At 33.9% G+C, this 72,089-nt stretch overlaps 2 protein-coding genes and 2 long non-coding RNA genes across 4 annotated transcripts; 1 reads left to right on the top strand and 3 right to left on the bottom strand.

Annotated features, from left to right (window-relative positions):
• Positions 1 to 8,315: 8,315 nt before the first annotated feature.
• On the bottom strand, positions 8,316 to 12,138 carry LOC128235124 (uncharacterized). Its single transcript, XM_052949869.1, has 3 exons — positions 11,288 to 12,138; positions 10,549 to 10,623; positions 8,316 to 10,399 (listed from the first exon to the last, which is right to left on the bottom strand). The coding sequence occupies exons 1-3, from the start codon at positions 11,347 to 11,349 to the stop codon at positions 10,198 to 10,200; spliced, it is 339 nt and encodes a 112-aa protein (XP_052805829.1). The 5' UTR covers positions 11,350 to 12,138; the 3' UTR covers positions 8,316 to 10,197.
• Positions 12,139 to 55,136: 42,998 nt separating this feature from the next.
• On the top strand, positions 55,137 to 57,062 carry LOC128235125 (uncharacterized). Its single transcript, XR_008261131.1, has 3 exons — positions 55,137 to 55,585; positions 55,832 to 55,935; positions 56,984 to 57,062. It is a non-coding gene; the product is annotated as an uncharacterized LOC128235125 (long non-coding RNA).
• Positions 57,049 to 58,606, bottom strand: LOC128235132 (uncharacterized). Its single transcript, XR_008261138.1, has 3 exons — positions 58,267 to 58,606; positions 58,007 to 58,088; positions 57,049 to 57,776 (listed from the first exon to the last, which is right to left on the bottom strand). It is a non-coding gene; the product is annotated as an uncharacterized LOC128235132 (long non-coding RNA).
• Positions 58,607 to 58,841: 235 nt separating this feature from the next.
• LOC128235802 (uncharacterized) lies at positions 58,842 to 59,813 on the bottom strand. Its single transcript, XM_052950597.1, has one exon. It carries the CDS (start codon positions 59,811 to 59,813, stop codon positions 58,842 to 58,844), a length of 972 nt encoding a protein of 323 aa, XP_052806557.1.
• Positions 59,814 to 72,089: the final 12,276 nt, after the last annotated feature.

Raw genomic sequence — 72,089 nt, 5'->3', positions numbered from 1 at the left:
GTGATTGTTTTTCGGTTCTGTGTCATTGGTGTTGACCCTGTGCCATTTAACGGGGTTCGTTTTTCAGCTATCGCCTACTGGATTGTTTCTGTAGTTTTTCATATAAATACTGACCCTGTATATCACATTTTAAATAATTTTGATTCAACTATTGTATTGCCATGGTTGTCAGTACAATAAGAAGATACATTGCAGTTACTTAATGGTATTGGAAAGTAACATGTTACTTTAAATAGTACAAAACTAAAGATAAAGAAAACTTTTATTCAAGAATCATTCATAACAATAACACAGAATACAAAAGCATTTAATGCACATACAAACAATGTAATGTTTATAGGAATGATTTTAAAAAGGCTAACTGCACTGCAAATATTCAAACCAATTACTCAAATACATACAAGTAATAGCCAACACCTTGATATTTAGATACTTATGCAATGTGCACACTTTAAAGTGCAAAAATGTAAACCTCTGAGTTAAAATTTAACAATTGGTTGAACAGAAGACCAGACAATTAGATCATAAGGTAATAAATCAGATAATTAATCAATCAACTAGATAATAAATGCATACACACATGTGCATGTTATGATTTTATATTAAAGCATGTTGATTCTGATCTTTAAATCAAATTAAACCCTATTCAAGATGTCTTCATGTTTCTATGTCTCTGAGCACGTACTCTCTCAAGGCAATAAACAAATACATTAAGCAATGACACAGATTCATGTAACTATGGCACAGTGAAAACAATCATAGTAGCACTCAACACAACCCTTGATTCATACCAAAAAAGGCTATTTTGATTAATAAAACATTTCAGATCAGGAACTATACACTTCAAGTGAAAGGCTCTAATTACAGCACAACATGAATCATACATTTGATAGATTGGAGACAGTAAAGAAATAACCTACAAACATAAGTACATATTTGGTATTAGGGTCAGAATGAATAGCTATATAGAAACTTGCTTCATCATGTCTTCTGTTATAGAGCTTATTACTTGCTGAACAAGTACCGAAACGATCACCTCTATAACTCAATGATAAGGTATTCAAACATTGAACATTAATATAATACTTTAAAGATGCATTAAACCTGCTGAATATAAACCTGGCAAAGCATGGGGTATAAATTATTCACACAGAATAAGCTTTTCTTATTGGCTCTTTTTATCAAGGGGAAATCCCCATAACATTCCTACAACTATTGAATTTCAATAGTTCACAATGACTGTGATATTTACTACAAATTGTTAGCATATCATATTACTTCCTGAATGAAATAAATCGGGCAACTTCACCAAGTATACGGATATCTCGTTCTTTCTCTTTCGCTTACAATTTACAAAACAATAGGGCATTCTGTTTAACCCATGCACAACTTCACAAATATATTTTGTTACTTATAAAACATGCATGTTTATACCAGATATGACAGCATTATAAAAATAGGACATTGTCCTTTTGTCAAGTACAAATTGTACGCTTATTATCAAGTTAAACACTTAAATTGTGACTTAATGTTGGATAAAACTTCCGAATCATATGATCATTGGTTACCATAATTATATCATTTGAAGGTCTTACAAACATTATAATCAATGTTTATTACACTGCAATTGGTTTCAATTGTTACCTTAAAAGTGTAATTCATTATATGGCCACTCTTAACATACTTTCTATTTAAAAGGGTTAACATTGCTTTATCCATATCGTCAAGACACTGGGTAAATATTTATGGCTCTTAGATACATAAGGTTTCGACAAGCTGATAATATATCAATTGCCGTCAAGTGCCATTCAATAATTAAGGTAAACATTATTAAGTGGCATATCGTATGACATATCATATAGGTAAGTCTGATAAAGAGCACAGATATTTTCTTCCCCAATTCAACCTTATTTATACTTCCTAAATGATATCTAGGACGCTTTTTGAATACCGTAAATACCTTTTAAGAAAACAATAGTTCAATGGTAAGCAATTTATAAGGCATATATTTACATGCTATTCTTGGTTTCCTACAACAATATTGAAATAGCAAACATATTCACATAGACAATTTGTTTGACTATATATGGTCATATATTTTACCACTTATTGATGAAACAAAATTATGATGGGTATAAAAAGGGTTACTACAAAGCTTTTATTGCATTTGAAGATTATCATTTTTGCTCACCACACCTGTTTACAAAATATTCAACTTTATAAGTGATATAGGATATACTTAACATGTTGTAAAACATTTTTAAATGAAGTGCAGTGGTTAGTGGCAAAATTATTACAGCTTTCTTAAAGTGTGTTTTGGTTCCCTTCAAAGAGCTATAAACCAACATTAAGGCCTTTAAAACATTCAAAACATATATAGCGAATAATAAACTTTAACACCAATAACAAACTTAAACTGTCAACTGTCAACTTATATACACACATGATATTATATTACACAATTTGTTATACATAACTATGGCACTCAATAAGCACATGTTTTCTGGACATAAACAACACATTCATAAATTGAAAAACACTCTAACCAGTGTTGTACAATGTAAAAAGATACTCTAGTATATATATATATATATATATATATATATATATATATATATATACATATATATATATATATATATATATATATATATATATATATATATATATATATACTTTTTTATTTATACTACTTTATTTTTATCTGGGATTATTTTCCTCAATTTTCTTGGTTATAGGAATCCGTATCTATACAAATGTTTTTGTATAATTTTAACATTTTAACAAAACAGCAACATTTAGCAACACAATCATAGATCTGTAGATACATCTGTGAATTAACAAAGTGTTTATGAATACATGTTTGCTGGAATTTTTGGATAGATGCAAGTAAAACATTAGATCATCATCATAAATCACAACGAGTCTAAATAGTCACATAAGTAAAGTGCACATAATGTGATTTCAAAATAATTTGAAATATGAAACATGACTTATACATAACTTGAGGACTTAAGCATACGTATGGCACAAAACATCAAAATATGTACATGATTGTATCATTCATAAATAAAATGTTAGCATATAAAATCTAAAAAAACTAAAACTTAGTAATACTTAAAGCACAGCAAGAAATGCGCATACATGACTCTTAGATCATGTGGACTGATACAGGAACATTTCAGACTAATCAATGTTTAACAACCGCTCCGCAGAGCGACCGCAAACACTTGTATATTGTTTTTTTCAATCAAAAAGGGGCATAGCTCAACAATTACTAAAACCAGAGTTCTGAGCCTTGCTGCATACTGTCTCAGGGTGACATGTGTACCAAGTTTCATTTGAATATCTTGAACATTTTGCAGAACAACAGACTATGCTTCCACCGACAACAACCCCAAGGCTAGACAATAACTAGCTAAAAATATAGATAGATCTGAATGACAAATAACATTACATGTACATACAAAAGAAATGACATGAGGCACTATCATACTAAAGGATGATTATTATGCTCTTGATATACATCAACATCATATCAAATACACTGATGTCTGTATAGGAAATAAATACTTGATGATATATTATACACTTGGATACCAAACTCACAACCAGATGACAACAAAAGTAATATTCACAATGATTTTTCCAATAATCCCTTCCTTCAGTCAATAGCAAACTTATCAGACATTCTGTAGGGGAATATTGCAGGTTTTACATCAGTAGCTTAGAATCAATAACCGGCTGTTATGGAACAAATCGAGGAATTCCACACAATCACGCCACCAGACATAAGCATTCTACATAATGACTTAATAGTTCATGTTTTGTACTAATGATGTAGGTAGGAGAGGTTTTATATGTATGAATAAATAAACTGCCAGTTTTATATGGTCCATGAAGAAGTGACATAATAGCTTTTGTTCAAGTATTGATTGTCATAAATATCACATTATATGTAGTCCTCTGTATGGCACTTAAATTGTGAAGCATAAACACAAAACTAGCCTTTACTTGACCTTGTTTTTTCTACAATTGCGGTTAAGTAACTATATTTAGATTATCATTCAATTCACAAAATGCTCCCTCAATGAAATCTATAGTAGTATCTTTGGTAGTAACTTAAACATAATTTAAATTGCAGTTATAGCTGTGCCAAAGAGACATATCAATTAAAAATCCTCATTATGCTTTTATCTCAGATTACAACAAAAAATTCATTAAGTATAATATTAAATGGCAATTCATATTTTGCCCAGTTGAAAACCATTAAAAGAATGTACCTTAAATGAGCAAAATGTAGATCAACAGGCATGTTTATCATAATTGCAAATGGCAAATAATTCGCCTACTAAGACTATGTATAAAGTAATATTACAGTAATGATGTATTTTTCTCAATAAGCGAATCATGAGTCTTGCTGTATTCTTTTGTCAATTGTTAAATGGCATGAAACAATGACATTTTCAATTTTAATAAGACATTGTTTCCTTTTCTTAGTCAAAACAGTTACAATTGATATGGAATAATATCACAGAATGCAGACTTAGATAAAAAAAAAAACAATCCCAAACTAACTGTTCTAGTCTTTCTAGGAAGACATTAACATATATGGCCTACATTTAATGTCGGGTGATGTTTCAGGTATAAGACCGGCAAACTTCTCAGGTTACAAACCACCAAAGCTAGACCTGTGCGTTTTGACACCGCTTGAGAATACTGTAACTTAGATATTTATTCCATATAGATCTACGCCATTTCGTTTAATTAAGATGAACCTAACGGATGGATAACATTGACCAGTATCACTTTGAAAGAGTCCAATATAATAGTACTGACTAAGGTCACAAATCCGAACACTTTTTGAGGTTTTTCACAATTATCTTGGAGAGTTTTTGTTGTAGCAAGTTAAAATTGCGTATGAAACATCTTTGGTTAATGTGACAAAATCTGTCAAAGTACAGATTCAAGATCTCATCAATTTTATGTCGAAAATAGTTCATTTTGTAGACAGTAAATCACCTTTATAAATTTATGCTATGGAGGGCACAAATACCGAACACTTGAAAAGCGAAATACATGGTCATGCAATTATAATTAATAAGTATGCTATATCAAATAAACATTTAGCTGCAAAGTTATTTATTGTTTCCGATGTTTTTCAAAACATGAAATTCAAATGTAAAGCGTGATTTCTATTTTATAAATGTAGGTCAACAAGCTTAGCCAAATCTAACCTTCAGGACAAGAGCGGCCCAGAAGCATAAACCCAGACGTGACAGGTTGCTTAGCCAAATGTGGCTATCACAAACATAATTCAAGCAGGCACACTCTCACTCTTTAACACAACAATAAATGTAATCATTTAAGTACTTGAGGTTTACTTTTTGTTTTATTATTCCTTGTTTTATTCTCAAGTTTCCTCAAGTTCATACATACTTTGATAAGAGTTACCATAAATTTACATTTTTACTTTATTCAGGAATGTTGGGATAAGAGTGAGATTGTGAACACAAATTAGTTTAAAACCCTAGTAAATTTATGTTCAACAGAGTTACAGACCCTTCGAAGGTGGTACCTAACAATCCTTGCTAATCACCTGAAGTTTTATGCGTGTAGTGTGTTGATTTTAAGAGTTTTTTGTTGTTCTAAATTTCTGGTTTGTGATTGTTTTTCGGTTCTGTGTCATTGGTGTTGACCCTGTGCCATTTAACGGGGTTCGTTTTTCAGCTATCGCCTACTGGATTGTTTCTGTAGTTTTTCATATAAATACTGACCCTGTATATCACATTTTAAATAATTTTGATTCAACTATTGTATTGCCATGGTTGTCAGTACAATAAGAAGATACATTGCAGTTACTTAATGGTATTGGAAAGTAACATGTTACTTTAAATAGTACAAAACTAAAGATAAAGAAAACTTTTATTCAAGAATCATTCATAACAATAACACAGAATACAAAAGCATTTAATGCACATACAAACAATGTAATGTTTATAGGAATGATTTTAAAAAGGCTAACTGCACTGCAAATATTCAAACCAATTACTCAAATACATACAAGTAATAGCCAACACCTTGATATTTAGATACTTATGCAATGTGCACACTTTAAAGTGCAAAAATGTAAACCTCTGGGTTAAAATTTAACAATTGGTTGAAAAGAAGACCAGACAATTAGATCATAAGGTAATAACTCAGATAATTAATCAATCAACTAGATACTAAATGCATACACACATGTGCATGTTATGATTTTATATTAAAGCATGTTGATTCTGATCTTTAAATCAAATTAAACCCTATTCAAGATGTCTTCATGTTTCTATGTCTCTGAGCACGTACTCTCTCAAGGCAATAAACAAATACATTAAGCAATGACACAGATTCATGTAACTATGGCACAGTGAAAACAATCATAGTAGCACTCAACACAACCCTTGATTCTTTTCAAAAAAGGCTATTTTGATTAATAAAACATTTCAGATCAGGAACTATACACTTCAAGTGAAAGGCTCTAATTACAGCACAACATGAATCATACATTTGATAGATTGGAGACAGTAAAGAAATAACCTACAAACATAAGTACATATTTGGTATTAGGGTCAGAATGAATAGCTATATAGAAACTTGCTTCATCATGTCTTCTGTTATAGAGCTTATTACTTGCTGAACAAGTACCGAAACGATCACCTCTATAACTCAATGATAAGGTATTCAAACATTGAACATTAATATAATACTTTAAAGATGCATTAAACCTGCTGAATATAAACCTGGCAAAGCATGGGGTATAAATTATTCACACAGAATAAGCTTTTCTTATTGGCTCTTTTTATCAAGGGGAAATCCCCATAACATTCCTACAACTATTGAATTTCAATAGTTCACAATGACTGTGATATTTACTACAAATTGTTAGCATATCATATTACTTCCTGAATGAAATAAATCGGGCAACTTCACCAAGTATACGGATATCTCGTTCTTTCTCTTTCGCTTACAATTTACAAAACAATAGGGCATTCTGTTTAACCCATGCACAACTTCACAAATATATTTTGTTACTTATAAAACATGCATGTTTATACCAGATATGACAGCATTATAAAAATAGGACATTGTCCTTTTGTCAAGTACAAATTGTACGCTTATTATCAAGTTAAACACTTAAATTGTGACTTAATGTTGGATAAAACTTCCGAATCATATGATCATTGGTTACCATAATTATATCATTTGAAGGTCTTACAAACATTATAATCAATGTTTATTACACTGCAATTGGTTTCAATTGTTACCTTAAAAGTGTAATTCATTATATGGCCACTCTTAACATACTTTCTATTTAAAAGGGTTAACATTGCTTTATCCATATCGTCAAGACACTGGGTAAATATTTATGGCTCTTAGATACATAAGGTTTCGACAAGCTGATAATATATCAATTGCCGTCAAGTGCCATTCAATAATTAAGGTAAACATTATTAAGTGGCATATCGTATGACATATCATATAGGTAAGTCTGATAAAGAGCACAGATATTTTCTTCCCCAATTCAACCTTATTTATACTTCCTAAATGATATCTAGGACGCTTTTTGAATACCGTAAATACCTTTTAAGAAAACAATAGTTCAATGGTAAGCAATTTATAAGGCATATATTTACATGCTATTCTTGGTTTCCTACAACAATATTGAAATAGCAAACATATTCACATAGACAATTTGTTTGACTATATATGGTCATATATTTTACCACTTATTGATGAAACAAAATTATGATGGGTATAAAAAGGGTTACTACAATGCTTTTATTGCATTTGAAGATTATTATTTTTGCTCACCACACCTGTTTACAAAATATTCAACTTTATAAGTGATATAGGATATACTTAACATGTTGTAAAACATTTTTAAATGAAGTGCAGTGGTTAGTGGCAAAATTATTACAGCTTTCTTAAAGTGTGTTTTGGTTCCCTTCAAAGAGCTATAAACCAACATTAAGGCCTTTAAAACATTCAAAACATATATAGCGAATAATAAACTTTAACACCAATAACAAACTTAAACTGTCAACTGTCAACATATATACACACATGATATTATATTACACAATTTGTTATACATAACTAAGCCACTCAATAAGCACATGTTTTCTGGACATAAACAACACATTCATAAATTGAAAAACACTCTAACCAGTGTTGTACAATGTAAAAAGATACTCTAGTATATATATATATATATATATATATATATATATATATATATACTTTTTTATTTATACTACTATATTTTTATCTGGGATTATTTTCCTCAATTTTCTTGGTTATAGGAATCCGTATCTATACAAATGTTTTTGTATAATATTAACATTTTAACAAAACAGCAACATTTAGCAACACAATCATAGATCTGTAGATACATCTGTGAATTAACAAAGTGTTTATGAATACATGTTTGCTGGAATTTTTGGATAGATGCAAGTAAAGCATTAGATCATCATCATAAATCACAACGAGTCTAAATAGTCACATAAGTAAAGTGCACATAATGTGATTTCAAAATAATTTGAAATATGAAACATGACTTATACATAACTTGAGGACTTAAGCATACATATGGCACAAAACATCAAAATATGTACATGATTGTATCATTCATAAATAAAATGTTAGCATATAAAATCTAAAAAAACTAAAACTTAGTAATACTTAAAGCACAGCAAGAAATGCGCATACATGACTCTTAGATCATGTGGACTGATACAGGAACATTTCAGACTAATCAATGTTTAACAACCGCTCCGCAGAGCGACCGCAAACACTTGTATATTGTTTTTTTCAATCAAAAAGGGGCATAGCTCAACAATTACTAAAACCAGAGTTCTGAGCCTTGCTGCATACTGTCTCAGGGTGACATGTGTACCAAGTTTCATTTGAATATCTTGAACACTTTGCAGAACAACAGACTATGCTTCCACCGACAACAACCCCAAGGCTAGACAATAACTAGCTAAAAATATAGATAGATCTGAATGACAAATAACATTACATGTACATACAAAAGAAATGACATGAGGCACTATCATACTAAAGGATGATTATTATGCTCTTGATATACATCAACATCATATCAAATACACTGATGTCTGTATAGGAAATAAATACTTGATGATATATTATACACTTGGATACCAAACTCACAACCAGATGACAACAAAAGTAATATTCACAATGATTTTTCCAATAATCCCTTCCTTCAGTCAATAGCAAACTTATCAGACATTCTGTAGGGGAATATTGCAGGTATTACATCAGTAGCTTAGAATCAATAACCGGCTGTTATGGAACAAATCGAGGAATTCCACACAATCACGCCACCAGACATAAGCATTCTACATAATGACTTAATAGTTCATGTTTTGTACTAATGATGTAGGTAGGAGAGGTTTTATATGTATGAATAAATAAACTGCCAGTTTTATATGGTCCATGAAGAAGTGACATAATAGCTTTTGTTCAAGTATTGATTGTCATAAATATCACATTATATGTAGTCCTCTGTATGGCACTTAAATTGTGAAGCATAAACACATAACTAGCCTTTACTTGACCTTGTTTTTTCTACAATTGCGGTTAAGTAACTATATTTAGATTATCATTCAATTCACAAAATGCTCCCTCAATGAAATCTATAGTAGTATCTTTGGTAGTAACTTAAACATAATTTAAATTGCAGTTATAGCTGTGCCAAAGAGACATATCAATTAAAAATCCTCATTATGCTTTTATCTCAGATTACAACAAAAAATTCATTAAGTATAATATTAAATGGCAATTCATATTTTGCCCAGTTGAAAACCATTAAAAGAATGTACCTTAAATGAGCAAAATGTAGATCAACAGGCATGTTTATCATAATTGCAAATGGCAAATAATTCGCCTACTAAGACTATGTATAAAGTAATATTACAGTAATTATGTATTTTTCTCAATAAGCGAATCATGAGTCTTGCTGTATTCTTTTGTCAATTGTTAAATGGCATGAAACAATGACATTTTCAATTTTAATAAGACATTGTTTCCTTTTCTTAGTCAAAACAGTTACAATTGATATGGAATAATATCACAGAATGCAGACTTAGATAAAAAAACAACAATCCCAAACTAACTGTTCTAGTCTTTCTAAACAATATCGTCCTCTTCAGGATTCTTCTTACTTTTCTTCTTCTTACTTTTCTTCACCTCTCCATCTTCACCAACAGTTCCTAGAGGTGGGAGAACATTCTTCTGACTAACCAGAGGCATGTTATCATATTGATCACCTAAATTAGCTGACAGGCCTCTTCCATGTCCTTGCTGTCCAACTGGGGGCAAAGGCTGTGGCCTGAAATATCATAAAACGTATAGGTCCATTATAATTATGTTTAATTGACTTATAAATTTGGTTGGCATACATATTACATATATTACCCACAGGTGGTCATTTTTATACAAATTAACCAAGTATACGTATACATAAAGAACTTGAATTACCTAAGTGTCACTTCAGCAGTGGCGTCTTTATCTACAGTAGGATTAATTGCACTCTTGGAAACTGCTGACCCAGTACTACAAAACAAAACACCATTCACACCACATCAACACACCAATGCTTATATTAAAGGGGCTAGACACCAGATGGTCCAACAATCTTCAAATACAGTATTTTCTCAAATACCCAGAAAGCCTCCATTTGTCAATGCGAGCTAGTAGGAGGCCAATAATAATAGTACATATTACTTTAAATGGTTAAAATAGTAAACACAAAAACCATGTTGCTGTCTTGACATCTGTGTTTCCCTGTTTAAAGTAGCACATAATTGTTTCCCAGTTTAATCAAACCTGTTTATGAGTACAGATAAATGTACCAATTACTGGGATTTATGTGGTACACATAAACCATAGTAAATTTCGAATTGGAAAAATGTGCAAAAACTGCAAATGATGTGTGTTGTAAGCGATTTGATACATCAGTACGGTAAGTAACATTTCAAAGTGTTGTACACAATGATGTCAATTTTATGCAAGTTTTTGACAACTTTCTAATTTTTTTAATGCATAAATTGTATCATCACATTTGTGTCTAGTCCCTTTAAGGTCACTATATGTTTCTTTGTTTGTTTCATGCTTTTTTTATAACACCACACAATTGATACTTAGAAAGTCCAAAGAAGCAATAACAAAGAAAATAGATTAAAAAGAAACTATTCTGAAGAATTAACAGTCCTTTTACCCCTTATGGCATGCCATGTGGAATTCTCTGTAAAACAGACAAAGAAGGCTATAAAAACACATACTATCACATTCTCAAAGGGACTCATGACTTCAGGAAGGGCACTTAATATTAACTTGTGGGGTTCCTTCAGGATCCTTAGAAAATAAAGGTAGTGTCAACGCCTGCAGCAGTCCCCTACTGATTTTAATGCCATTTGAAAATGATTCGAATGTCATGAAAAATAATCTTAATGCAAGCTTGAATTAATCAGTAACTAGTCTACAATTCATTTTCACAGGAGACATAGTAAGTTCTGAAGTATAATAATGAAGTGTTTGGTATATTTTGCTTATTTTCATAACCATTGCAACCACATTTATACAATGAAAAGAACATCAAATAAGCTCCCTATACTCTCTCTTCGCATACTTAAGTTCCATAAACGAATACTCTTTTACTAAGTGAGGTATTTTCATGATATTGGTTGCCATAGATTTTCATATTTTATAAGTGTAATCTTGTCACAAACTTTTGTTGCCATAATGCAACCACAATTTTTGGCCAGCAAAAAAAGGCTTCAAGCCAAGTTGTGTGAAATATCACACTAAATACAAAGTTTCACAATTTTAACTTGCATGTTTCCAGGATCCAGCATTTTACGGTAGGGATGACAAAACAGACGTTGTTTGTTGCCATATGACTTTTTTTCATTCTTTTTGAAACAACAAGCATATTTTTACTATGTTATAATGTATTATTACTATCAAAGTGCAGTCAGTGCAAAGACTTTCAACACAGCGAAAGAAAGATTTGTGCAAGACAACACCACATTTAGCACATTATATACATATTAGTTTTTTCATATGGTATCAAACTTTTTTTATCTTTGGCTATCCATTGCTTCCTTAGCTTTTGCATCTTTGTGTTGGTTTGAGACAGGGGGTTCTGATCTGCGCGTTATGTGACTTGCCGGATCATTCCTGACCTTTGACTTGTTGTTCCTTCATTCTGGAGGATTCCTTCCAGCATCCCCTTCATCAACACGTAGTCATTCAAAATTCAGTATAAACAAAGCTACCTATTAAAAAAAAAATAAACAATAGGGAAATATTTGACTATCACTGTACAAGTCAGAGAGTGTGAGTTATCCGGGCCTGTTAGCTCAGCTGGTATAGCATCTCTCTTGCAAGCAGGGTGCCCCAGGTTGACCGCGTACTTTTCTGTGCCTGTGACATTTAGTGCCCAATGGGCAGCCTTGGCTGGAACGCAGTGTAAATGAGTGAGACTGAGAATTGTGGAGAGGCCCATTGTGGTTATATATAACCATCTAGCAGTGGTCAAAATTCGCACAAGCCCACAAGCCCTGCACTGGGCTTGCTCGAATTATGGGTTGTATACAGCAGGGCTTGTTCAAAAATGTAATGCCAAGCAGTAGTATATGAGTTCAGGCTTGTTCATCTAAAAGGTTAATTTCGATGGCTGATCTTGTTTGGGAATTTGGGGGTAAATTTCAGCTCAGAGGTTGAAAATCACAATACAGACTGCTATGGGTCAGAGATGATGTTTTTTCGGGGGGCTCACTCAGTTGTTAGAGCTTCTGGGTTGCAAGCAATGAGCCCAAGGTTCGATATGAGGACTTGCTGCATACTTTTCTGTACGTGACGCATTATTAAACTCATCAATATTTATCAGACTAGGTTGTTAAAATAATTTCAGAAACTCTGACTAAAGTTAACAGTTAATGTAACAACCTTCTTACATTTTGGTTTTTAGCACCTTGCTTAGTAATCAAACTAATGAAAACATGCTTAGAAATGAAAATATGTAATACTCACAATTATTTCTTGCCCTTCCAAAGTTCTATGTTAGTAATTACATATACATCTGCAGTAAACCTTGAGGAAGATGGTGCAACTATCCAGTAGTTGTAGAAATACTTTGTCATCATGCCACTTGTTTACAACTATCATGATCATGGTGTCTAACACAAGGTATAATTAGCAAGTGTTTAATATCAATAGATCTTGTATCTAAATAAAAAACAAAATATAAAACAAAACAGCACGTGTCTGTACAATTGAATGATAAAGACAATACTAATCTAGATCAAAATTATGTGACTACAAAGTCTTGTAATTACTGTTAAAGATTTTTACACTAAGGTGGCTTAGAAATCCTCAGTGTTGTTGGCAGATCATCAGCTTCTTGAATTTTAATTAAAGAAACAAAAAACAATTTAAATTTCTTATGCTCAATGACAGGCCAGGGGTAGTAGGTCAATGCCAAACATTGTTGAGACAAAGATATTTCAGAAACCAGCAATACAACAAAGTCATATTTTTTAAAACAATTTACTTCCAGGTTTACAAGAAAGGACAAAGATGATGCCATTAAGTTTCATACATAGTACAGAAAAAAAGCTAAAATACATGCAGTACATGTACATTGTGTAATTATTCTAAACAATTTATATCAGTAATCCTCAGCTTAATATTCCTAACATAACTACAGTCAGCCCAGAATAATGCTTTAATTTATTTCAAGTTTACTTGATATAGCTCATCATAGAATAGTACCACATAATCAAAGAAGTGGTATTTGTGTAAGTCATCTTTTTTCTAATACAATTTGATCATAGTCATATATTGTAAAACAATGTAATTTCTCTTTCCTGGGCAGACTTGAGTCTTTCAAAATATTGTAAATTATATAATGTTGAATACATACACGAAAATGGCACCATATTTAGGAACAAAGACTTTCAAAGCACAAATAAAATATCTTTTTTCAAGCTAATCACCAATAGTTAATTTCAAACAACAATCTTAATTTATAGTTGTATACAATACATGAACCATTTTGTAAAATTGATAAAAAAAATGTTTGCCAAAAACAATTAAGAAACCAATTAATAATAGTAGAAAATTTCATTAAGATCATTTAAGGATTTTTTTTTCATTTTCTTTCAAATTTATTTTTATTGTTAAATAAATAACATTTTAGAAAAATGGAAATGTACATATTTATAAAGCACTAAAAACCAAAAGGATTTCGTAAAACTAAAAAATTATATGGCGCGTTTATAATAACAACAGTTTCACAAGATGATTATATAGTAGTATATTACTATATATATATATTATACAAGTAAATTTCTTGAATTGATATCCCCATCTGATTATATAGGCAAAGAAGATGGAATGGAAATCAAGTGTTGGTGAAATATTCCAACCAAAACATACAATACGGCTGCAGAGTGGTGGACTCTTATGAACATTGGATATGCCATATGAGTTTGTATTGCTGTAACTGTTTGAAATAAAAGAATATTATATAGTGTACATATATAGCATTTAGATTTGCAAAAATAAAGCCTCTAGAGTGTTCGGAAGGTTTTATAATTTATCTAAGATTTTTACATATTGACCTAATTTTTGACCCAATGTGACCTAGTTTCAAATTATTAATTATATCTAACCTAGTTTTCTCCTTTCTCATATGATCCAGTTTCAGACTACTGAACGATTTAATGAAGGAAAAACATTCTGATTAAGTTTCATAAATTCTGGATCAGATATTTATTGTCTCCAGTATGTTCTCAAGATTTCACATGTGACCTAGTTTTTTAACCCCATTGACCAACTTTAAAAAGCACTGGTAAATCATAAAGATTAACATTCTATCCAAGATCGATCATAATCTGGCCAATTATTGCCATGGTATGGTTCATGACAAAAAAATCTAAGATTTGAGCTAGAAATCTAATTTTTCATCAGATGTGACCCAGTTTTAATGTGTTACAGGGAAACAAACATTCTGATTAAGATTCAGGGATACTGAACCAGTCTCTGGTGTTTTTCAAAGATATTTCTAAATTTTGACCTTTAGACCTAGATTTTTTACCACATGTGACACAGTTTTACAAGCAGTTGAGAATTGATCAAGGGGAACATTCTGACCAATTTTATGCTTGACGTGGGAAAGATCTGATGATATATTTCCGGACAATAAACCTAAAATTTGTACTAGTAACCTAATTAAGATGTATAGTAACCTGATAACATGTGACCAAGCATTTAATTTGTGCAGGAGTTTATAAAAACAACAACATTCTGATTATATTTGATAAATATTACACAACCAATAATGCCTTGTTCCTAAGATTTTTGTAATATTTGACCTAGTGTTTGATCCCATGAGTGCCCACATTTGCAAGGGGTTGAGATTTCATAAAGGGGAATATTCTGACCAAGTTTAAACATTTTATTTTCAATTCCTTCTTAGATATGGGCCGGACAGACAGACACAACGACGGAATGATGGACAACACCAAAACAATTCTCCCCACCCAAAACCTTCGGTTTGGTGGGGGATTTAAATAAACACACTCAAGGTCATAGAAGAATATCAAACTTACAATAAAAATAAAGCACTTTCCAACTGTTCTTATCTTTACTTTACTGAGCACAAGATATTCAGGTACACCCAAGGATTAAATTGTCTGGAAAAAGGTATCAAACATGTTTTGAAACTGATAACTTCAATGACCTTTTAAGTACATAGCTTTCTTTACTGAGTTCACAGCCAAACCACATAAAATGCTTCTTTCTCAAACAATGACATTTTAATTCCAGTTATTTGGTGAATAAATTTCTGCCAATATAACTCAACTGATTTTGCCAAGTAGTCTTACATATCTTGAATAACACCAATATATATAATGCTAAAGCAGGCAACAATTCTATATGTTTTTTTTTACTTTTAGAACTAACTGCAACATGGTCATTAAGGTAAAAGAACTAAACATGACATACATTCATTGGACATTGACATTTACATAATAACCCCCACCCACACACATTTCAACAGGATACAATGATTGTAATACAGTCCTTAACATAAAACTTTATAGTATATATTCCCGGAAGAGAAAAAGTGACATATTTTTTTTCTTTCTGTGAAATGTCAAAAGCAACCATGAAGCTTTTAGAAAATTCCATGTTTTACATACAACATAATCATTACCAACATTGTTGTACCATTAGGACAAATAAGTTATTTCACATAATGCAGTTAAAGTTCATTTTGAGTGTTTTGTAAAGCAAAGGACAATACTGACAAAGCTGTTATTATAGCTACAGGCATTATAATTATATTAATACTTGTAGCAATTAAGTAAATGTATGCACATTCTTAAGAGTGATGTAAAAATTGGGAATTTTAATGCACAGAAATGTTCTGATTTTGCACAATTGATCTGTGTTTTACCTTTAAGTACAATTAAGTCATGCTTACTTAAAAGGAACTCCTCACAGTTTTCCATTGGCAACAAATTAAATCAAATCATGTTGAAATGGAGTTTTTTTACTTAGTTTTATAAACAAACACTGAACAGCAACTGACAACATTTAATTTTCAATATCTAACAAGAAAGCTCTAGTTGAAACTCGTGATGACCTTTTAATATCAAAGGAAGCCAGTTATTAACATTTGATTCAAAGTTAAATTATTTGATGTCACCCTCTAAAATGTGAACAATTCCAAGTAATAACGAAATTGACCAAAGTAGTTTCTGCCAAATTTTTTTTTATTAATTAATATATATGATTTTCTGATGCTAATAATAACAACACCGTTGCCTTAAGTATTACCATGTTCAGTTGATTACAGGATAAACCTTTGGAGGAACCAATCACAACTATTGAATCAGCCTTACATGCAAGTTACACTGCCATTATTCAAAAATTGAATCATACAAACCAGTTACCAAAGCTTATTTATTTAAAGTAGGAAAAACATTCTATCAAAGTTTTGCACAAGTAAGGAAAGTTGGTCCTAAAAGGGCCTTGTGGTAAAAGTCATGGCTGAATTTGATTCCATTTGGATTTCAATAAATTTTGACTATTTTATACCTGACAATTTTACATGTTTGAATTTGTTGAACACCTAGAGGGACAACACATTGATAAGCGCTGGTGTATCAAGATGTATCCATTTAAACATAACCCAAAGTATACTAAATAAATAAAATATACATAAAGGCATAGGAATACAAAAACAGTTTTCATATCAAACAATATATACTACTGTTTGCAAATGAACTTAGCAAAGTATTATTGTCAATCAGCACTGGTAATATGCCTTCAGGGCTTGCTTAAATTCTGAATTTAATATAGCAGGGCTTATTAATAAAGTTGATGCCAAGAAATAATATAAGAATTCGGGCTCGTTCATCAAAAAGTCTAATTTCGATGACTGCTTGAAAGATTTTCAAATGTAACCTAGCCATCCTCATGAGTTACATCAATGAAAATAAAACAATCTCTGTTTAATTGCAGGGGTATGACTCTGCCCCTTTAGAAGCAAGTAACTGTGCTACGTAAAAGTAAGTATAACATCAAATAGCTGATGACTGCAGTCAGTTTTCTTTGATTTGAGAAGTTGATTGGCACTGGGCTATACATGTTGTACTTGATGTGAAGTTCATTTGTCAGATTTTGGTCGGATCATTCAATGTTAATTTGCAAATAGTAGTATTTGAAATATCAAAAATGCATTTAAAATTCATTAAAATTTATATACGGACATTACAGCAACACACCACTGTGAAGAGGTTCACAAGCATGGCTCAGAGCATCCACATTTTTTCACATGTACCTGGTAATCTTGTGCTTAACATGCAGTTTAAGTTAAATATTAACATGCTATTTGGCCAAAATACATGCCTGGGTATGTGTTAATGAAGTGGTGTAATGGAAGGTATATCTCCTTATGGACAGGCTTTCAAGTGACCAATAACAAAAAAATAGGTATAGGTTAAGGGCTCTTTACTTACTGTTTTGAAACAATTAAATTATTACTGAACCTAATCACTGATTGTGATGTGGATGTAGTTCAGAGTTTAAAAAGGTTTTTACTGAACTGAACTAAAGTTAGCTTTCTGGTTATGATTCTGAGGGCATTTTGAGCATACTATTATTTTTTAACTATTTTCAGATAAGTAGGGAAAGTATGTCATTTTTCAAGAAAAAGTATGAGCCTGACCTGAAGGAAATGAATGACCCATTTGAAAGCCTGTTATGCACAAAGGGGTCTTTTGTGGGTACCTGAACAGTGCTTACCCCTGCTTTTATGTAGTAAAATCCACTCAGTGATATCAGTAGGTTACACACCACCAATATTGTAAATAACTTTCGGGAAGGGGTCTGAAAGTGGCACAGGGTATGAAAATATTTAGTAGATATTTTATCAAGGTAAAACAATAAACCATGCAGACTGAAAAGCACACAGAAAACCCATTTCCTTGAGAGTGAATTATAAGTCAAAACAAGAGATTTAACAATGCTTGTGGGCTTTTTATATTACACATTAATAAATACACTATAAAACAGGTCAAGTATGAAACCTTTTCCGGTATAAATTTAATACAGACACCTGTCAAGCATAACGTCTAGACTATAAATGGGCATGCATGTGTCCAGATACAAATACTCCTGGTACAGTTTCAGATCAATTAGCATAACAAGTTCATTTTATAAATGAAGACACACTCACACTACACAAGCGTGAAATAAAGCAGTGCTAATAAATAAATCAGTATGACCAAAAACAACTAACAATTACAAATGGCATGAAGTAACACTGATTTTAAAAATCTTCCTCAGAGGTCTGCAATACAATACAAGCATCTTTCTTGTATCTATAGTATCCCCCACCCGTTCCATCGAACAACAATAACACTTTTAACAGGAGCACTACAAGGAAACAACAGTTGTTTTTCCAGTGTAATTTCTATGATTAAAAACATGATCAAGCCGCAGTAATTATACATGTTCAAATGAGTTTTCAATAATAATAGTTTTATGCCATTTAAATACTTACACGAAGGCTACATGCACACATATATACTGATTTAACAAGAATAAACAAGCTAAAACTTGCTGTTGATTTTTAATTTCAAAGATCTTTGTGTTTAGTGACAAGGAAACATTTTTTGCAGGGTTAGTACATGTATACACCATTTGCTCATGATAAGCATAGTCTGTGATTAAATACATTAAGCAGATATACATGCAGTATGAAATAACACTCAAAATGACACTTAAAGATGATGCTCCTCCAACCCCTCCAACCTCAGATTGTTAGCTAAATTGTTCAGAACATATAGTTTCATTAAAAAGACTAAAAAGATTAAACAAAACGAATAATAGTTATAGTGTTAACTTATATTAATTATCAATTATTTTACCAAAATTATCTTGACTATTTAAAAAATAACACAGTGAAGTTATTTCATTTAAAAAATGTGATCTATGTAAGGTTTCGTATGTACAATTATTTCAATGCCGGATACCTACAGTAACCCTTTTTTGGCATCATTTTAAAGGGAAAAGATAAATATGTTAAAATTATAGCTAAAAAGCAACATTACAAACATGCTTTTCTTAATTTTGGAAGATTCTTGTAAAATAGGTCATTTAACATCAGTTTCAGTAGAGCTAAAAAAAATCTACTCAAATTGAAATAATTTATCTCTAGTATATTTTAGGTCATATATTTTACCCATTATTAAAATCAGCAAGCAACATAAAATGATACCAAATTATAAATTGGGGTCACCAGGAATCCAAATCGAGCATTATTCTGCATTGTACATAGGATACATTAAGAATCAGTTTTTTAACAAACATAATGTATCAAATTCTGACTTTTTCTATTGCAATAAATAAAGAACTTTGTACACGCAACAACTATTTTCTCCACTGATGTAATTCTATTCAGTAAGTCTCTAAGTCAACCTGAAGCCACAGATAAAAGTGATTTTAACATTTATATTAAAAATATGACACCATTTATCACATCATCTAAACATTTTAAGCTAAAGGTTTAAATTAAAGGTCCAGGCCCCAATATCACGAAAATACTTAAGTCAAATCTCAAACTCAGTCTCAACACATTTTACCACATAGCATCAAAATTTATTAAAAATCATATATGTTTTTTACAGTTTTATAAGCACATTCTATCATAGAATATGCTGAAAAAAGCCTTTGGTCTAATACCAAGGGAAATCTATTCTACAGCCAAAAATGTATATGAGTACAATTCTGTATTCTTTATAAAATACTCAAGACTTAGTATATTTTTGCTCTAGAATTAGTTTTCTTTGAAATATTGAAAAAATCTTTTTATCAACAAATTCTATAAGAAAATACGTTTTCAAAAAGTATAAAACATGGAAGACTTTGAAGAAAATTATGCTTTTATATGGTGAAATGAGTTGAGACTGAGTTTGAGATTTGACTTAAGTATTTTCGTGATATTGGGGCCAGTTGTATAAAACATTAATTATTTTTTAAACAGAAGCATAATTATCGAAAAAAATGAATAAAGACTAATTATCAGGTTTAAATACAAACTTAGATATTTCATTATGACTGTGACAGAATTATGACAAAACATGTTGTATTCATTCCTAATTATTGTTGCAGTTACTCATTGAAAAAAAATGTTTGAAGTTTTCAGTAAAATGTTGTACTTGCTTATTCACTCTGTAGTCTTTTCTCAATAGAAACCAGTATTGTTTTCAAACTGGTAGGCAACTTGAAGCCCGGGCCTCTTGATACCTACACCACTAGAGCTTTTCGCTTACCGTTTAGAAAGGCAAGTAGTGCAAGTAGAGATACTGCCACATCTCCACCTTTAACCACAATTCCAATTATGACGTAAACTGGCTGAAAAACATGCCATTGTGAATTCTGTAAGCAATATTGAGAAAGCTTAATCATTTATATGTTTCATTATTCCTCACATGACAGCCATTGTAAAATTATATATCTATATAGTCAAAACTAGGTATTCAAGATGAAAGGACATTTTTCAGAATTTCTATGATTATTGATGGTGGCAGGCTCAACATCTAGTGTTACTGCACACTTTTCTTGAGAGCTATATTTTAGACAGTAACTGTAACTCATAACAATATTTTTTATAAAAGGCATAACAGCATTATACAAACAATTTTGCAAAACCATACCTGCTTCACTCGATTCATCTTTGCAAACTGTAACAGAGGAAAAACATATTTTTTAAACTGTAACATTTTTCAATTTGCATTCATGTTAGGTTTTGATTTTTTTTGCTAATAGTTTTGCATAAAAAATATGGCAGAGAAAAAAGGAATTATATTAAAATGGCATGAAATCAAGTATGCTAGAACAATGACAAGCTGAAATAGTTCTAATAATTTAGATGAGAATCCACAAAGTGAAAATTGATTTCAAGGGCCAAAATTCTTAAACTTGTTGGCCTAACCTGACAAAAAAATTGTAAAGTGCTAGTACAATTGATGATGATCATGTGTACAAAGTATAAGAAAGCTCCACAAATGCCCTTATAGCTTAAAGTCTAAAATTCAAGTTCAAGAGCAAGCTACTCTTTAACATGTCAGGGGTCGAAATTAACACAAGCCCATAAGCCTTGCACTGGTAAAATGTCTTCCGGGCTTGCTCAAATTCTAAATTTTATATAGCAAGGCTTGTTTAAAATTTGATGCCAAGCTATAGTATATGAATTAGGGCTTCTTCATCAAAAAGTCTAATTTCAATGATTGACATCTGTGTCGAAACAGACAAAAAAAATTCAAGTTCAAGCGCATGCTACTCTTTAACATCTGTGTAAAAAAACAGAGTAAAAAATTCGAGTTCAAGCGCATGCTACTCTTTAACATCTGTGTCAAAACCACTGTGGGGGAACGGACACCGGATATAGCACAAAAAGTGATAAATCGATAAGCGTTTGATTTTGACACATGGAAAGTTTTCTATAATTTTTTTTGTATTTTATGGTTATATATTTATCAAAATCGAAGAGTTTCGAATAACTTGATCCTGTACAATATAGGACTATGATGGAAATGTGTCTCCTCATTTGTATAATAGCCCAATTCTCGCCAAAACTTGCATGATCGCTCAAAAATGTTCATTTATGTGGTACGATTTTAAACATAAATCAACAAATTTAAAATAAGAATAAAAACTGAATCGAGCGATTTCATTGTAATTATATTATCTAGTAATGTGTAAGATATCAATATTTGTTGTTACGGAGATATTCATACTTTTTGATGGCCTGGCGGTGTACTGGGGATAAGTGAAGCAAATAAATAACTGCATAGGGGATAGCTATCAATTGGACTGAGGATAGTATCGATGTATTTAAAATAACGAGACTGTGATAATGATAACGGTCATTTACCTATACGCGAGCTCGAGGGAAATTGTTTGATGTTGTCCATATCGAGGGATGAGAGCAAAAAAAGTTGCTTTTGTGTATCTGTATTCACTTAAAACTGTTTCATTCATACAGATTAGTTAACCATGATATGTTTTTCACAAGCATCGACGCTCGAGTCGCAAATATCTAAATATTTGAAATACGCCGGTAATCTGATTTATTGAGGAACACAAAACAAATGGCCGTAGAATTTATGTGGTGTTTGCTATTCATATATATATTATTGCTTTGTAAATCAAGTAGGTACGTTTTTGCACACAGAGAGTCATCAGTAGGGAATGAGATATTGTGATCAAATTTGGAACACGTGAAGCTTTTTTCTAAGCTTGGGTCGATGTTGCTATTACTTAGAACAGAATAATGGCCTCTGCTCGTTCACTTCATTGAGAAAGTATGTATTGTGACCAACCCTGATATTTAAGCAGCTTGCATTTATACGTTCATTTAGGAGAGCATGGATCAAACTCATTGTTAACTTAAGTTTGCTCAATAATTTCTTTCTATATAATTTGTACTCTCACTTTTCCAGATTGTATAAAAGTTCGAAATAGACATACATGTTTATTGTATACTAATAGTGTTACTATCAATTTTTGTCCCATTTTACATGTTATCACCAGGACACATTTCTCAACTTTGAAACTATCCTCTGTACATAATACGGCTATCTCCAGTACAGTACAGTTAACATTTCTAAAGGCATATCTTTAACAGTTTAAAAGTTACATTGCCAGTTCTTACAATAAAAATAGCTAAGCTTACGCTTGCGAAATCCTTCGATTCAGATTTTTTATTTATTTGATATATTTCCTAAAAATAACAATACTTGTGGAAATTCTCTAAGTTTTGAGGTGATCATCTCAGATTTGAAGAAACATTTTTCGAGGTCTGCTAAATTGTAAGCACTTTAAAGTACACCATAGGCCAAATTTAGCATTCAGCTATTTGTTCAAACACTTGTTTCATTTGTGGATACGGTAGATTAGCGTTAACACAGCAAGATCTTACCTCTGGTAATTAGGCACAAGAGCCTTTCATGGTGATCATTTGTACTTAGTTTCAAACCAATCCCTCATTAACCGTGGAATAGTTCACTCTACAAACCCAATATATATATATTTAATATAAAATTATGCTCAAGTTTCTGAAATATAATTGTTAATAAGCATTTATAACTTGACTAATTTCTTAACAGTTTACAGAGATATCTCACATACCTAGGATGTTGTAGAGAATCACTGCAATAATGCTGTACACAAAACTCACAACTACCCAACCAATCATGCAAAGGTGGGTTGGGGCACACAACTTTTCTGTTAGCCATTTCCTTGCTTTTGGAACTGAAAATATGCAAGGTAAGATCAATAGTATATTATTACAGGATTATAATTGGCTATGATATGCCCTTGGTCTCTATCACAACTTGCCCTCAAAACAAACATTCTCGTTAACCAGAGAAATAAGCTCATTTTAAGACCTTTCAATGTTTATGTTTGTGTCTCTTACACTTAATTGTTGTTGGGGTCATGCCTAGTGCCCCTTGCAGGTGCCTGAAAACCAATCCCATGAAAGGTCTCTATAAACTCTTCATATATACCAAGTTTGGTCGCAATATGTGGACCATAGCTTAAGTTATTCAATACCAACCATTTTTTGTTCAGGAGTAACACTTCAGGATAAATCAAGGATAATATGGAGTTGTGTAACCACATGGTGTGATGTCCTGAAACAACTGCGTAAAGTATGAAGTGAATTGAATGAAGGGTATTGGAGTTGTATAAGTCAAAATGCCACTTTGCCCTAAAACTTTAACTGGATGGCGACACTAACGCTGACTCCGGGGCAAATAGTCAAGCCTCCTTCTTCGAAATCGAGCTAGAAAACTTCAATTAGAAAACGTTATGACATCTCTTAAACTCCATGGGGCCATTCCTGTATCTATTGGCAGGAACTGAATGAACCTGATGCTACATACAATATATAAGATCTAAGAGCTAGTTGTTTTTGAAAATATATGATTAAAAGTAAATTCTGAGCTTTGGCTGTCTTGTTGAATTAACTGTTTTGAAAAAAAATACAGTGAATACAAGGAAGCTTCAGATTGCAGATAAGTTGACAATGCCTTAAAATGGACACTCAGGCTGGTCACAATAGCTGACAATGAACACTTTGTGCTCAGGCATATATATATGCCATGTGTATTCAAATTTAAACAAATACATTTATAAAAATAATTATGAAAACACTTTTATTTGTACTTTATAGTATCATTAAATAATATAGAAAATAATTATATTTACCTGCAAATAGTACATACAAAATCCATGCTCCTGACCCAGTACGGAAGACAATGAAGAGGACTGACCACACAATTTTTTGACCTTACAGTCGCAAACTGAAATGAAAAAGAGAACATGCTGCATTTTAACTAAGTTAAGCAATATGCCACCTTGTTGAATGATGGCTTTGGGTGCCTGGTGCATGAAAGCATGTCCCATAGTCTTCAACATTCGTCTGGATGAATGTTTGACAACAAAAAACACAAGGCAATTATTACTCTGTAGAGTTATGGTTTTTGTACACTGCATTTCCTCTAATTGTGCTTTGCCATCGTATTTAGTTTTAATAGATTCCATCCGGTAGTTTCAAGTTATGTTCCTGTTAAGAAAAAAGAGCAATAACTCTTTAATTAGCTAAAATATAGTTCCTGTTCTTGTACACTGCACTTCCTCTCATTATTTTCTATGTTGCAAGAAGGAAAATTCCAAATGACAACCAATCAAACTGACAAACAACAGGACTCTGATACCACCCACTTCAAACTTTGTTTGTCAGGGATATAATAATTCAAGAGATGGGAAATGGAATAAACATCAGTACATGCCTGTAGACACATTGAGGCACACTGTGGCAGTGGCTTTACAGTTATAAGTTGCAATACAAATGAAATGAATAAACAGATAAATAACATGAAATAATCATCCCAGTGCTGCATATAAAATGTTGACTTCTTAAAGGTCAGTACATAATTTTACTTCCAAATTCATTTTAATGCCACTTGGAAGTCTAGTAGGATCCACCAGCACAATGTGATTATTGGTAGTTCTTATTCGTCTAAATCAAAAACTTGAGTATCCCTCACTGTTTATTAAAACATGGTTAATATGTACAATGCTACTGCAAATAGCAAAAAGCACCAAGAAGTTTCTTGAAATAAAACCCTATTAGATAGTTTTAACAACTCCTAACACACCCAACCAAACTATTTCGATTGGATGGTGGGAAATTCCTGCCTACAAGAATGCAATTCTAGACACTTGCTTGAAATCAATAAATGGGCAGAAGTAACTTCCATATTAACTTTTGTTTGATTAATTCTTGCTCACTATTATGTCATTCAGGGCTTCTTAAAACTGACAATTTGCCAGTGTGGAACGATTTAGACTTTGCCAGACCGATAGCATTTTCAGAAAATGGCTAAAAAATCGGTCCGAATTTAAAAAAAAATATCTATTTTGGTCCAAAATGGCTAGGTCAGTAAAAAACAGAATGTGTAATACACAAAAAGTGTTTGTCATACCATGTCCTTAACTACCAGGGGTGATAACAGACTGTGTTAATTGACTTCGCTGTTTTCATTACATCAAAGTGAAGTCGCATTCTCCTTCTTTTTCTCAGGAAAACATTTGTCACACTTTTGCTACGAAGATCCATTATCATTATATTATAAATACATCGTCATTGTTAAGCCGTGAAAGCATTTTTTTAATTCATTAACCTAGTTCTGCCCGAATTCTATAGGATATCAAATACTATACTACTCAAAATCTAAATCGCCTGAGATGGCTCTATAGCTTCGCCACATTGCGAAAAAATATTGACAGGAAACAATGAAGCTGGGTTCGTAGCAGAGAAATAATCAATGATGGACATGAAATTTGTACTTGTGTACCAGAGACAAACAATGACCTTGAGGCTTAGTGTATGCATTCAATAGTGATCATCTACTGCATTAGATCAGTGATCCTAAATTGTTTATCACTAGAAGGTTACTGCGACTTTGACCAACTGACTTAAAAATCAAGAGGGGTCATCAACTTATCAAAACCAACTTAAGAGTCACTTAAGTCATGATAATAATAATAATAATAATATACCACATTTATATAGCGCTCTTTCCAAAAATGCTCAAAAGCACTTAACAATATATGGTTAAACAGTACAAATTAATCAGAAAGGAAAAATATATATGCAAGTTAAAAGCAATGTGAAAATTTCAAAGCAATGCTTACAAATAGGCATGAAATTAAAAATATAAATCAGTTTTCTAAGACATATTCTGAAAACATAGATAAAACAATTGAATGACTAATACTTAAAAATAGGCATGGAATTAAAAATATAAAGCAGTTTTCTAAGACATATTCTGAAAGCATTGATAAAACAATCGAATGACTAATACTTAAATGGAATATAATATGAAATAAAACCATTCTATTAAGATATGGGATATTTTCCATCTTGACTGTTCCAAATTACATAATCACAGTTAATAAAGTACGCGATTCAGTTTTCAGTTCCCATAAACATGAACGAAGAAGTGAGTCTTTAGTTGTCGTTTGAAGCTTTCAAGAGAAGTACAGTCTCTAACATGTGCTGGTAAAGTGTTCCATATTTAGGAGCAGCTGCAGAAAAGCTCCTATCCCCAAATTTAAGTTTTGTTTTTGGTGGCACAAGAGATAGCGATTGGTTGGCTGAACGTAGATTTCTAGTCGGTTTGTAAACGTTGATCATATCATTAATGTATTGTGGAGCTTTGCCATAAAGTGATTTAAATACATGAATTAGTATTTTGAAATTGATTCTGTAATCCACTGGGAGCCAGTGAAGATCTTTAAGCACTGACGTGATGTGACTAAACTTCGACGTTCTGGTAATTATCCTAGCAGCAGTATTTTGTACAAGTTGTAGCCTGTTCAATGATTGTTGTTGGACTCCATACAAGAGAGAATTGCAATAATCCAATCTAGATGTTACTAAGGCATTTACGAGTGTTTTCGTAGCATCCTCGTTGATGTACTGTCGAATGCGTCCTATCTGTCTCAGCTGAGCGTAAGTTGATTTGCACACAGACTTAACATGCGATTCCATGTTCATCCGAGAGTCTAGAAAAGCACCAAGATTTCTGACGTTAGCTGATTGAGTGATAACAGATGTTCCAACATTTACTGTAAGATTTGATACTTTTTCAGACTTATGACCAGATGAGAAAACTATAAGTTCCGTTTTATCCGAATTCAGTTTCAGAATATTGTTATTCATCCAGTGCATGATTTCAGAAACACAATTTGCTACACGATTTACCATATCTTCGATAGTTGATTCATCTATTGGTTCAAACGACAAATACAATTGGGAATCATCAGCGTAGAAATGTACATTTAGTCCGTGTTTTCGACAAATAGCACCAACAGGTTTTGTGTACATGACATAGAATTTAGGACCCAGGACGGAACCTTGGGGGACACTATAGGTCATGTGCACGGGCTCGGAAAGCTCACCGTCAATACATACGGTCTGGTAGCGGTCGCTTAAATACGATTTCATCCACTTGAGTGGCTTTCCAGAAATGCCAAAATGATGCTCAAGACGTGTGAGCAATGTTTTATGGTCTATGGTATCAAACGCCGCAGATAGATCAAGCATCACTAAAATAGTAACTTTTTGTTGGTCCAGTGCTAGCAAGATGTCGTTTTGCACTTTGAGTAAGGCAGTTTCTGTGGAATGAAATTTTCTGTATGCTGATTGATAAGGTTCATGTAGATTGTTGAATTCCAGATGTCTTTCTAAGCGAGTGTCTCCAGCTTTTTCAATGATTTTCGACAAATACGGAAGATTTGCGACTGGTCGGTAGTTTTTGAATATGTCAGGATCCAATGATTCGTTTTTCAAAAGAGGACGAATATGCGAGTGTTTGAATGACGATGGCACTTCTCCGTCCCTCAATGAGATGTTGGTAATGTTTGTAATTATTGGAACAAGCTCAATGGAACATTCTTTCAATAACCATGTTGGAATTGGGTCAAGTTCACACGATTTGGTGGAAGAATTTGCAATTAGCTTAGAAATTTCATCTTCTGTTGCGGGTTCGAATACATTAAATTTCACTTCTGAGTCTTGCATTTCAAGTGTAGTATTTTCAAGATTTGTGTTATCAGCTGATGTGATATTGTTTCTGATCGTTTCAATTTTCTCAACGAAAAAGTCACTAAACTCTTGAGCTAGTTCTTTGGGCGATGTGTGAGATGGTAGCACAACTTCCTTTTTGTTTCCAAGAAGATGGTTTGCGACTTGGAATAGGTTCTTTTGATCACGTGATTGAAGTTCATTTTTATAATATGTCTCTCGAGCCTGTTTCAATAACTTGTTAACTATTTCACATTGATTTCTGTAGATTTCATGGTCGATTGTTAGTTTTGACTCTCGCCATTTTCTTTCAAGCTTACGTTTGGTATGTTTTTCCTCATGTAACTGATCCGTGTACCATGCACAGGTTGGTCTTAACACTATATTTCTTGTTCGCAAAGGAGCATGTTTGTCAATAAGTGACTTCAGTACAGAGTTATATTTGTCCACAGCTTCATCTACGTTAAGTGAGCTTATGTCTGAGGTACACAATTCAGAAGATTTTATGTCGTTTTTGAAGGAATCAATGTCGATTTTCCGGTATTTTCTGTATGAGACTGTTTTACGAATAGGTGCAGGTTTGGATGTTTTGATGGTCATTAACACTGCAAAATGATCACGTGAATTTTTTTCTTTTGAAGTAGTGAAACCGGGATCACTTACATTTAGATCTGATATAAAATGTTCATTGTTTCTTGTGATTACAACATCTAATGTGTGTCCACCTACATGAGTTGGTTCATGAACATGCTGAATAAAACCAAATGTGTCTAGAATACTGAGAAATTTAACGGAATCTCGATCACTTGGGTCATCAAGATGAAAATTCAGATCACCAAGAATTGTTATGTGTTTGTTAATTGTCACATATCTGGATAGGAAAGCAGACCATTCCTCATTAAGAAACGAGGCTGTGCTAAGACCGTTGCCTTTTGATGGTGGTGGACGATATACTACTAACAAGCGTGTTGAAAAGTCACGAACACTGATGCTACTGTCCATGTATTCGAATTGTTTGAATTCGTTTGCGTTACTAGATGATAGTACTTTAATTTGAATTGCAGACTTATAAACAATTGCAACACCTCCACCCTCCTTTCCCATCCGAGGCACGTGTTTTATATTATATCCATCTGGCAATAGTTCGTTAACACAGACTTTATCCACTTTTGTTTCGAGCCACGTTTCTGTAATTGCTACAAGATCAAAGTCATTAGACAGTATGTAGTCACAGATTGCGAGGGTCTTGTTTTTGACCGATCGACAGTTAATTGAACATACCGTAAGTCTTTTCTGTCCTTGAACTACGGATAGTGAATTTAGTTTTATTCGTGTTAAAGTTCTATCAGAGTTATGTGTTTCTGAACTCACTGTTTTAGGTTCGACCCCTTGATTTTGTCTTTTCAATTTAATAGTTTCTATTACGTGTGGCAATGCTTTCAAATTATTTAAGTTTATCCCTTGATTGGTATCCCATGGTCTAGTGTATTGCTTTTTTCCACCCCTAGAAGATCTATATTGAAAAAGCTTGTAATCCTTTAAAGTTTGAATGGTCTTATTGTCCAGTCCATTATGCCCCCTAGGTATAGTTGCTAGTTTCAGTAATTGTTCTCTATTGTATCGAATAAAGCACATTGTTATATCATTGATATATATTCAACTTTTAATCCTGAGAATGTGTTCACTCCTTGCATGTATATTTATAATATATTTGTCTTCTCACTATATATCCAGTTGTTTCAGAATAAAATCCAGCAAAGAATAGATAAATCCAATTTAAAACCACACATAGTTTATTCCAATATATTAATAAAACACTATGCCAAAAATCAGTATTCTAGAGTTAGTAGTTAAAGCGCAATAATTTAAATTTGAAGAGCACAAATTTTTGCAGCCTGACACTTTGGCGCACATAACGGTTCAACAAGCATATCAAGTATGAAATTTGTAGCTGCAAGCATTCGTTTTTAAGCGAAACCACTATTCAGCTTGAAGTCACCACCAAAATATTATTTTTCACCTGAAGATATAACCATGACATTGACCTACTGATCTCAACTATATGGGGTCATCTACTAGTCATGAACAACTCACATAGCAAGCATGAAATTCTTTATCTTCAGTTATTGAGTAGAAACTGTTTTTCACCTCATTAGGTCAAAGTCTGTTTTTATTTTGCACATTTGAATCTTTTATCATGGTTATCTTAGATTTGACCTTGTGATTTTCTGTGAGAACATGTAACTCCCAATTTAACTAACTATAATACAGGCTTATATAGAAAACTTGAAGAAGTTGTATCAAAAGAATTTTAATAATTTGACCTTATAACCTACCATAGTTTTAAGATAGCTTTTGATTAAAAAATAAATATCCAGTCTTCATTGAAAATCAAATTGACCGCACTCAGCCGAAGTTTGGTCTCTGGGGTGTATAATGATAATTTAAACAGGGTTTTATTACAGATAACATGCAATCATTATGCACCAGTCAATTGTAACCACGGCCCCCCCGGTCCGGGGAATAGCGGGGACTTTAACTTTCGGTCTAGCCAACCCCAGGTAAAAATCCCGCCCTGACGAACTGATGGTAAAATGTCCGCTAAATGCCCCCGCACCCCAGGGAACCTAGGTCAGGCCCATTCCCCGCTATATTTTGCATAAAGACAAAATCACTGCATTCACCCCGCACTGCTGGGCCACCTGAAAGGTAAAAACACGGCCCATTTCCCCGGCTATCCCCGGACCTGGGGGGGGGCGTGTTGACAATTGAGTGGTGCATTATAACTCACCATACAAAACTTCTTTTGCATGATCCTAAAAGGGGTAAATTATCTGGCAGACTAACATTTAGCAAACAAGGGTCAATTTGTGGGTACATGCAAAGCAAATTATAGGTAGACCAACAACATTGATTTCTATGGTTGTAAAAGAGCAAGCTTTTGTAAAAGAGCAAGCTTTGTTCATTTACTATATCTGGAGTAAAAATGTCTTTGTAAGTATTATAACTTGTAATAAATACAAACAAAAATTAAGCAGCAAATTAGGTTAATTAAGTATGACAACATTACAAGAAATCTGATTGTAAAAAGGCTTTTATCTCGTCATCATCTTAAAGACAATACCAATGGGCGATACCATTTCCCGGTCCAATCCACGACCAGTTCTCTGCCAACTGATCGTATATTAATATTTTTAGCATTTTGTGTGGAATCTTTTTCTGCATTTTCTTTTACGCAAGTAACTAAACTATCGACGAATTCTGGCATTTTACCCCCCCCCCCTTCCAAAAAAAGATAGACCTGTTTAAAAGTCAGATAATATAGAAATGTCACACATTTTCGCGACGTGTATTCTGTCAGTATTTTTTCGCGATATGGCAATTCGTAAGAGGGCTCTAGAGCCATCATAGCCGATTTAGATATTTATTGATACAAGCTTAATTCAAATGAGATTCTCATCGAGTTCTGTGGCGTTTTTAACAAGATCGACTGCGATCGTTATTAACTGCGGCTGGCGTAAAGCATTCAGACGACAAAAAGTGAAACAGAATAATGACTTATTTGCTTAAGGCTTCTACAGTTGGCCAATATTCAACTGATTATCTTAAATAGAAAAATATATCTAGATTTATTATCTGGGCTTTCAAGCAATGAGTTTGATATCAACGATGAATATTTCATTTCTGTGAATTAAAATGACGTAAGCGGCCCACTCAGCTCTCAGACTCTGTAGTTAACCAAGTGTGTCGCTGTTGATATCCGCTAAATGACTAGGCTAATTAATTCGGAATTTTAATGCTTTCGCGGATTAACAATGACAATTGCATTTATCTATAAAACCGTTTTTAACCAGCAATGCTTTTTTATTACAATTTAAAATTATCAGTTTGGTAATAAGCAAACGGATATATCATGTAATGATCGACGGCGACATAGCATATTGCCATGTGGACCGATTTTAACACTCAATCAAGATACTTGCAAGCACATTATTAACACATAGTTTGTTTAATTGTGTCTTCTGCGACACACCAATACACGTGATTGGACCGATTGCAAGCGTCTGCTAATTAACAGATAGGCTGTAGAGTGTTCAGCGTAGCGGAAATAGCAGACAGACAGACAGACAGAAATGTTTATTGTCGTAAACATGTTATGTAACAGTTTCTTGACAAAATATGGAAAATATAAACACACATATAAATATTCAGTATGGTCACAACGAATCATGGCCTAAATACAAAGAAAAGAGAATACTATAAGTGAGTTAAATTAAAGAGCAAACAAAAATAATAAAAAATAAGGTATCAAAAATGGGAAACAAGATACATATCAAAATCAAACTGTGGGATATATATTAAATACAGTAATGAAGTATTATGGGAGGCTATTCACAAATGTCATAATACTTGAAAGATCTAAACGGTGTTATTAATTAAGGAATTTCTTAACATAAATGCTTGATTTATAAATTTACTTAAGCTACTTTTTATGCTTACGTTTTTTTATAGCATTAGTTCGATAAACTTGTACATACTTGGGTTTCTAATATAATATCTTTTAATCAATTTTTTTCTGAAGTCATTATATACTGGACATATTATGATGAAATGATATTCATCTTCTAAATCATTAGAGTTACACACAGTACAATAACGTTGGGCTCTATCTGTTCTATTTCGGCCATATCGGCCGGTTTCTATATGCAGTTTATGAGATGACAATCTTAGCTTAGACAAAGACATTCTTAGTTTCTTTGGTAAATACTCTAGGTAAAGTTCAATTTCAAAATGTTCCTTAATTAGTTTATATGTGCATAAAGTACTACTATTGTTTATCCCTTCATACCATGATTGCTTAAACACATCGAGCACTCTATTTTTAAACATAATATGAAAGTTTTTCAAATTAACTGAGTTTGGATTTAACCACACATATGAGAAACCATACATATCTAACAAAGATTTTACCTTATTGGCCCAGTTGTTACGATAATCAAGGTTCCCTAACATATCATTATATAATTCTTTTGTGATAATGTTGTCGGTAGAAATAGTTTTACACCAAAATTTTATAATCCTAGCATATCTATTGACGTATAGAGGGTATCTACCTATTTCACCGTAAACGGCCATGTTGCATGAACTCGTTTTAACACCTAGAATATATTTACAATATTTAAGATGAATTCGCTCGATCTCTTTCGATTTTGAAAATCCCCATATCTCAGACCCATAATTCAACGTGGCCCCAACAAAGGCGTCAAACAATTGACAAAGGACGCTAGGCTTAAAATTGTAATGCTTTGTATTATTCATAAGTACATAAAGAGCCTTAATACCTTTCCCGGCTATGGATTCTTGGTTTAAAACAAAGGACCCGTTGTAGTTAAAAACTGTTCCAAGGTAATTAAAATCATCAACTGTTTCAAGATATTTATTGTCATATGTCCATTTTTCATTTTCACGTAGATTGCCCCTTTTCCGAAATACCATTATCTTTGTCTTTTCTATGTTAAATTCTAGTCCCCATTTCAAACAATAAACATGCAACAAATTCAAGCTATTTTGTAATTCATCAACAGTATTGCCAAAAATTACCATATCGTCGGCAAATAACATTAGTATAACAGTGATATCATCTAAGGTAAGTCCGCTTACGGGATTATCTTCTAAAAATAGCTCAAGATCATCGACGAAAAGTGCAAATAAAATGAGGGACATTATTTCCCCTTGTTTAAGGCCGACAGCACAATCAAAGTAATCAGACAACGAGCTACATTTTTTACACATGATTTCACATTCGCATACATATTCCTGACTATTCTAAGCATTTTCCCATCAACTCCTGCTCTAAAAAGCTTTAGCCAAAGGCTATGTAAACTGACACTATCAAAAGCACGTTTCATGTCAATAAAAGAGCAGTACAATCTTTTCTTATCATGTAGCAGTTTTTGTACAATTGCATTTAATATAAAAATTGCATCTGTAGTAGACCGACCCCTACGAAATCCAAATTGAGAATCGCTCAGTATATTATAATTTTCTGCCCAGTCAGTTACTCTTTTATTTAATATTCCGGTAAAAACCTTTGCAAAACAGCTTACTAATGTAATCCCACGGTAATTACTTGGGTTGCTTGAGTCGTTCTTTTTGTATACAGGAACAATAATACCTTTAGACCACTCCAATGGAAAGTGACTATAAATACCTCGGTATATACTTTAGTAGAACTGGTTCTTTTCAAAAATGCAAATTACATATTGCAAATCAGGCTACAAGAGCAATGTACAGTTTATTACGAAACGCAAATCGCCTTTCTTTACCTATAGACTTACAAATTGAAATTTTTGATAAAACTGTGAAACCAATACTTCTTTATGGAGCTGAAATTTGGGGCTATGGAAAAAACGATGTTTTAGAGAGAGTTCAACTTCGATTCCTTAAGTATATTTTAAAGCTAAAAATATCTACTCCAAATAATATGGTCTATGGTGAAACCGGGGTAATGCCGCTTTCGGTTGATATTGAAGATATAATGATTGCCTTCTGGACAAAATTATTAACAAATACTGATAACAATATTACGAAACTCTCGTCTTTGATATATAAGATCTACCATCTTAAATGTTTTTTAAGTAAATGTGGTTTAATTAATATATGGGAAGGCCAAAACTTTGTGAATCAAAAGTGGTTGAAGGCAACGGTTAAGCAAAAGTTAAAAGATCTCTTTATTAATGAATGGTTTAGTGCTACCGAAACATCCAATAAAGCAACGTTTTACAGAATATTTAAAAAAAAAATCAGCATTGAGCCATACATTTTAGATCAACCGACTAAAAACTTACATTTTATAGTTAAATTCAGAACAAGAAACCATAGACTCCCAATTGAAACTGGTAGCTGGAACAGAACGCCTCTAAATGAAAGAGTGTGTACACATTGCGATAAATTAGGCGATGAATTTCATTATCTTTTAGAATGTAGAATTTTTGATGAAGAACGAAATAAATATTTGAAACCCTACTTTTATAGACACGCGAATATTTTTAAACTAGAGAAACTTATAACTACCCGGAATAACACGCAGATGTTTAACTTAAAATGTTTGTTAAAGCAATTTTATTGAAATCATTATAGTTGTAGGACATGCCTGTTGACATATACAGAATTTGAGCCATTTTGTTTCTAATTGCTACGATACTTTATTGACTCTCCATTTATTTATTTATCCACTAATGTATGTGACAATAACCAGATTGATTACACTGGTAATTTACTATATATATCATAATCATTGTCAAACGTTTGTAATATTAGAAAACAAACCTTTAAATGTACCCATTTCACTCGTTTGCCTTTGTGACATTTATCATTTGATATTACCTCATTTATCCATGATTGTATTGGAATGAGTGAAATAAAGGAAACTTGACTTGACCCGAATTAAGAATAGCATTAAATAAATCAACTAGGTGTGACGACAGAATATCGAATGCCTCGATAAAATACTCATTTAATAATTGGTCATTACCAAATGCTTTACCCCTCTGGAGTGATTTAACTACTTGTTTTATTTCTTCAGAAGTAATAGGATTATCTTGTTCCTCGAACCTACAATTAATATTTTCAAAATCATAGTTATTGCTAAAAAAGCTTGCTTTATTGTTTTCAGCTGAAGGTATATCATTTTGCAATGATGAAAAGTAATTGTAGAAATCATCCATTGAAACATTGTTATTTGAATTAGGTTTATTTTTTTTTAAATAGTTTCCAAAATTCACGTGGCTTAGAATGCCTCAACCTTTCAATTTCCTTAATTTTACTGTTTTCGTAGACTCTTCGTTTACGCTTAACTAAGCGCTTGTAGGCTATCTTATATGCAATCATAATTGATCTGTTATTATCATTCTTATCACAATTATAGACATATAAGGCATTTTTGAACAACAATTTGGCCTCTCGGCACGCTTGGTCGAACCACTCGGACTTTTTAAAATGACTATTTCGTGGACGATTTGAGTTATCAACACGGCTATTTTTAGCAGCTGGTCGCATTGGTCTGATGGTAACTATCACACTTTTATTGGGGGTAATTTTGAATGTGTGAATGACCCAAGAATGTATGTGTATTGACTTAGTCGTTTTGGACTGAAATTATAAAAAAATGAGAACATTTCGGACCAATTTTTTTACACTTTTTGAAGCTGAAATCAGTCTGGGTTGGTCAAAATCGGTCCAGACTGGCAAATTGCCGGTTTTTAGAAGCCCTGTTCCAAAGTAAAAAAAATATAAACGAGACGTGATGTGTTCCTTCTCTTTCCTTAACTCACTGAACTCATTTCTTTTATTATATCAATTTTCACATTAGAGTTAAGGTTGGCATAACATAATTTTAAAAGTGCAATTTTTAGTTACTTCATACTCTAGCCGTCCTCAATATTTTATTTAACTAAAAACATGAGCTTTTTTACTGCCATCGCATCTTCCTCTACACCGTTAACAAATTGCATAAATAGTGTACACATATAACAAATTAAGACATAATGTTTATATATAATATCATTTTGTTACATATAAAGCATATAAGTTTGCCAAATTAGTTTAACAAACATCGGGGCCATAAGTTATGAACTGGAAATTATGCGACCGGATGAGACCAGATTTTACGCAGAGAGACCGGAAAATAGTATCGCCCCATACCAATTTGTATCATTTGATGATATACAAGTTTGATTATATCTTGGGACAACATCTCTATTAGGATATTACAAAGCTCAATTTATTAATTATGATACTGATTTACAAGTAACAGCAAGACAGACCTAATGAACATTTGGAGATATCCTAAGTTCAGAAGTATTTTGTAACAATTTAAGATGCTTTGTTTGTTACTAGTTCATTGTTAGGTTTTCTTCTGCCTAGCTTGTCCCTGTAGTTTAATGTAATAAAATCAGTATATAAAAAACATATAAATAGCTTAAATGCTTAAATGTTCACATGAAAAAAACTTACATTAAGGAAAAACAGTCATTGGGCATTGCAAACTGTGTTTTGTAAGGAACAGAAATATATAGTATGTATGTACATGGGTGTTGTGAAGCACTGGGCAGGATGAAGAATTATTGTAGCAAAAGCAACATTGCTTCAAATGAATAACATTGCAGGTAATGTTCAAGTTTATCTAACTGAATCAGTTCTTTGCTTAAGTTCTTTAATAATTTACACAAAGGGATTTTGATTTAGAAATATTACAAGAAGCCCGACTTTATTTTAGTTATTAGCTTTAACTTATTATGACAGGCACTATATTGTGTTCTTTATGAAATACAAACTGTTTCATATGTCTAGATCTTTAGTGTAAGGTTACTGTATACTATTATATGGTTGCTGTGTTACAAATAACAGAGATAATTAGCTTTATTAAAAATACCATTTTTTCATATTTATAAGCACATTTTTTGATAAACAACTTTTAATTGTTTGGCTGCTACCTCAATTTCTTTCAATTACGCATGAATATAATATGTCCATCACCTAAGACCCTAAGACTAGTCCCTCCCCTATTACATTAGGGGTATAAGCATTTAGTCACTGCTTGGCTGCACAGTCTGAATCACATATTTTTTGACACCAAAGAAAATGCAGAGATTTAAAGCAAGAGTGTGAGTGTATGAACCACTCAGGGAGACACAGGGAGAATTTTCCTTTTAATAACATTATACACAGTTCATAAGAAATGAACTCCTGCTTTTGTGTCATATGACCTGTACTATAGTAGTGTTTATTTCATTAAGGCACCAGGATTTGTTGTTTCTTCTCTTTCGGGTATTTATTTTTGCATGTTTTTCAAACTTAATTGTTTTTGTCAATAGTCGAGTTGTTAAAATATAGGTCTTTTACACATATGATTTTCAGACATTGTCAAACTGAAGTCATTCAAAGTTTTTGTTAAATCTGAAGAACAAATGAATACTTTTAGGTTAGAAGTCACTAAACAATTTATAAGTCATATGACACCAAAGTAAACATTTACCTGGAAATGGTTCAGTTGTTGTATTTTTTGCTGTTGTTGTTAACAATAAATAAAAAGAAAATTATAATGGATAATTCCACTAGCCATAAAACAAACCATCTTAAAAACTAATCATAACTTACCACTCATTCAGACATCGCTAAAACCGTTGGTCCGACGGTCCTGACCGGTAAATTTTGACTCAGTCAGTGTGATGGGGTCGGTCCGTCTGACCAACAGTTTTCACAGCCAGATGTAAAAAAAGAAAAGGTTTATTCTTTATCAATTATCAAACACCGCTTAAAAGTAAGAATAATTTATTTTGTTTAACAGAAAATCACGTTTTATCAATGATATTGTCAAATAACCATTTGATTACGAATCTGATGTCGTTTTCTGGTAGTGTAGATGTCGGAATGCGTACCGCACTAAGTCAAACACCATGCAGCATTTGCCTCCCTTTGCAATAAATTACCAAATAATGTTTACTATGTGTATATATCGCACGATGATTTTTGAAACGCTAAAATGATAAAAACTTTCTTCATGAACATTGGAATGTTTTAAATGATAGTTCCAAATGTTCCAAACAATAATCTTATCCTTTGGATCATGTTAAATTTGATTACGAAACCAGACCGGTACGGTGTGAAAAATACAAATTGCCAACAGATCGACCAATTAGAATTTTTATTACGATTAAGTGCGAGTGTCGAAAAATGGCTACCTTAAAACTTTATTCCGTGGCAAAACCTGGCCAAAAAAGAAAAAAACGAAGCACATGAAAGCAGAAAGAAAAAAAACAACAAGATTATATAATTTGTGTTCAAGTTTAACTGGTTAATATCTTACAGTAATTCTCAATTAAGAAGGTGCAATTAGTGTCGCCGGCGGTTTTTGGTTCGATGAATCAGATTCCAGAATCATAAATGTATGCATGTAATGTGCTTAATGTTGGTTAAGAATGTGTGCAAAGAAAACTATTTGAAGCTTTATAATTAGTGAAAATAATAATTTCATATGTGCTTAATGGACATATTCGTTACTGTGGCCTGAGCAAAAGGCTAAACGTTCTAACATATTAACTTCATACTATTAAAACACATAAGGAAATAAAGTGTTTATTCTCATATTATACATTGACAAAACCACTGTGCTTGGTTCAATTACGTCAGTGTGCCAAGACGGAAGTCATATGCTGCCCTCTGAATGTAGAAAAAACAATGTCGCTGAATTTACTGACATGTTCGTTACTATAAATTTATAAGTTTAAATAATCTTGGAAGTCTATTACAGATTTACACTTTTCACATATTTCACTTAATCAAACATCTTTCAAATCATATGCAGCATATCAGTTATATAGAGAAAAAAGTGTTTGTTACTTGTTGTTTTACACAATGTTGACTGAAGAATTCCATATCAAACTGACATGAAGTTTTACATACTTATCAAAGTTAACATGGCGAAACTTTCAATTCTCTCAAAACTTTATGGCATACAATCGTTTAAAATGTTCTTGACTGAAATATTCGTTACTTAAATAGAAATAAATGGGTGTAGGATTTTAATACGATCCTAACGATTCAGTATCACGTCATACTTTCGTCATTCGAGCGGGAAATATGACCGACGATTCTGTGTCGTAAACAAGTGTTTTACTCGAGATTGTTTGCTGGTGCAAAGGTGACTAAGGTTAATTTATTATATATATATCTATGGGCATTTGCTACTTGCAAGTGATCATAAACATTTGTTATTTTAATGGTTATGGAAATCTTCATTTGTACCACTTTTAAATATACCATGGAAGTGCATGTACGAGAATATAGGTAAAAGCAAGACTTAGTGTTTATAGTGTAACATTTAAAATATTTTGCTGTTGCTTACTTTGCTAATCAAATATATAGTGAACTATGCTTATATAATATATTTATGTTTTCTTTTCCTTAACCTTTTTGAGATGATTTTAGATATAAAAAAGGTAATGATACCTGCCATATATAAAGAAAATATCAGCAGTTGGCAGATGCTATTCAAACAAGAGCTGTCGTCAGACAGCGCGCTCGACAACGCCACTTAGAAGTGAATACAATGATGATGTAATATGTGCCTGCCAAAAGCAATAAAAAAATCAAATTAAAAATTGAACAAGAATTGCGATGTGACAAAACCGGGTTTTAATGCTTGGCAGAAGAGATTCAGTTTCAACTGCTTTCTTCTATTTTTTGTAACAGTGACCTTGATACTTCGGGTCCCAAACACAATCCCATGGAAGTCCTCCATAAAGTCTTCCTACATAACTTATTAAGTTTGGTCACAGTATGTCAACCATAAATAAAGTTATTCTGTACCAAACAGCAAACTACTTTTAGTAACAGTAACCTTGACCCTAGGGGGCCAAAAGGTAATCCAATGAAAGCTCTGAATAAACTTGTCCTATATACAAAGTTTGGTCACACTATGTTAACCCTTACTTGAGTTATTCAGTACAAACCATATTTCTATTTTTAGCAAAAGTGACCTTGACCTAGACCATAACTCTCGGCGCCCAAAACACAATCTCAGGAAAGGTCTCTATAAACTCTTCCTATATACCAAGTTTGGTCACAATTTGCAAACCCTTACTTAAGTTATTCAATACCAACCCTTTTTCTATTAATAGTATCTTTGACCTTGACCTTGATCCAAGGGGCCTCAAACGCATTCCCATAAACGGTCTCCATAAACTCTTCGTAAATACCAAGTTTGGTCTCTTTATGTCAAACCTAGCTAAAATTATTCAATACATAAGGTGACTTTGACGCTGCCCTCCCACCAGCCCGCCTGAACAATGACGCAACTCATTCAAATAACTTGTTTTCCCTTTATGGAAATGTGGTTAAGAATGTAAATATATGCCTGTCAAAAGAAATTAAAAGATCAAGGGCCATAATTTGTATTTAGGGTTAAAATGGAGTTATGTGACCCTATTGTAAGATGGTCGTCATTAATTGTGTGAAGTATAAATTGCATTGAATGAAGGGTATAGAAGTTTTTTCATTAAAATCCCAACTTGCCCTAAAACTTTAACCTGCCCTAAAACTTTAACCTTAGTTCCTAAGTCAATCAGGCGCCTTTACTCGTATTAAGGATAATATGGAGTTATGTAACCTCATTGTGTGATGGTCCGTAACAACTGTGTGAAGTATTAAGTCTATTGAATGAAGGGTATAGAAGTTATCAATGAATATCCCAACCTGTCCTAAAACTTTAACCTAAGTTCCATAGTCAATCAGGGGCCATAATTTGCATAAAGGATAATATGGAGTTATCTCACCTTATTATGTGATGGCCCTGAACAACTGTATGAAATATTAAGTGAATTGAACAAGGCAGTCCAAAGGATGGCTATATCCCCCGCCATCGTTTTTAGTATATTTTGTTTTTCTCGCAACCTGACTTCACCGTTGAATCTGACCAAAATTGTACACAACCACTGGTCAAGAGTGGGAATATAGGAAATATTTTCGATACAGTGATACATATATATTGTGGTGACGTCATGACATTGTTTTACTGCTTTTGAAGAGAAAACACATTCTATAAATATATTATCACATTTGTGTCCATTTTTTTTAAATATTAAGCTTGTTGCACATAATGATAATGCTTGGTAGTCTCAGTGCGCTAAGTATTAATCTGTGCAACTTGTTGAACACTTTCAATTAACATTTATATCTATTTACCCTCTATTAAGCATTGACATAATATGGACCCAAAACATAATGATGCATTACTGGCACAAAATGCAATTGGTTCGAGTTCTTGGATCAATTCAGTTATTGTTGCTATAAGTACATGAAATGTATAAGGTCAATAATCCAGTAAGAATTGACATACCTACACTGCTAAATGCAAATAGCCCGAACACAAGCATGTAAACTCTGACCTTTAAATGTCATATGTGACCTTGACCATTGAGATATGGACCCGGGTCAAGGTCACGGCACATTGCCTCAATAAGGACAACATTTGTGCCAAGTAATATGGTAATCCATCAATGCATAAGAAAGTTATAGCGCGGACACGAGCATGTGTACTCTGACCTTTAAATATCTCGTGTGACCTTGACCTTTGAGGTATGGACCAGGGTCAAGGTCACTGCACATCGTCTCAATGAGGACAACATTTGTACCAAGTAATATGGTAATCCATCAATGCATAAGTAAGTTATAGGGCGGACACGAGCATGTGTAATCTGACCTTTAAATGTCACATGTGACCATGACCTTAGAGTAAGTGACAGCCCGGACACAAAATGTTACAGCCAGATGGACGGACAAACGGACGGACAGAATGACAGACAGACGAAGTGCATTCATATAATCCCCTCCCCACTCCGTGGCGGGGGATTAATGAAGGGTATTGAAGTTATAAGTGAAAATCCAAACTTGCCCTAAAAATTTTACCCGATGCCAACGCTGGGGCGAGTAGTAAAGCCCTCATTATTCTTCGAATAGTCGAGCTAAAAACGCATATGCTACATTCCTTCTTATATTGATAGATCGTTTGTTCATTAACCCTCTTAAGTCAAGTTATTTTTTTTATCTGATGTCATAGAACGATAATTTTTTTAATAACTGTACAGTACAACGGCATGGTTTCGGGTTGTAGCAATGGCTACTTATTCTTTTAAAGATGAGTAATGGAAACTTTCAATGTCGGTAACAAGCATTTAAAAAAATATTTTCTTTTCAGACATAATGGGGAAGTCCCGAACCGAAATTCAGAAGGCCTATAGTCAAAGGTTGAACAAAACCTGCTAAGATAAACCAAAAGAATTGAGACGATTTGAAATCATACAGACAGAAAAAGAAGGCACTGGAACAAGCTTGACTAATACAGATGAACTTTCCTGCAATTGCTCGTGGGTCTTGAGTTAGAATCCAAAACAAGCTGAATAAATTCTAACAAAAGGTGAAATCCTTGGAACAGAAATATGAGAACCTTCAAAAGAAGTAAAGAAACAGATTGAGAACAATACAGAGATCTAAAAAGGTTTATGAAAATCAACTCATTCTAAGATCAAAGACAAACACGCAAGTAAGACATCTTGGGTTGAATCAAACTCAATCCAAGGCAATTAGAACACAACTGTTGTTTAGCAATGTCCTTTTTAAAGAAGTGGAGATTGCGAGAGAGCAGGCACAGACACACCGTAGACATACACAACATATTCTTATTGGGCCAAAAAAATGTTTGTTAAGGGTAACCTTCCCAAAATTTCTGGGTAGGGTAGGTAGGGATTTTTTTTAATTCTTTTTATTTTATTTTTTTCAAAATCTGTCGTAAGTTCAGAGTGTTTTCTTGCACATGGCAGTCTTCCTACATTACTGTCATTGCCTGACTTTGTTTTATCATATTAACAATAATTCTGATTAAAATCTGCATTTATCCGCCCTTCGTAACTCTCTATTCGCTAACAAATATTTTTTTGCTCAGAAACGGAAAAAAATAGTTAGGGTCGGCACATTTTTATAGGTAGGGTCGGGTTACCCGGAATGGACATATTTTTATTTAGGCTTTGGGGCGAAGATTCTGAAAAAGTACAGATTTGTGAACATGGGGAGAAAACAAACCAGATTATGCAGAAACAAATTAGGACGTGTTTCAACTAAATGCATAGCAATCGAACGGCTAAGACGACAAAGAGAAATTTATAAGGACAAAGAGGTCATTTCTTTTATGGAAAGAGACGACAATAGTTGAATGATGCCTGGGAAGAAAGATTTTAAAAAGACTGATAATGAGAAGAAACAATCACGAGTCCTGACGGATTACATGTCAAATGTGCACCAACAGGGTCAAGCGGAAAACCCAACGACCAAATTGTTGAATGCCTCATTCTGTCGAATTCGACCAAAGAACATATTGCTAGCTTCCTTTACTAGCAGATCAACATGTCTGTGTACTCCACATACGAATATGTCTCTCACAGCGGCCAGAAATGAGAATGTTAAAGTATTAGTGAATGCAGAAAAAATGCTTGACACTAAGGAAAGCTTCATGAATGATATACATGATACAGTAAAAAATGAAGAACAAGTTGTATATCAGTGGAAATGCATTGCAGTTGAAGAAAAGGAAAAGAAAAAAATGGTTATGTGGCTAGTGGAACAAAAGATGACAAAGAAGAACTTTGTAGCTCATAAAGAAGTTCAAACAGAAGACTTTGAGGCCCATGTAAAACGAGTACAATACGAGGAAATCAGACGTTTAAGAGACAACCTGCCTGAGATCAATTTAATTGTGCAAATGGATTATGCTGAAAATTACAGCTGCAAAACACTGAATGAGATCCAATCAGCATACTGGAACATGACAAATATACCACTGCACCCATTTGTCGTCTATTATCAACCATCTGGATCAACTGACCTAAAACGCAAGAGTTTTATCATTGTGTCTGATAAACTTGCTCATTCCTTCAATACTGTATTGACGTTCATCGAGTATATCCTAAGGGAAGTAAGACTTATCTGACTAGGTGTGTCAAATATTCACTACAGGACAAATTGTCCTACTTCCCAGTTCATGAACAAGTACATCTCTCTAGAAGTTGCAAACCACAAAGCTGCGATGCAAAATGGAATTATTTTGAGTCCGGCCATGAGAAAGGACCTTGTGAGGGCCACAGAGGAGTAACTAAGAGAATGGCAGACGATGCTAATAACACTGGAAAAGCAACGATCCAAAATCACCAGGACTTTTATGCATGGACACAGTCAGAGATATGTAATTTGCAGAACATAAAGTTTCTTTCCATTGCAAAGGAAGAATGTGAGGCGAAGGCTGTTCAACTGAACCAGAAGAGAGACATAAAAGCAATAAGTGGGACAATGAGAATTCATGCAATAACAGTTCGGAATAATTCTGAAGTATCTGTTCGTGATACGAGTTGTTATTGTATTGTTTGCATGTCAGAGGAGTTAACATGCGGATCATGGAGAATAAAATTCATAGAGAAAGTGAAAACAAAAGTCACTAGTGAAACTGAAACTATTGAAAGTGTTGCATAGGTGGACTTGGAGAAAACACAGCTGATAACTCAACAAATGGACCGGATATAGTACCCTTTGAAATAGATGGTTATGTAGCTGCAAAGTATGGTACAAATTGGTACGTAGGTTAAATAATAGACATGGATGAAGAAGATATTGAAGTAGAAATATCTTTTCTGGAATGGAAAAAAAAGGTTTGTTTCAGTGGCCAAGTCGTTATGACACTATATGGATAAAATAATCAGATATCATTAAGTCATTAAATGAACCAGTTCCAACAGGAAAGACAAAGAGGCTATCCAAACCTTTCGATTAAGAAAAAAATAGATGTTGAACAACTTTTCAATGAACTGAGTGGAAAGTAAAACTTAACATGTGTAACGGAAATGTTCATTACGATGATGTGACTATGTGTTTTGAAATCATTTATAGTAGTTGAGTTTAACAGTTTGCCTATATTAACAGTTACCGACAAGTACATTGTTTGAGCAATACCCTCAGAAACACTGTATAGAGTGTTGGTTGGCATAAATTACATATTGCGTATAACAATGAAAATGGTAACAGACATTTCAATGTATAGTTGGTACCAGATTTTGTCATATATGACATATTTGATTTAAATATCAGTTAATTTATATTAATGTTGTTTTTTGTGGTAGGAATCAGCTGTTTTAATGTGTCCTCTCATGTTTGATTGATTTGATATATGTATGAAATAGGGACTGTTATAGAAGCATTTATATTGGATGTTCGAATTTGATAAAGCAATTCAAAAACATCGTATTAAAGCTTTGTGAACTTACCATATGTTTTTAAATATGTTGTATTCCTGTTGCATTATTGTTGTTTAATTGTTTTCTGCAATGTTCAAATTACACATTTTACGAAATGTTCCTTACTGTTTAAAAACTTCATTAACCAAACTTTGAACCATTGGTTTCACAGTAACATGCCAACCACTCATTTATGTTATATTTGTATTTTTTACTCAGGAATATAGTGAGCTATATAGAGTTCAAGTTTAGAACATTTAACATTCAGATAATTAAAATCTTATAACATTTTACAAAATAAACGGCGTTGTATTTAGCTGCAAGTTTGAGGCATTTAATTATTGTAAATAATGTGTTATTTCACTTACATGTTATGTCAAACAGACGTTCAATGCATTATCTGCTTAAAAACTATGTTTTAGCTTATATTTAACTGTAGCAAATGAACTTTAAACATATTTTAAAAAAAAGAAAGTGTCCTGTAACGAACATTCTATAATCAAATATTGATTATCATGGTCACTATTTTCATATCCTTATATTGACACAATGTCGTCTTGATGTGGTTATCATTATTTTCTTACTGACAATATTTTTAGGTTCATAGTTATAAATTCTTGATATTAAAAAATATAAAAACATATTTGAAATCCGTTTTTTTTACACCACTGGTTTGCACCAGCTTATTGAGAATTACTGATAATATGTTTTAAATTTCTTGTATTAATAAAATGTAATTTTAGCAACAAAGGCTTTGAAAAAGCAAGTTTTCAAACAAAAACCGGCAAATTTTCTTTCGGACCTACAACATATCAGAGGCTGTCCGTCCGTATGACCGAGACTTTTTCTGAACACTTGCTATATATCTGCTCATTAGAAAAGATTTTTAATACAGCAAACTTAATTAATATACATGTACTAGAATCCGGAATACATCAAAAATAATAATAAGCAATAGTCTTGCCATGTAACTGTTGCATAAACCGTGTGTGTTGTGTATACCACGTGATAAATTGCGTCATAAATGCTACGTCGGAAGGCAATATTTTGATTTGAAAAATACTTTAAACAAAGATAACTTCTCTTTTTCTTTACCATTTTAAATGAAACAAAGCGCAGTCTACGCAGCTTACGGAGCCTTTCCTTCGGTCTTTTACCAGAGTATGATTGAGAGTTTAGTTTCTTTAAACACTTCGACAAACCTTTTCACAATACGGCCGTCTGACGGAGCACTGTCAAAATATTGTTTTGGAAACAGGTTTGTTGAAGTGTTTGAGGAAACTAATGACTTTATCATTTTTTGGTAATACACCAAACGAGGGGCTTTTTAAGCGGCATAGACTGCCCTTGGTTTCATTTAAAAAGGATTTGTAAAAGAAAAGTTATCTTTGATTTAAGTCTTTATTTTAAGCAAAATGTTGCCTTCCGACGTAGCATATATGACGTAATTTATCACGTGGTATACACACACACTGATAAAGGCAAACATTTTAATGTTGTCTCCAAATATAGAAAAGTATAACAACAATAAACCAGTAATGATTTGTACCAAATAGTTGATATCTTAGCCTCATGATTCATGGCAAGAAGATTCTGAAGCTATTTCCAGTGGAAACAGTAACAATAAGATGTGATTAAGACAGCCTTAGTTTGGAACACTGATGACTGGCATAATTCCACGCAAGGTGCAAACACCATACAATGTTTGGTGCATAGTATATAAATATGCCTTATATATAATATCAGTACTTTTGAACAATTCAAAGAGGGCTGTGGGGGACCAATCAACCTCAAGATATTGTCTGAAATTCCACAAAGGACATTTTATGCAACTTACTAAATACAGATCTAAGCTGTTGATTTTCAATTGGAGTTCAGTAAAGAGCATTTTTATGTTGAAACAATACAACAACATGACCATTATTTAATTTTACCATGAAATTGTTTCGCAACAACAACATGACCGTTATTTGCTACAACTTCGTTATTATTTCGCAACAACATCGACAATGTTTGATAAGAATCATGATATTACTAAACGAAAACCAAAGATTTTTAATTTCTTATCATAAACACAATTAAGGGATTACACACTTGGTTGTAAAAGGTTGTTTTATTATAAATTAGTACTCAAACCGATATACAAAAACTTGACGAAATATTGTTAGTAAACACATGAATAGACAAAGTAAATTTTAAGACTGCTATTCCATGTCTCCAGGATAGCAAATTCTGGATGTCTTTGTCTCTATCATAAAAGTGCTACGCTGCATTTCAATGTCATTTCTATAATTCCCTTCAAGAAAACAAAGTAAACAGTCTGATGTCTTTATGAAGACAGAACAATTCCATGTTTTCATGAAAACAAAGGGAACAATTCCATGTCTTCATGAAAACAGAGGGAACAAGTGCATGTCTTCATGTAAACAGAGGGAACAAGTCCATAATCCATGGAGTATCTCCATGAACAGAGGGAACTTTTTCATATATTCATGAAAACGGAGGGAACAAGTCCATGTCTAATGAAAACAAAACAAACAAATTGATGTTTTCAAGAAAGGGGACGGAACAATTCAATTTCTTCATGAAAATAGATGCAATAATTCCAGAACTTGCTTAAAAAAGTTGAGGCAACATAGCCTGGGATATTTTTTGCAATTTAGAGAAGGCTAAAATTATGAAGATTTTAATGCTCACATGAATGGCTAATTTTTTTATTCGGCCTGGTTGAATTACTCCTTTTATAATTTCAGGAAGACTGACATATTTGGATGCCTGAATGCTAATGATTGTGATTGTTGGACACATGGAATAGCTGCCTAACAGATGGTTATACTAAATATACTTATTGCAATTCTGCTTACACATTTTATATGCATATATATAAGGTATCATAAAATACACAACCTGATTTTTACATTTATATTTTACCAGTCTCAATCTGGAGTTTTTCCTTGACCATTTACCAAAGTCTGTTCTGTTAATAGAAATTATAGTCAAACATTTTCACAGATTTATTAAAGTTACAAATGTCAGGCTTACTGCCCAAAATTGAAAAGCCTCTCATATTCAAATCATGTAACATTTGTTTCTAAATTATAATAAATCCTTGGAGCCATGTTTTGAAATAAGACATGAATATAAGAAAAGAACCCAAGGATTAGTAAAAAATTATCTAATTTTCAATATTCTGAAAGATGTCATATGTTTTTTGATGTTGTTTTAGTGAAAGGGAGTGAATAGTGTTTAGTAAGTTCATACCATTCATACCATTCAGGAATGGTTCCTGAGGAGTTTGGCTCAAACTGTCCTTCAGGTTCAGAAAAAGAACTGTTTTCTATGAGCAATGTTGATAATGATGACATCCACAACAATAGCTAATCATCGTACATATATCTGTTTTATGTGTAACTAAAGATATAAGTGTATGAGGCAAAACATTCCCAGTTACACCCTAGTTTTCATATGTATCCCTTCTGATTGTTCAATATTGTTTGCTGACTGTTCTTTCCCTCCTGTTTGATTCTCCTCAACATCCTTCTTTTTGAAACAGCATAAGTTTAGCTTTTTAGCAACGATTGTGATGATAACAATGGCCAGAAAAGCTCCTCCAGCAATGACACCTATTGCCCAATCAGGCAAACCATGATCCGTGATAGGCGTTTTAGGTGTGGTAGATGTGGTTGTACCATTAGTCATGCTAGTAGTGGGATGTGTTGTGTTAGTAGTGCTTGTAGTAGATGTAGTAGTAGATGGAACTGAAATGACAATATATATATATATATATATCTACTACAGATATTAAGGTGCCCATTATATTAATCTAGGCATTATGGGGACCGCTGGATTAAGGCGACAAAAATTGGTCTCCTTAATATTTTCAGTCCAGATTTGTTGTATCAAATGTCAATAAAAATGTCCATTGACATTAAGTTGATAAGATTGAATGTTTATTTACGAGATCATATCATTGTTTTAAATCTTATTCTCTTTTAATATTAAAAAAAAAATATTCTTAAACTTTTGTGTGAGTATATTTGTGTATACATACATCCATAAAAATAGCTATTAAGGCGACCAGGGAAAAAAATCGTAATTTTGGTAAAAAATAGCTATATACAAAGCATTTTTTTTATTTGTTTTACTTTATTTAAAGCCTATTGTACACTATCCCGAAGTTTCATTCCATAAAAAACAGGAACAAGAAATTCGATAAATCGTGTACCATCAGCATCCAAATTTTCCAGTATACAAAAATTAACTTTCCGGAATATAACGGAAATTTTCGGGTATCTCCGTGGTCCGTTAAGTTATGCAGTATGGCGTACATCTCTTACGGAAAGAGAATGATAACTTGGTAAGTGTTTAAAATACATATTCAACGTTTTTTCGTTTATTTTTATGACTTTTGGACAGTAGTATAAATCCTCCACCCTTTGGATGAAAAGCAAATGAGTTATCCGGATTTTGTCTATCCGAAACTAAATCACTAGAATCAACATCTAGTATAATTTTGCCTTGTATTTTGGAGAAACTCGATTGATTTCTAGCAAACTTGGTTTACCACTACATCGTCGCTTATTATTATTTGGTATGTTCCAATCTAAAAAGGGATTTGCTCCCTTAACATCTCAGATTTTAATAAATAAAAGACGAAAGGATACAAATGCCTTACATTTTGTTTGTCAATGTCATGTCATTAGTCATTCTCATCACCTTTGAATAGCAGAACAGAACGAACACTATCACCCATTTGTATTGTGTTTTTTTTGCATGTGTCTTAAATTCTCATATTTGATAATAAATGCAACAATAAAACATTTCCCTTACCTGCCACAGTTATGCACCAGTCAATTGTAACCATGGCCCCCAGGTCTTGTTTATACCGGGAATAGCAGGGGAAATGGGCCATGTTTTTATCTTCCAGGTGGACCGGCAGTGCTGAGTGAATGCGGTGTTATTGTTTTTGTGCCGTAAACGGGGAATGGGCCTAACCTAGGATGTCCCCAGGGGCATTTGAAGGGGATCTGGTCATTTCGTAACCTTTCTATTTCGTAATCGCTGAATCTTGGTATTTCGTAACCATTCTGTTAGTCAATTCGTAACCGTCAAGAAATCAATTGGTCATATGGTAACCACCATTTAACAAGGTGATAAATAGTACACTAAGCACCTCGTTAAGTGTATTGTTCGAACCTGGATGTATATGGCACAGCAACCAAGACACCAATTGGGAGACATTACTCAAATTCTCGCTAATAACAAGCCAATAATTTACGTTACTCAATAGTAATTAGATATAAATATATCATGGTAAATTAGAAAATAATTGTTATACTACCTAAATATGTTAATTATTTTCTTACATTTTGCTTACTTATAAACAATAATTTAAGACTGATCGCGATGTATTTTTGAGTAAAATTACGTTTACATAAATGATTAAGGGTCATTCTTGACCTATTTCATTGACTAAATTTGTTTGAATTGTTTAAAACGAACAAAATTTTGTTCTGTTCTTTTCTCAATTGATCCATATTCCATTTTGCATACGTTATATCCGAAACCGACAAAAAACAGCCTAAAATTATTAATTTCCAATAACAAGATACAAAATTAAACATATCGGCACATTTTTAATACAATAAGCATATAAAAAGCGCATGCTCTCATTTGGTAAACTCACTACATTTTACAATACTTCTATGCAATTAAAAAAAAATAAAGTCTAAAGTTATATGGTCTATATATTTAAAAATATTGCCTTAAGGTCACAATTCCTTTCAATGGTAAAACATCTATGAATTAAAAAAATATTACATTTAATACTCAGCCTACTTATAATATTTCCTTCGCAACATAAAAAATAGCTAGTTTGAATGTTTCTATAAATTGTCATAGTTTCAGAGTTTATTGGCAAATCGCACTACACTATTAGGAATAAAGAAGGAATACAACTATTAGATTTAACTTCAAATTTTTATGTTTTATACTTACAGTAAACTTATTTTGTAAACTCAAATGGTATGAAATTAATTCCTTATATAGGAGTCAACGGTTACGATATGACCATTCAAAGTCGTAACGGTTAAGAATTGACTAATACAATGGTTACGAAATGACCAACAATGAGCAGTTACGAAATGGAAAGGTTACGAAATGACCATAATTCATTTGACGGGGCTTTTACCAGCAGTTTTTCTGTGCAGAGCAGGAATTTTACCTGGGATTGGCTGGGCTGAAAGTCAAAGTCCCCGCTATTAGCAGGACCTTGGGGGCCCATGCTGCAATTGACTGTTGCATTATTTGGATTTGTTTACTAACTTTACGACACGCCCTTCTACAGTATTTTATAGTCGAGTATAGTAATATTTTTTTACAGAAATTGGATAACTTAAAAAGTAAAGTAAACTGTACTGAGCTTTTGAACAAACCTACATACTTATAAATCAAAATTGATATTTTAGGGTCTACACTGAATAAACCCAAAATGTTAGTTTTGATTTGCTAAATTCGAACAGTATTTATTCTATCCACACAAAATTTACAGGATCATCAGATAACAAATTTTCTAAAATTTTTGTTTGCCAAATAGGGAAGACAGGTTTAAGTGGGGTTAAAAGGTTGCTATCTGTGACCAAAAAAATACTGTTCAAAATTGTGAGTATTCATTTATCTTTCGTTCAGTAAAGAGCATGTAATGGCATAGTGGTTGGATCAGATAATCTGACAGCAGTGCTGTACGTCAGGAGTTCAAATATTGTTGTGAGTTCAATGTACGAAAAGAATACCTTTGGAATACACTACCGGGTATTATCTATAAATGGCAGAGCAAATTGCCCATATTGTAGTAATGTCTTAGATCCAGCTTGGATAACTTGGACACAGTAAGCGGTTCACACCCAGGAAAATTCTCAGATAAAACAGCGCCTATAAACTTGAACATTACATTTTTCATTGAGACAATTAAAGAAAAAACATTATTGCTGATCTTCTGAAAACAAATCCTCTAACATTCAAATATTTAATTTGTTGGATGAACTAAGGTTTATATTGATAAGAGATTGCTTCAGTTGGATTTAAACTAATCACCAACAAAAATATATGCATTTAAATCACACAATGTAAACAACTGCGCCACATATCTTATCTGTATGTTTTGGGTTTTTAAAATTTAGCAGTTAAATATAGATTAGCATACTGGTAGGTCTGGTTGATCTGTTGCTTTAGTTGCTAAGTAAACATAATGTCAGTGATTTCATCACTATTTCTATTAAAATATCAGTTTTCTTCTTCAGGGCTTCTCACATTTGCACCATTTTTTTACCATTTGAATCATAAAAAGATAACAAACACAAGAACTTAACACTTTGTGAATATTTAAGGAATGTAAGGGGTCAGATTTCAGATTGCTCATTATTGCTGGAACACTAAATACTTTATTTGATTGTGTACACTGCACTTTCTTGTTAAGCATTAATCCAAATCATTTGGGTAAATTTTGGCAGAAAAACTGCTTTTGGATTTATACTGGTCATCAAAACCGGCACTGACAAAACATAAGACGTGTTTAATTAATGTGCGGGAAAGAGGTTTAAAGGTGTCGGCCCACAACGAAAGGCTTGCGGGTTGCAGTACCCCTTTAAGTAGTTCTTGAAAAAAATGATTCTCTGAGGTAGCATTTGATTATGTGTACATTGTATTCTTGTATGTATTTTCAAGTTAACACATGATTTATATAAGGTTTGTATAATTTTAGTTTTATTTAAGTTTTAAAATTTTGATTTTTTTTTAAAATTTGCCTGCCCCTGTCTGAACACTTAAATTCTTGGTCTTTGGACTATTGTCTGCAACTTCAAAACACACTTTTTGGAACAGGACACATTTTCCTGATATTTTATCCAGTTTGACTGCAATATAAGTTGTATTTATCAATAATTTAAGTAAAAAATGACATTTATATTTCCATAATTACCTGGTAGTTATTTGTTAATTTGTTTTAATTCATGGATAGGTTTATTGCGAGTGTCATGGAAAGCTGGAACTTTTCAGTACACAACATGCAAACTGAGAATGAACTGTGTGTGCCGGCTTTGTGAACAAAAACGCAAGGCAGCTATGGTAAGTTGCGTCAAGATATCCTTGGACCCCCCCCCCCTGGACACGCAATACAATTCGTGTTTCGCTGATCTGTTGGCTGGGATCAGATCATCCATTTAGGGATTTAGATATGTTACCCCAGCCACCAGGCTGAATGTTTAACCGACACCAGACACTCTGCCATGAATGTGAGAGAGTTTAAAGCTATTTCTTATTTTCCTGTGTAAGTATATTGATGTTTGATTAAATTTACGCCGTCGTGTTACTGAGTAACAATTTGAAATTGGGCCAAAATCATCAAGCTAGAGCTTTGCATAATCTTTTTCAAACTTCTGGGAGATTTCTGCCCTTGAAAGTATTTGCTCGCAGCCCGCCTCAAAGTTACACTTCGTTCAGTATTTAAAGCTTTCGGATACACTTTTTTGTCAATTTGAGATCTTAATGACGCTACATTGTACTTCTAAGTAAATAGATGCTCAAAGTAACAAGATGCTCTGGGTGTTCACTGGGTGACAAAGGCTACCCAGTATTGGTTGTTTCTTTTTTCTGAAAAGATGTTTCTAGTGAATTGCCAAGTTGCAGTGGTTTTGACGCCACAGAACCAGCACAGCTCCATGACAGATATATATGTTTTCGTCATTGATGTCAGTACTGCTGTATTGGTGGCCTCACAATTTCTGTGTGGAAATGTCATCTGATACACTCATAACGGCGTATTTCTAGCATAGCTTTCATAAGTGCATGGCCATTCTCTGTCATTTTCAGATACACTGTGTTGTGTGTGGATAAGAAATGCAGAGTGGTACCACCAATCACCTAAGCCACCATTCCCCTAACAGACAAAAGGCTCATGGGGACAGTTCCTGCAGTTTACAGCAAATTGTAGCCCTACAAACTTCAGGTAAGTGATAAATCTGGGCTTCAAGATATCTCTGTACTCACTTTAAGTTTATACTTCATTTGAACAAAACTTACAATTTCAGCATCAAAATCCAGGTTTAGATCCCAGACCGAACCTTGTCTCCTTTATTAAACTTCATTTCAGATAATCTATAAGCCACATACATGTTCACTACTTATGGCGGATAAGAACTTTCGCAAATTGATTATAAATGCGTTTTCCCAGATATACACCCTCCTCTTGCAGATACTGCCAAGCTTGGGTGCACTGGGCCGGTTATCCAGCCGTGTGGAATCAACATCTCCAGCTGAACTTGGGCCGGGAATTATATAAGAATCCTTAGCAGCATGGTGAGCTTTTGTGTATTTATTTGTAGGCTCGTATACCCGTCCAGACTTCTGCGTTTAAGCTTTCCTTTCGTCATTTTTTTAAATAAGGTATCTCAATTCTTTCAATGAAATCACAACTTTGGAGGCTAGATTTAAATTAAGGAACCATTATGTGTAGAAAGCCTTTTGGGTGATTTAAAATCAAATTAGTAAACAGGATTCTCATGGTTCATGGTTTATAATTGGCCTTGTGGACCTTTCATTCTTTACTTCGGTAAGAGCCGCTTAGGTATGTAGGAAGGGGGAGGGGGGGGGGGTACAGATGTGATAGTAAACAGTGTTTAATAAGGTATATTTGTTTTTATTTTATCACCATTTTGAAGGTAATGATTATGTTATCAGGGATAAGTAACAAGTTTAACATAAACACTGTAACATGTTCTTTATTTCAAATAAAGCTATAAATTATCTCTGGAGAATTTAGTCTGATCTCCATTTCTCAGAAAATGTAGCTGTCTAAGTGCCTATTCCATCAATGAGTATCACTGTCTTTAAATTGCTGTTGTGGTACAGTTTAAATGGCAAAAGTTTTATGGCCCTGCTTGTTTGCAACTCCTCATTCATTTTTGTACAGCGAGAAAAGTAAGGGAACTCTAGAGATTTACTAGAAATATGGATTGTTTTTACTAGAATTATGAATTGTTTTTCTTGAGTTACACAGTACATAAGGAGGAATTAGTGTGTACACAACTCCTCATTTTATTCCTGTTTATTATTTATATATGTAACATAGATGTGTACAAGACCTATGGTACTGTAGAAACATGACATAAAAGAGCTCACTTTGATTAATTTCCTCAAAAAAAGATATCTTTACTGTTAAAGTAAGAACTTTTACTGCATAGTAAGTAATGTCTTCTGCTCATCTTTATGACATCATTACATGGAATGATGTCAACTTCCCAAGACACATTTCCACATGGCGCAGCTCATTTATATATATTGCTGATGGATTGTTTAGAATGGGACAGTTTTAATTGGACATAATGTTTTAATCGCCATTTTACAGAGTGCCAGCCAGTCATTGCTGTTCTTTGCATTGCTGAGGAGGACAGTCCTGCCAACATAATAGTTTGTTCAATAACAGGTAAAAACTGGTCTCACTTTACATTTTCAACCACTGTTCGATCGTAACAATTATCAAAGAACCGGCTAGTCTCAATCATGAAGCCGCTCTAATTAGAGTCAATGAACGATATAGATCTGGATACAAGCGTCTAGATGATCGAGACTAAATTGGCAACATGAGAACATTTATTTCCTTTCCTGATTCTTGAAAATTACATGAACAAATGACAATTCTACTACCATTTAAAGCTTGATTAATTTTCGGACAAATGTGTTTGTTTTAATTTGCCTTCCGCTTAAAGTAAACGTATATATACTGGGCAAGAAGTGCTGAATTTCATCGTGAATCACAGTGATTATCCAAAGTTTGAATTTGGTTCGGACATGTTTGACGGGAATTCAAAGACGTTTTTTGTCAGCCGTCTTATATCACAGGTTTCCATGCATTTTGCATACATTGGTTCATTCCAAGAAAAAAATTATAACCTTTTTCAAAACGTTCAATCTGTGAGAGTGCAGCTATAATGGTTCGACCTTTACCCCTGACCTTTATGAAGGTCTATAATAGTCAATATATTATGAGGCAAGACCAAGCCGTGGTTCGTAGCAATTGTCCGATTAGTGTGCGGTGTTGACTAACAAAGACTAGTGCTTTCGAGTTTTTACTGTTTATACGATTCACATATATTACAATGGCTCCAGTTCATTACAGTTGAATCTGATGATTCTACACACTGAAATATAACATAAACAGTATTAAGTAATATGCAACATCACATTTAGTTATAATAAATAAAATGTTAAAGAATAGATTTATCTCATACAATATCGTTAAGTGCATAGTGGCCCGTTTTAACAAACAACTATTGAGATAAATGACATTCAATAGAAAGGTAAAACACATGACACATGACAACAACAACAAAACATACATGACATCTGCAGCTACATACAGTACACTTACAAGTTTATGGAACTGAGTGTTCTCACTGGCAACCTCTGTATCTCTCAACTCACATCCGTGATAACTATGAAACTGGTTACTTCTGTAAACAAGTGTGCAAACAGTGAAACACAAGCAAAGGGTTACTTAAAAAGAGCTGCTATCTTGAAATACTGATAAATAAACAGAATTTACCAAACCATCCAAAAATACAAAATACACAACCAATACAACATATTGCAATTGAAAGAATAACTCCCTACAATTCATTTAATACATACCAAACATAGAAATGCTCTATGGAAATGACTCTAGATCTCAGTTAAAACCAAAGAAATAAAATGCGCCAAAACCCTGCAGATTGCTATTCTCACAACATCAAATATCAATCAAGGGAAGCAGACAACACAAAATATGAGAAATGCAGCAGACAACACTTTTAAAGAATTTTGAAATGTTCACAGGGCTACATACACCCCGGCCCTAAGAAATGACGTCTCGTCATTCTTCTACAGAACATGTATACAACTCGGAACTACTACTTCAAACAACACTCCACTCATTACTAGTCTGTAAATACTGTACTGTAAATAAAGTATTACTACTCCTAAAACTCATAGTAACTACCAGTAACTGTATGACCACGTAATCATACAAGTATATTTCAACAATTTCAATAACTTTATGTATTTCTTATAACACAAATTTCAAAATTTCAATTCAATTACTTACTGCTTTCTCCCCCCACTTCAAAAAAAGCGTCCGCGCTTGACTCGGTTAAATCAAACTTTATAACAGTTTATTTGGTTCCATTATAATCAATAAAATACATTAAAATCAATTTCAGCAATATAATTTATTTCCAAACTGAATCCAGTATCTTCTGTGCTATCATGGTGTCAATGTTGTTCAATATTCCAGACTCTACTAACTCCGTCAACGCTTGCAGTCTCGAATCCTGTGGTCTTGGTATCATCTGGTTCATTTGATACGCATCATATCTCGCAGGCATTCTTCTTTGTCTGGATGATCTTCTCGGTGCATCTTCATCGTCTCTGTTCTCTTCAGTCTCAGTAGGTCGTACATCTACCGCTTCCAGTCTATCTTCTATTTTGTCTCTATTTCTATGTCGTCTATCATCATCAACCACTTTTCGACGAGTTTCTTCTCTCAGATCTACTTGTGGCTCTACAGTGCTTACATCTTGTTCTCTTGTCTCAAGTCTTACATCTGTGTCAACTCTTGCTTCTATTGTTTGCACTTCCACTTGCCTATAATCAGCGTTGTTTTCTTCTTGGCTATCTTGCCTTGCATCCCCAGTATTCTGCTCTTGACCATCCTGTACTGTTTCAACATCACTTCGCTGAGGTGGAATTTCGCCACTCTCTTCTACATCAGGCCTGATTTCTATTACCACTCTATGTTCATCTGTAGCGCTTTTTCTTCCATCATCTTCAACAACTTCAACAGTTTCTTCACTCTTCTTTATCTGAGGTAAACGGGCGTCCCCATTCTTATATGTAGGTGCTACATAAAAGTACCCCAACTCTTCATCGGAATCCGATTCTTCACGTGTGTCGACACCTTTTTCTTTATCCTTCGCTACTTTTACTTCTTCATCCCTCTTACCATCTGATGGTCCTTCTACCTGTACATCATCCTCTTTCTGAGCTGATGTTTCTTCAGGTACTTCATTCACTGCCACATCTTCATCTAGGTCTTCCTTGTAGTTCACAGGGACTAAATGATTTCTGTGCAGAGTCTTCACTTTCTTTGTCTTCTCATTTCTCACTTTGAATACTGGGATGTCTACCCTCGGTTGTTCCATAACATCGTAGATCTCTTCCTCAAATCGATCTTGGATCTTATGTTTCCCTTCAAAAGCAAGTATCTTTACAAGGACTCAATCTCCGACTTGTATCTTTGCTGCTCTGGCTTTTCGGTCATAATGCTGCTTTTGCTTATTCTGAGTCTTCTTCGTGTGTTCCTGAACAATCTCTGTTGTTTTGGTAATTATTTCTTGCATGTCTTCTAAATACTCCCTCGTACTTTGCTTTCTCGGGTTTTCACCAGTATCTATCTCAAACGCCGCATCAATTGGTAACTTAGGTTTCCTCCCGAACATCAGTTCAAAGGGCGTTATTCCCGTTGTTTCATGGGGCGTGCAATTATATGCATACACGAGAGGTGCTACGAACCTCTTCCAATCGTGCTTCTGGTCTGGCTCGAGCGTCCCCAACATTCCTAGTAATGTCCGATTCATACGCTCTGTCTGGCCGTTGCCCATCGGGTGGTACGGAGTTGTCCTGCTTTTCTTCATGTTGGTAATTCTACAAAGCTCTTGAACAATCTCAGACTCGAAGTTAGCCCCTTGATCAGAGTGTAGAACTGTTGGTATGCCGTAGTGCAGAATAAAGTTGCTGTATAGGGCTTCCGCAGTTGTCTTGGCAGTCTGATTCTTCAACGGCATCGCCTGAGCAAACTTGGTGAAATGATCGGTCACTACCAAAATGTTTGCAATCCCACCCTTCGATGGCTCCAGGGTCAAGAAGTCCATATATACAAGCTCCAATGGGTATGTAGAGCTAATGGAGACTAGTGGTGCCCTGGTGTTAGTTGGCGTCTTCCTCCGTAAACACCTGTCACATCTACTAACCCACTTGTCGACATCAGCGGTCATACCTGGCCAGTAATACCTTTCCCGGAGTAGAGATTATGTTCGTTCTCGTCCTGGGTGACCCACATCATTGTGTAGTCCCTGTAAAACTTCTTTCCGGTATACCTCAGGTAACACAAGTTGTTCAATACAATTGTCCTGGTCTTTCATTTGTTTATATAAAACTCCTCTTTTCATCGTGAAATTCTTGAAATGTCGTTTCATCGTTACATCGTCTCGTCCTTGATTGTATCTGGGCAATTGCTGGTCAATAACTGCTCGCCTCCATCTTTCTATCAGTTGATCTTCTCTTTGCTTCTTTCTGACTTCTCTCAGTTCTTTCTGGGCCATAGTCTGCCCTGGCATCTCCGTAGCATCAACTATATTGATATTCATGGCCGGCAATGTCTCCACATATGGTGGTACAATAATACCACATATCGCCTTGACCGCATTGTCTTCTATCTTGATCTTTCTTCCCTCTTCTGTCTTCTCTTCTACATGGGGGTATCTGCTCATGCCATCTGCATCAGCATTCTTTAGTCCGGCCCTGTATGTTATCTCGAAATCATATTGTCCAAGTGCAGATGCCCATCGTTGACCAGTAGCACCCAGCTTTGCAGAAGTAAGTATGTAAGTGAGAGGATTGTTGTCGGTAAGTACTTTAAATGGTTTCATTTTAAGGTAGTCAGAGAATTTTTCAGTTATTGCCCATTTCAATGCTAAAAATTCCAGTTTGTATGCCGGATAGTTTTTTTCTGATTTTGTAAGTGATCGACTCGCGTACACAATAACCCTTTTCTGCTTGTCCTGTTTCTGATACAGTATTGCTCCAAGTCCCTTGAAAGATGCATCAGTATGGACTTCAAATGGTTTACTGAAATTAGGGTAGGCGAGGATCGGTGGGTGTGTTAGCATTTCTTTTAAGTTATCAAATATTTCTTGCTCTGTTTCTGTCCACTGCCATTCCTTTTCAGGTTTTCTCGTCTTACCCTGTTTAGATTTCTTCGTTGCAGTGCCCGGAAGGAGATCAGATAGTGGTCTAACAACCTTGCTGAAGTCCTTCACGAACCGCCTGTAATATCCAGCGAAGGCAAGGAATGAGCGAAGTTCATCTGCATTCTTCGGTTCTGGCCAATCTCGCACCTTCTGTATCTTGGCAGGGTCAGTCTCTATACCTTCTTCACTCACGACATGGCCAAGAAAATGTACTTTCTCCTGGATAAAGTAGCATTTCTCTGGAGATAGCTTTAGTCCACATTCCTTAAGCCTTGTCAATACAATGTCCAACCTTCTCAGGTGTTCCTCGTATGTATCAGCGAAAACTATAAGGTCATCAAGATATATGACACAAATTGTCATGTTGAGGGGACCGAGGCACTCCTCCATAAGTCGCTGATACGTCGCAGGGCTGTTGGACATACCAAATGGCATCTTAATGTATTCGTAGAAGCCTAGCGGTCCTACGGTGAAAGCTGTACGCTCCTTGTGGCTTTCTTCAATTTCTACCTGATGATAACCGGCCTTCATGTCGATAGTGGAAAAGAACCGGCTGCCATGAAGGATGTCGAACACCTCTTCAATGCGAGGTAGTGCATAGGCATCCTTGACAGATCGATTGTTGAGCTGTCTGTAGTCGACGCACATACGCAGCTTGCCATTCTTCTTCCTGACCAAAACCACATTGGAGGCCCATGGTGACTTTGACTTCTGTATGATGCCTGCAGCCAGGAGTTGCTCTATGTGGTTTCGAACCTCGCTAATCATGTCAGGTGATATGCGTCTATGTCGTTGTTTAAAAGGTGATTCAAATCCAGGAAGAAAATCAATGCGATGCTTTATCATATCGCAAACGCCTATATCGGTTTCTCCTGTTGAAAAAATATCACGGTGCTTCTCTAACAATTCATCAATTTGTCTTCTTTGCTCTTCATTAAGCTTGTTGTTTTCATCAATATGAACTTCTTTGAGGACATCTTTGACTTGCTGACTTTCAATATGGTTAAGTACATCCTCATCCATGGTTACAGGTTGTAATTCACAAATGATGGATCTTGGAGCAATGGATACTGTGTTGGTGGTGAGATTTGAAATATTAACTGTTACTGGTTTGTTCTTCTTAAATTCATAATGTATAATTCCCGGTGTGATGTCAACAAAGTCAGGGAGGTAGGTATCTTCAGTTTCATGGATAAGTGCAGTGGTGTTATGGTAGTTCATTTCCCTATCTGTGTAGCATTCAATGTCCAGACTTTCATTTGGCTTTAATATTACTCTCTGATTCATAGATCTAATAATGGCTATTCGGTTCTTACATCGCTTCAGCTCACGTTCTCGTATCACAATGCACCTGAAGGACAAGTACCAGGGCATGTGAAGTTTGGCCCTTTGTAAAAATTGGTCACCAAAATTTGACTTGCACTCGTCAAGAAGGATGTGTAGGATGTTAGTTCCCAGTATCAATGGAGTTTTATCAGAATAATGGGTGTCCTTAGATATCAGAAATAAACAAGGCTGTGATCCTGCTGACTGTAATCCTTGTTTGACTTCCAACTCCACTTCAATGCAACCTTCATATGGCAGGTGTTCACCGTTAGCGCATTCCACGTTTAAAACCTCGTTAACTGGCTCTATTTTAATGTGGCTTAGGGAATTGTCATAAAACGCCTTTGACATAACGCTCACACAACTTCCAGTGTCTAATAGTGCTTTTGCTGTTATTCCGTTGACTATAACATCAGCTTCGTTAGTTTCGCCTACTAATTGGGATTCTCTTTTTAGTTTCTGAGAACTATCCACAATTGGCTTTGATACTATCTTTGGGCAATCTTTGGCAATGTGGTCCTTTTCATTGCATTGGAAGCAAGCAGGTGCAAAATAGCGCGTATATGTTGGCCGTCTAGGATAATAGCTTGGCCGTCTCCTGTCATACTGTGGTTTATACCTTTTAAAGTTTCTTCCAAAACAGTAAGTATTTGCCGTAGAGTAGCCATTTTCCCTTTCCTTTTCTAAAATTTCTATTCTATGGTACAATTTCTCTATCAATTCATTTACATTGCCAATGTTTACTTCAGAGTCACTTTCCACTGTCTGTGCTGAGTTACAATATTGTGCTTCAGAATTCACATTCCTATCTCTATTTAAGTCCATCTCAAGACGCCGTAACTCCAAAACAAATCTGTCATAGTCTTGCACAGTGTCCAATTTATAGAATGATAGATGTCTTAATTCTCTTTTCAAGCCCTTATGCACGGTTCTCTTTAAAATCTCTGTATCGCTATGTTTCAATCCATCAAGTTTTATTGCTTTATAAAATAAATACTCGGCTCTTGCACAAAAACTAGACACAGATTCCTCCACACCTTGCTCCAATGAATAAAAGTCTCTTAATATATCTACTTGGCTTTCCAAACTTCCATAGTTGCTATCCAACCTCACCAAAACTTCATCAACAGTGGCATTAACACCAAGATATCTCATAATGTGAAATGCTTTGCCCTTTAATGATCTCCGCATACTCATAAGAATCTCATTTTCACTATAGGCATTACTTTCCACCAACATCTCAACTTCAAATTTGAAAGTATCCCAATTGACATCGCTGTCCAACTCATTTCCACTGAATGTGGATAATGGCGGGTACAGATAAGTTTCATGCTCCCACTCCATCTCACTGTCGTCATCAATAAACTCAGCCATCTTTACTAAGTTCAGTATGCACTAACCTTCACAAAACTTTATCACAAATATCACTAAGCTTTTCCGTATCACTGTATAACACTCAAGTTACAATGTCAAAGAGTCAAAAAGTTCTTTAAAGCACACTAAATCTTCCCAGAATTCAACTATGTTCACAATTGCTAAATCCAAGAGTTCACTTTTCACCTTCCACTACAATTAATCCCAATATTTACAAGTTCATCACCAAATTCATCATACAAAGATCAAATAATTCACTTGACCAATAACATCTCAATGAACTAATGGAACATTATGTTGTACCATGCAATTAAATCACATCACTAAAACCCTAAGTCTCTAAACACAACATCTTGTTTCACAAAAAACACTTTTAATAGCACAAATAAAACATAAAATTCGCACTAATAAGTCCAAACGGCACAACTGCTGCACCAACTATGATCTCAATTTATTAAAACCATTCATTTCACAAATCACTTCAAATAAATATGAATATTGCAAAATAACCTTGAATTAGAAATTTGAACCGGTGTGCACTCAAAGGCCTCAAACTAGGTCAGGTCACTATTATGTTGTACTGGCAATGTATTGCAACAGCTGATCAATGTAAACAAATAGTTTTCACAATGTTTTTTTCAAAATAGCAGCACTTTAAATGAGTAACATTTGTGGTGGATGGTTACAAATATTAAAATGCACTTATGAGGAAGGGGTTTAATTAGTAATTAAATACCTTTACCAGATTATTTTTCATGCAAGTGAAATCTCACTCTTACTTTACAAAATCTCACTAAAGACATGTTAAATACCAGAATCTGCAATCCATTAGTTATTTAAAATGAAAAGAAGTATAAAAATTGCAAATTCTTAGTATTTTAGGCAATATTTGGTACTCACACAAATCCAGAACCAGATCAATACATCAAGTCTCATTGGAAAGGCCACTAAACACAAATGTCATAAATGTCACACATAATGTTCATCATTTCCCCGAATATCCTGGTCTGGTCCCTGCATCTGTGAATGACGTCCTCGGCAATCCCTACGTCCACTCCGACAGTGTAATTTTATTCCCCAAAGTGTGGTATTCCAAATGTTCCAACATGCTGTTGTCCTTAATGTCTCAAAGTCACATTTCCCGAAAAAAGCATATAGCCTAATCTCATCATCATATGTTTATCCATGTGCACTGATTGTGAATTGGTAATCCATAAATCCAATGGCATGTAACTAATAATTGTGGTATATTATCCGTTGCCGTAGCATTCATGTAATAGTGTTATCAGCACCTCTAGTCAATAGCACACTAAAAATCACGTTGGGCGCCATTATAATAGTTCGACCTTTACCCCTGACCTTTATGAAGGTCTATAATAGTCAATATATTATGAGGCAAGACCAAGCCGTGGTTCGTAGCAATTGTCCGATTAGTGTGCGGTGTTGACTAACAAAGACTAGTGCTTTCGAGTTTTTACTGTTTATACGATTCACATATATTACAATGGCTCCAGTTCATTACAGTTGAATCTGATGATTCTACACACTGAAATATAACATAAACAGTATTAAGTAATATGCAACATCACATTTAGTTATAATAAATAAAATGTTAAAGAATAGATTTATCTCATACAATATCGTTAAGTGCATAGTGGCCCGTTTTAACAAACAACTATTGAGATAAATGACATTCAATAGAAAGGTAAAACACATGACACATGACAACAACAACAAAACATATATGACATCTGCAGCTACATACAGTACACTTACAAGTTTATGGAACTGAGTGTTCTCACTGGCAACCTCTGTATCTCTCAACTCACATCCGTGATAACTATGAAACTGGTTACTTCTGAAAACAAGTGTGCAAACAGTGAAACACAAGCAAAGGGTTACTTAAAAAGAGCTGCTATCTTGAAATACTGATAAATAAACAGAATTTACCAAACCATCCAAAAATACAAAATACACAACCAATACAACATATTGCAATTGAAAGAATAACTCCCTACAATTCATTTAATACATACCAAACATAGAAATGCTCTATGGAAATGACTCTAGATCTCAGTTAAAACCAAAGAAATAAAATGCGCCAAAACCCTGCAGATTGCTATTCTCACAACATCAAATATCAATCAAGGGAAGCAGACAACACAAAATATGAGAAATGCAGCAGACAACACTTTCCGTCACACACCGTCTGTCTGTCTGTCCGTCCGTCTGTCCGTCCGTTAGCAATTCCGTGTCCGGGCCATAACTTGGTAACTAATAAAGCAATTTTCAAATAACTTTATACAAATCATCACTACATTAAAAGGATGTGTCGCGCGCAATTTCCAGGTCCATACCTCAAAGACTAGAATCACCATGGGGGGGGCGTTAGCAATTCTGTGTCCGGGCCACATCTTTGTTACTCGTCCGTTAGCAATTCCGTGTCCGGGCCATAACTTGGTAACTAATAAAGCGATTTTCAAATTACTTTATACAAAACATCACTACATTAAAAGGACCTCGAGCCGAATCTTCTTCGGGCGTATAATGCTCCGTTTCGCGGTGCTCTTGTTTTGTTTTACTTGTAAATATAGTTTTAAGTTTGTATTTTAGGCAAAGCCTTTTATTCTGCTCAATACAAACTTAAATATTGTAAGAGTTATGGCCCTTTGTAATTTTTAAACAAATACATTTTATTTCATGTTTTTGTAAGCCCATTATTTAGGGACTTTTAATATTTTCACCAGCAGCATTATAAAGTCAGACCAAAAGTGTCCAGTTAGTGTCCAAACAATAACTAAGTTAGAATCCTTTCTCAAATCAGGTGAGCGATATAGGGCCATCTCTGTGTTTGGCTGACAAAAAAACAATAATCAATCTTTGAGTTAAACTGACAAAATATTGTTTTAGAATGTTTTGTGAAGACATACTATTGGATTACTTTTGTGTCAATAGGATTAAGGTTTCTGCGCATAAAAATTATTTAGAATAGCATTTGGGTCAGTCGGTTCACGTTCAATATTACTGATAGTATAAGTGGAAGCAGTGACTTAAAATTAATTACCAAACAGTTTCTGCTCAATTGCTTTGAGTTAACATACGAGTTATGAAACTTGGAATACTAGTTCTTGGTGGCATAAATGAAAGACCTTGTTTTGTCACATTGACTTGTAATCAAGCACTAACTTCCTCTAAATTCTCTTCAGGTGATGGTTGGGCACACACAAGAAGACATAGATCACATGTGTCCAGGCATATGAGTAGACAGGAGTTTCATACTCTGCCAAACTTACTTCATCAGAGGAGCAGAAAGCTTCTCAAGATCCCGCACTGCACACTTAGATATAGTCTTTGACTACAAAAAGGGGATGAAAGTACAGAGAGGTCCAATTGAAATCAATTCTGTGCTGCGTCATTTCTTCATTCTGGAAGTCGATGGACATGATTTATCATGGCATCAGGTGTGCAGTTTGTCGACTATCAGCAGTCTTGTTCACCAGTTGTGCAACTTGAGCTGGTAGCTTTATTGCTTGAAGCCACAGCATAAGAGGGGGAAGGTGCAGGCTCATCAAAAAGTCTCAAAAGTTGAAACTAGGAAAAGAAGTTTGTCAAGAGTGTGAATATTTGCTTTGAAAACCATCGTTACGATGATTTGGTTTCCTTTGAAACTTGATACATACTATGTGTATGTTGAATGAATTGAGATGCTTAAATAAAGAACCGCTATTCAAATATCAGGAAACTGCATTTTTCATACTAAAGGGTAAATGATGTCGCCATTTCCTGTATGTATTTAAGTGAGATATGTTTCCACAATTAATATTTTTAGGGAATTTTTCTCATCCTAATGAATGAGATTAAATTGTACAGCGTTATATGAGCTTAATATGTGTTTTCTGTTTCTTTAAAATTGGTGAAAAATTGTCAGAAGATAATTAGACCAGTATCCATTACTGCAATCATACAATCAAATATACAGGGACAAACCTACTGGGCATATAATATAATTAAACCCTGTTTAGGGGCACGAGGCAAACAGGGTTACTTTCAAACGTTAAAGCTGCACTCTCACATTTTGGACGTTTTGACAACTTTTCTCATTTTATGTCTTGGATTGGAACCATCCAATTTTTGCGAAAAATTAAATGGCAGATTTTTCTATTTAAGTTAAAACATTGATGTTTTATGCACTTTTCTTAAACCGTTAGTAACATTAATTTTTGAACGGAAATATGAAATCTGTGATCTGATCTTTTGTCAGCAATCTTTTATCATTGGTTTGTAGATAATTACGCAAAAAATTGCTCATTCAAAAACAAAAAAAGTTGTGAAAACGGTATATCTGTGGGAGTGCAGCTCTAAATGTTTAATTTCTTGATTTTACTACTGTATTAGAAATTACAGGGGTTGGGGCATATTTTTAGTGTTTTTATTGCTTTTTATTTTCATACAGTCATACTTTATTCCTCAGGGCATAACTTACAAATAGACAAAACTGGAAAATGGTCGTTTCAAAAGGCCAAAGATAATGCAAGTTGAATAATCATATTGTTCATGGCTTGTATTTTTGGTGTATTTTGTTGCATATGCTATAGAAAAGTTGAAAGTTAAAAATAAATTCATAGTTGAAATGATGGCTTTGAATGGTATTGTCAGATGAGAAACGGCACTTTTAAGAAATAGGTATAATGGTACTTTATTTATTTTGATCAATTTTAGATATTGTATGAAAATTATTATCTTATTTAGTACATGAGACCTTTTAAACAGTTATTGACAATATAACAATGTGTATATGAAGCTTTAGATCAACACTTAAAGCTGCACTCTTACAGATTGTCAGTTAAGACACAAAATTGTCTGAAAATCTGCTGATTTGGTTATCATTCCTTTAATTCAGTCATATTAGATAATTCACAATAGAACCCATCAGAAATGTAAAAGTGCCGAAAATTTCATTTACATTAAATTGTTCGTAATGCTTTTAGCCATAAAACATCATTTTTTTAACATAAATATGATAAACTGCTATCTGATCTTTTTTTTCAGCAGTCTTATATCACTTAAAATTGGGTCTAGACATTTATGCAAAAAAATTGTCCATTTATAGACAAACAATAAAAGAGTACCAGTAGTCAAAACGATCAATCGGTGAGATTGCAGCTTTAAATACACCTTTTAAGACCGCTGTAAAATTCCAATGGTTTGCCTAAATCTTTAAAGCTAGCATACTGTTTAATTAACAACCATACTTATTGTTTAAAAGTGTCATGATATCTTTGTACAATGTTTTTATATAATTCATTAAAGAAGTCAAAACAAATTTGTTTATCTTGTAAATTGTTTTCTATTATTTAAATGACCCAGACAAAAATGGGAACGTCAGTGCTAGTTCTTTTACTATTAACATCCCATGAAGTTTCTATTGGTGTAGCAGCAAGGAGGTGTTATATTAAGGATGCATCATTTAAACCAAATTATACATTCATATGCACAACATACAGGCGTGTAGCCGCCTATACGTGAATACGCGGCTGAATCCACATGATTCTGACAAAAAAATCAACCAAAGTTGCAGTATGCGAACTTGACTACATGAATCTAAAACTGGTTATTTTCCAGTACTAAATAATGCACATCGGAACGCCCAGAATGCACTAGATTGCACCATGATTTTCAAAATTTTCAAGTTTGCCCCGAACCCCCAGCACATTTATGAATCCTCATGAATAGAGGGGTAGCTACGCCCCTGACATAATTAAAACCACAGTGTGGCTAAACAACACTTGTATGTTTATCCTACGCAGTGATCTCCCATGGAAATGCAATCGTCAATGAATCTGAAGGGGATGTTTATATGGACTACATTTGAAATGCACCAAGTGTTTAAAAAAGTTGATTTCAGTCACGAAGAGAATCAACCATACCCTACACTTGTTGGAGTAAGATGAAATGTCCACTTTCCGCGAGAAAGAAAGTACATTGAAAATGTTCATTTGATTCAAGTGACTATTTTTTATAAATATGTTACAATACATAAAATACGTTATTTTTTATAATTGTTTACCCATGTTGAATTTTATTTGGCAAATTTATAAGAGATTTATATACAAGGGCATAGCCAGAAGTTCGTGGAAAAGCTTGATAAAATGAAAACAATATGCAGCATATCTTTTAAACTTTCATACAATAATAATCAGGTAATTTGAAATTAAGAATGCGAGATTCATCGTAAAGCATGTTATAACGACAACGTAGTGATCACTATGGAAACAGGTGGTCGCGCATTCCTCCGCAGTTGCTAAAATAACCCATGACAATATCTTGTTTTGTTGACCACTCACATTGAAACCAATAAAACGGCGCGAAGGTTTGCACATTTGACGTGACGTTAATAACGTGTGATGAAGTGAAGTTTTAAGTCAGTGCGTTTGTTTGTTTGTTTATTTCAAAGGAAACATTTTAGCTTGAACGGAATAGTTAAATTTTGTTTAAAATGACGCCAGAAGACAGATTGATAAAACGGGCAGTGATACAGTTCTGTGTAAACCTAGATAAAAACTCCATCGCAAACACTTAAACTGATGAATACGGCATCGAGTGAAACTCAAGTGAAGCGAATGCTCGTTTACAAGTGGCACAAGCGGTTCAGTGATTTGTGACGACGTGAGGTCTGGGCGACCGGTTTCACAAACTACAGTGTGTGACGTCGAGGCCGTGAAAAACATCGTTGACGCTGATCGTCGAGTCACTCTTTATGAAATATGCAAGATGTTGGACATGAGTTATGGGTCGGTACGGAAGATAATGAAAGACAGTTTGAAAATGAGTCGAGTGAGTGCGCGTTGGGTTCCACGGCTGCTGACAAAAGATGAGATGAGCAAAAGAGTACGGGAATCACGCCGATCCTTAGCTCGGTACTAAAAGGAAGGAAACCGTTTTCTTGAGAAAATAGTCACTTGCGATGAAACCTGACTGTTTTATTTCGACCCTGAGACAAAACAGCAAAAGCAGTCAATGGAAGACTACCAGTTCCCCGCCTCCGAAGAAGGCACGACCATCCTGCTCGATAGGAAAGTATATGTTCATTTTCTTCTTTGATGTGCACGGTGTTATCCTACTCCATGCAGTTCCGCAGAGCCAATCTGTGACGGGTGCTTCCTACTAAAAGGTAAAGTGATATATAACAAAATTCATTTTTATCAATATTTAGGACTTGATAAAATCTGCATAAAACAATGTTTTAAAAAGTTTATGATTAAAAATATGGGATTGAATAAGTGTTAGTTTTAATTATATTTGATGAAGTACGCAAAACGCGACAAATGTTATAAGCCTCAGTTATGTTCTCCATTTAAGGTTTTGAGGCGTGACTTGTAGAGGGCGATGGCATTTAAGAGACCACTGGCGTTGCATGATGGGTGGATTCTTCACCAGGAAAATGCATCAGCGCATAGATCGGAGGAGGCACCGACTACCGCGACAATCCAGCTTGAAGCGGAGATCCTTCCCAACCCCCCCCCCCTTTTTCGCCAGACCTACCACCATGCGATTTTGCCCTATTTCCGAAACTTAAATGTGAACTAAAGGTAAACGCTTGACTTTCAGGCACTACAGAGTGAAGCTCAGACACGCCTGTATTTTTACAAGTCAGAGTGGTTCAGTGACATTTAGCGGCAGTGGGTAGCGAGACTTCGACGTTGTATTGCGGCGAACGACTCTTACTTTGATAAGTTATGACGTTGACGT

This window comes from Mya arenaria, chromosome 5 (genome assembly GCF_026914265.1).
Source record: "Mya arenaria isolate MELC-2E11 chromosome 5, ASM2691426v1".
NCBI lineage: Eukaryota > Metazoa > Mollusca > Bivalvia > Myida > Myidae > Mya > Mya arenaria.
Note: the sequence above shows the minus strand (reverse complement) of the source record. Positions and strands in the feature narration are given on the sequence as shown.

What these genes read in the sequence shown, in the direction of transcription:
- LOC128235802 (XM_052950597.1), bottom strand. Translation starts at nt 59,813, where the DNA reads ATGGAACAACCGAGGGTAGACATCCCAGTATTCAAAGTGAGAAATGAG.
- LOC128235124 (XM_052949869.1), bottom strand. Translation starts at nt 11,349, where the DNA reads ATGTGTTTTTATAGCCTTCTTTGTCTGTTTTACAGAGAATTCCACATG. An exon ending in CACATGGCATGCCATAAGGG is followed by an intron (nt 10,624 to 11,287) that starts GTAAAAGGACTG and finishes TTTGTTTTGTAG; the next exon opens with TACTGGGTCAGCAGTTTCCA. An exon ending in ACTGCTGAAGTGACACTTAG is followed by an intron (nt 10,400 to 10,548) that starts GTAATTCAAGTT and finishes ATGATATTTCAG; the next exon opens with GCCACAGCCTTTGCCCCCAG.